Source organism: Zalophus californianus, chromosome X, assembly GCF_009762305.2.
Source record: "Zalophus californianus isolate mZalCal1 chromosome X, mZalCal1.pri.v2, whole genome shotgun sequence".
Lineage (NCBI taxonomy): Eukaryota > Metazoa > Chordata > Mammalia > Carnivora > Otariidae > Zalophus > Zalophus californianus.
The window spans coordinates 50,804,581-50,876,669 of NC_045612.1; positions in this window are offsets into that span (position 1 = coordinate 50,804,581).

Consider the following 72,089-nt stretch of genomic DNA (forward strand, 5'->3'; position numbering starts at 1 on the left):
CCATCTCACATCTCTTTCAAACACTACGTACTCTTCAGGGTCTAGATTAATTTCTTTCCCCTGACTTAACAGAACTTATTAATTATAATTTTTGCCAATTTAAATTTCTTTGGGACTAGACAGGGTAAGATTTATAAATGACTAAAAAGCATTTTTTAAATGACTAAAAAAACCATGTGTCTTAGTCTATTCAGGCTGCCATAACAAAATATTGGGTAATAACAGAAATTTATTTTCTCACACTTCTGGACTCTATAATCCAAGATCAGGGTGCCAGTGTGATTGGATTCTGGTGAGATCTCTTTCATATTTGCAGATGACTGCCTTCTTACTGTGCACTCACATGGCCTTTCATCTATGAGTGCATGTGGTGAGAGAGAGAGATCTCTCCCTTTTCTTATAAGGCCACCAGTCCTATGGGATTAAGACCCTACTATTATGATCTCATTTAACCTCAATTACCTCCTAAAAGTCCTATATCCAAATACAGTCACTTTTGGAATTAAGACTTAACATAGGATTTTGGTGGGGGGGGGCGTAATTCAACCCATAGAAGTATGTCTCAGTCTTGAAAAGTAATTATGTACTACCTAGTAACATCTTTTTTTCCCTTTAAGTACATTTAAAAAACATAACTCTCATTATTTTCTCATAACAAGAAAACTCATACTCCTATAACTTATTAAAAATTACGTAAAAAGAAGGTAAGCCAAGAAAAGAAAACAAAAACAGTAATAATCCTATTACCCAAAGAGATCAACTACTACAACATTGCTGTATATATTTATAAGCATTTTTAATGTATACATTTACACTTTAAAAATAAAATCATATTATGCATGTTATCCATATATTTCTATAACCTGATTTTCATTGTTTAATATTCATATACAACTTTTAAAGGTTGCATAGTATTCTGTTGCATTAATAAACCATACCTTATTGAACAACTTGCCTACTTTTGACATGAACTTATAATTATTATAAACATGAACATCCTTGTACATCCATCTTTGCTCATTTACTTAATAATATCTTTAAGATAAATTCCTAGGAATTGAATTATTGGGAAAAAGAGGATTTTTTTCCAAAGCTTTTTTTCATTTGGTTACCAAATTGAACTACAGAAAGAAATGACAAATATCTACCAACACCAGCAGTATAGAAAGTATCTATCCCACAAATTCTCAAATTATTATTTAAAATACATGACAATTTAGTAGGCAAAAAGTATATTTTCTTATTTTAGTTTTAATGTATTGATTACTAATATAATTAACACTTTTTTTCATATCTTATTGGGAGTTCGTATATCTTGTTTGGAACTTCCCTGTTTATATCCCTTGCTCACTCTTAAAAAATTGGCATGTTTCTTCTTTCCTTTTTGCTTTGTTATACATTGAGTAATTTTTTGAATTGCTACTGGTATTTTTACTGAGTATTTTTGGGCAACTAAAGCCTTCCTTTCCTGAATAAATGGTGAAGTCACTAATAAAATATTTGCATTTCTTCTGTAACTTAAAAGATCATGTCATTTTATCTTTTGTATCCAGCATCAAGTTCATCTACAGAGATTCTAGTTTAAAAAGGTGAATATTGAGAGGCTCACTGCATCATGTCTTTGATTATAAAGCCACCCCTTATGTAACAAACTCAAATTATTTAATTAGAAATCCTATTTCCTATCATAAAAGAACTATTTTCCACTGAATTTGCTAGCATTGTTTAGAAACTAATTTATGACAGCATCTCACTGGAAGCCTTTATGTATTCTTAATGGTATATACCAAGCTCTATACCCTTGCACTCTGGTGGGACTGCCCCTCAGTCAAGCTTGCTTCAGTCCCAATGCAGTGGGCACCTCCCCCAGAAGAGCAACAGAAATCTCTGCCCACACTATGTCTACTGACCAGAGAGTTCTGCATGGCTTCAGCTCAAGGGGAAGTAGTATCAGGTCTGATTTACAAACAAACCGGAGTATGCCAAGTTAAAACATTCTGGCCAAGGACCAAACACTGCCCACTGCAGGCAAGTGGAGCCTCTGCAGATGACTGGCCTAAAGGATAGAGCAGCCAAAACACAATAACAGAGCACACTTACACACCAGAGACAGTCCCTGAAATGTCAGGCCCTGGCCACTACATGACCTCATCTTCATAAAACCATTACTTTCAGGAGCAGGAAACATACAAAGATTTTCTAACACAGAGAAGAAGGCAGAGACTTAGACAAAATGTCAAGATGGAGGAATCATCCCAAATGAAAAAATAAGATGAGACCACCACCAGAGATCTAAGTGAAATAGATGAAAGTAACAAGCCTGATGGAGAATTTAAAGCAACAATCATAAAGATATTCACTAGGCTTGAGAAAAGAAGAGAAGACATCAGGGAGATCTTACCACAGACATAAAAGACTTAAGAGAGACTCAATCAGAAATAAAGAATGCTGTAACTGAGATAGAAAACAGGACTGATGCAATGCACAGCAGGCTGAAAGAAACAGGAATGAATGTGACTAAAAGACAAAAAAAAATGGAAAATAATAAAGTGGAACAAAAGAGAGAAAGAAGAATGATGGAACATGAGAATAGACTTAGGGGATTCAGTATATTTCAACAAAGAAACAATGGCTTTGAGTGACATATTGCACCAGATGGACTTAACAGATATATTCAGAGCATTTCATCCTAAAGCAGCAGAATACACATGCTTTTCAAGTGCACATGGGACATTCTCCACAATAGATCACATATTAGGTCACAAATCAGGCCTCATCCAATACAAAATGATTGAAATCATACCATGAAACTTTTTTGACCACAGCACTATGAAATTAAGAGTCAACCACAAGAAAAAAATTGGAAAGACCACAAATACATGGAGGTTAAATAACATGCTACTAAACAATGAATGGGTCACCCAGGAAATCAAAGAAGAAATAAAAAATAATACAGGGAAACAAAAGAAAATGAAAACATAATGGTCCAAAACCTTTGGGGTGAAGCAAAAGTGGCCCTAAGAAAGACATATATAGCCATGAAGGCCTACATTAAGAGGCAAGAAAAATCTCAAATAAACAACCTAACCTTATACCTGAAGGAGATAGAAAAAGAACAATAAACAAAGCCTAAAGCCAAGCAGAAGGAGGGAAATAATAAAGATTAGAGCAGAAATAAATATCAAAACAAACAAAAACAATAGAACAGATCAAAGAAACCAGGGTCTGGTTCTTTGAAAAATTAATAAAATTGACAGCTAGACTTATCAAAAAGAAAAAAGAAAGGACCCAAATAAATAAAATCACAAACAAGAGAGGAGAGGTAACAACCAACACCACAGAAATACAAATAATTATAAGAGAATATTATGAAAAATTATATGCCAAAAAATTCAACAACCTGGAAGAAATGGATAAATTCCTAGAAATATATAAACTACCAAAACTAAGACAGGAAGAAATAGAAAACTTGAACAGACCAATAACCAAATAAATAAATTGAATCAGTAATCAAAAAACTCCTTGGAAAACAGAAGTCCATGGGCAGATGGCTTCCCAGGGGAATTCTACCAAACATTTAAAGAAGAGTCAATGCCTATTCTCAAACTACTCCAAGAAATAGAAAAAGAAGGAAAATGTCCAAATTAATTATATGAGGTATTAACCTGATACCAAAACCAGATAAAGACTCCACTATAAAAGAGAACTACAGGCCAGTATCCCTGATGAACATGGAAGCAGAAGTTCTCAATAAAATACTGACAAACTGAATCCAACAACACAGTAAAAGAAACATTCACCACAATCAAGTGGAATTTATTCCTTGGTTGTAAGGGTGATTCAATATTCACAAATAAATCAATGTGATACACCACATTAATAAAAGAAAAGAACCGTACAATCCTCTCAACAGATGAAAGAAAGCATTTGACAAAGTACAACATCCATTCATTATAGAAACCCTCAACAAAGTAGGTTTAGAGGGAATATACTTCAACATAATAAAGGTCATATAGGAAAAACCTACAGCTAATATCATCCTCAATGGGGAAAAGCTGAGATGTTTTCCTCTATGTTCAGGAACAAGACAGGGATGTCTACTCTCATCATTGTTATTTAACATAGTCCTGAAGTCCTAGCCTCAGCAATCAGACAACAGAAAGAAATAAAAGGCATCCAAATCAGCAAAGAAGAAGTCAAACTCTCACTCTTTGCAGGTGACATGATACTCTAGATAGAAAACCCAAAAGACTCTACCAATAAACTGATAGAACTGATAATCAAATTCAGTAAAGTCACAAGATACAAAATCAACATAACAGAAATCTGTTGTGTTTCTATACACCAATAATGAAGCAACAGAAAGAGAAATTAAGGAATCAATCCCATTTATAATTGCACCAAAAACCATAGAATACCTAGGAATATACCTAACCATTGAGGTAAAAGACCTTGCTCTGAAAACTATAAAACACCGATGAAAGAAATTGAAGATAACACAAAGAAATGGAATGACAGTCTACGCTCATGGATTGAAAGAACAAATGCTGTTAAAATGTCTATACTATCCAAAGCAATGTACACATCTAATGCAATCACAATCAAAATATCAACAGTATTTTTAACAGAATTAGAACAGATTCTTAAAATTTGTGTGGAACCACAAAAGACCCTGAATAGCCAAAGCAACCTTGAAAAAGAAAAGCAAAGCTGGAGTCATCACAATTCTGGACTTCAAGCTATATTACGAAGCTGTAGCCATCAAGACAGTATGGTACTGGCACAAAAAGATACATAGATCAATGGAACAGAATAGAAAACCCAGAAATGAACCCACAACTACATGGTTAATTAATCTTCCAAAAAGCAGAAAAGAATATCCAATGAAAAAAGACAGTCTCTTCAACAAAGGGTGTTGGGATAACCAATAGTAACGTGAAAAAGAATGACACTAACCCACTTTCTTACACCATATACAAAAATAAATTCAAAATGGATGAAAGACCTAAATGTGAGACAAGAAACCATTAAAATTGTAGTGGAGAATGCATCCAGTAACCTCTTTGACATTAGCCATAGCAACTTCTTTCTAGACATATTTCCTGAGGCAAAGGAAACAAAGGCAAAAATAAACTATTGGGACTTCATTAAAATAAAAAGCTTCTGCACAGCAAAGGAAACAATCAACAAAACTAAAAGGCAGTATTCAGAATGAGACAAGATATTTGCAAATATTGCAAATGACATATCTGATAAAGGGTTAGTATCCAAAATATATAAAGAACTTCTCAAACTCAACACCGCCAAAACAAATAATCCAGTTAAAAATGGGCAGAAGACATGAATAGACATTTCTCCAGAGAAGACATCCAGATGGCCAAAAGACACATGAAAAGATGCTTCACCTCACCTATATTCATGGAAATGCAAATCAAAATTGCACATCCAATCATGTGTCAGAATGGCTAAAATCAACAGTATAAGAAACAGGGCGCCTGGGTGGCTCAGTTGGTTAAGCGACTGCCTTCGGCTCAGGTCATGATCCTGGAGTCCTGGGATCGAGTCCCGCATCGGGCTCCCTGCTCAGCAGGTAGTCTGCTTCTCCCTCTGACCCTCCCCCCTCTCGTGCTCTCTCTGTGTCTCATTCTCTCTCTCAAATAAATAAGTAAAATCTTTTAAAAAAATACAAGAAACAGCAGGTGTTGGTGAAGATATGGAGAAAGAGGAACGCTCTTGCACTGTTGGTGGGAATGTAAACTGGTGCAGCCACACTGGAAGATAGACAGTATGGAGGTTTCTCAACAAGTTAAAAATAGAACTGCCTTAGGATCCAGCAATTGCACTACTAAGTATTTAGCCAAATAATATGAAAATACTAATTCAAAGGGATACATGCACCCCGATGTTTACAGCAGCATCATCTATATTATCCAAATTATGGAAACAGCCCAAGTGTCCATCAACTGATGAATGGATATAGAAGTGGCATATAATTACAATGGAATATTATTCAGCCATAAAAAGAATGAATTTTGCTATTTGCAATGATGTGGAGGGAGCTAAGTAAGTATTACACTGAGTGAAATAAGTCAAAGAAAGACAAATACTATATTTCACTCATATGTGGAATATAAGAAACGAAACAAATGATCAAAGGGAAAAGAGAGAGAGAAATCAAGAACAGACTCTTAATTATAGAGAACAAATTGATGGTTATCAGAAGTGAGGTGGGTGGGGATTGGGTTAAATAGGTAATGAGGATTAAGGAGTGCACTTACTGTGATGAGCACCAGGTGTCGTATGGAAGTATTGAATCACTATATTGTATACCTGAAACTAATATTATACTGTATGTTAAGTAACTAAGACTTAAAACTCTCTAAAAAATTTAAAAATCTGTGATGCTAAATTAAGAAATGTCATATTTTGAAAAGAAGAAAACCAACTACGGAACTTGATCTAAGAGACTTCTGGTGGAAATTCCGGAGCGTCCAATATTTATTTCTTATTTCAATACCAGTTTAAAATTTTTGTTTTTGTTGTTTTTCTGTATGTGTGTGATCTAAGTGTTACTGAGTATGTATTTATTAGAGGGTCAAACAATATTGGAACAATTTAAAAGTTATAAAACAAAATTCATAGAAGAAAACAGTAAATGCAGACTCTAGGGTTTTCTAGACCTTGTTTCCTAGCTATGTGAACTTGGGCAAGTTTTTCTCGTTCTTTAGAAATTGTGTCTATGTCTGTTTCTTCATCTATACAATGGAAAGATAAGCAGTACCTACCTCAAAGCATTGTTATGGAGTTAAATGAGTTTATAAAGTACTTTGTTCTGTGACTGGTACAAGTAAGCACATTAGGAATATTTGTTAAATATATATATATATATATATATTTTAAAAAGAATACACTAAATATGTTGTTTTATCATAAGCCTTTTCCATCAGGTACCTAAGGATAAAAAAATAATTGAGAACCAATGGTTCCTCAATTTTAATGGCTATAACAATTACCTGAGAAGATTTTTAAGTCTTACTAAACATCAATTCAGACCTACTAAATCAGAATCTCTGGGAGTGGAGTCTAACAATCTTCACTTTAAACAAGTGTTTCAGTGGGTACCATCATTTGTAAATATTATAGTACAGCTTGTTTGGCAAAAGGGATCCATATTAAGATTATCACGAATACATAGGTTTCTGAATACCATGATATTTTCCTTCATTAACTAGAGTAAAGATGAACCCAAATAAAAGAAACTGACCATATATATATGTGTATATATATACATATATATACACATATATATAATGACAAAATATATGAGCAAAGTTATTTATAAAACTAAAAACAAAAATGGTGCTTTTAAAAGAAAAGGTACATATTATGTTATATCATGACCATAACACTAACTTAATTTTCAGACATTCATTCCATAGATACTCATTGAGTGCTTACTATGTGTTAGGCATTGTGTTAATCTCAACAAATTCATTGGAGATTAAGATAGCGCATAGTCCCAGCCCTCACAGAACTCACCCACAGTATAGCTGTAAATAATGATGATTCCTACCTGTTACGGTTCATTTTATGTGTCAGTATGAATGGACTAAGGAATAATGGGTAATGGGTAAAACATTATTTTTGGATGTATCTGTGTATCTCCAGAAGAGATTAATTAGCATTTGAATCTGTAGACTGAGATCACTCTCACCAATAGGAGTGGGCATCATCCAATTTTTGAGGGCCTGAATAGAACAAAAATGCAGAAGAAGGGAGAATTTGCTCTTTTGCTTAAGCTGGAATATCCATCTCCTGCCCTCAGAAATTGGAGCTCCTGCTTCTCAGACCTTCTGGTTTAGACTGGGACTTATATCATCAGCCCCCTGTTCTTGGGCCTTCAGACTCAGATTCAGATGTACACCATTGGCTCTCCTGGTTTTCAGGCCTTTGGGATTGGATTGGAACTACACCATTGACTTTCCTGGGCCTCCAGCTTGCAGATGACAGATCATGGGATTTCTCAACCTCCATAATCATGTGAGCCAATCTTTCATAATAAATCTTTCTCTATATCTGTATATCTCCTATTGGTTCTGTTTCTCTGGAGAACCCTGACTAATATATTATCATCTAGTATATATATCATGAATGACGATGATGAAATGTACTATATGAAAATTTTTATTTAAATTGTATCCTTCACTCAGTAAACACATTTTCCTTTTCCTGAAGCATTCCTTAAAACCTCATAATCTTCCTCTCATTGATTCCAACCACTCCCAAATTAAACAACGAAATGTTATAAAAGGTCTATATTTAAAACAAATAAACAAGCAAAAAAAAAACTTGTTCTTTACTAATCTGATCTTTTCCACACTCCTTTCTTGTGTCCTTTACTTATCTGATCTCTTCCACACCCCTTTCTTGTGTCCTTCCAAGGGTATTCTATACATATACTTGCATTTATATTTTTGTGCATAGATATCTCTCACATAATAATCATATACTATACATACTATTCTGTACTCCTTTTATTCCTTTAATACTGTATCTTGGCAATTCTGCCTTTCAGTCCTGACAAATATGCTTTGTTTCTTTACTGGTGGTGTCATAGTATTCTTATTATATGGATGCACAATAATTTATTAAACAATTTTCTACTAATGACATTTAATTTCTTTGCTATTTCAAATAATGATACAAGAACTATCTTAGTGTATATATGTACAAGTATGCATGAGGAATAAATTCTTCAAAGTAGAATTACTGGATGAAAGGATATCTGCATTTGAAATTAGGATATATTGTCAAATTGACTTTTAAAAAAAGTCATACTAATTTATCCTCCTACTAAATATGTGTGTTACTATGCCAAACTGAAGGTGAAAATTTCTCTCTCTTTGAAGTTTGAATTTTCATTTATTCATTTGTAATGAATGAAGTTGAGCATATTTTCACATCTTTAAAAGACATTTTTATCCTCTTCTGTGAAGTGTGTCTTCATGATTTTTGCCTATTTTCTATCAGATTGTTCTTTTTCTTACTGATTTATTCTGTATATATTACTAAAAAATTCCTTTTTTCATATGTCACACATATTTCATTGCCAGTATATTATTTACATTATAGTTTGTTTTGATGTTTTATCTTGTAGAAACATTTTATTGTATCCATTCAAATTTGCATGTTTCATTTCCTGTGGTTTCTGTATTCTGTGTCATGTTTTTCAAGTCCTTCCCTGTACCAAGATTATGTTTTAAACTATATCATATTTTCTCCTAGTGCTTTTATAGCTTCATTTTAATGCTTAATTTTTTTAATCTATCAATTTGCAATGTCACCTTTATTGTGTATTAAATTTCCATATGTACTTGGGTCTATTTCTGGCATCTCTATTTTGTTCCATTAATCTGTCTCTTGAGATTTATGTGTATCTCATTCTATTATTACCATAACTATATAATACATGGTAGTATCTGGTAGTGTTCATCTTCTTTTCTAGAATTTTCTTACCTCTTCTTACACATTTATTTCAACATATATAATTTTGAGTAAGCACATCTCATTTTAAAAAATTTTCTTAGTATTTTATTGGGAATTGATAGATTCATTTTTTTAGAGCTTTGACATTTTTAAAATGTTGAGTTTAATTAGCCAAGAATATGGTGTCCTCCCATTTAATTCTTCTATTAAATCTGTCTGTGGCAAAGTGACTAACAACAAAGCTTTATTGAGATGCAGATGTGGAGCTGTTGAGTAGGCTCATTCATTAGGTAAATGACTGATTCCTACACAGAAACCAGCCCAGCACTATGTGTATTTCCTATTTGAATAGCAAAATTTCAAATGACTTTAGATCATAGACTTGCTAAATTTGTGAATTTTGTCTATTGTAAAATCAGTTATACATTTTCCTTTTTACCCAGGAAAGCTACTAAATCATAAATATATACAGTAAATCATAATCATGCAATATATACATGAAACAATATATATACAAATATATCCAGTGAAACAATTCACATTGCTTGTGATGTGTGACATTATTTCAAATTTCATTGTCAAATACCAGTACAGGCCCCTCACATTAGCTTTATAGGTGTCTCTACCAGTTAATTACTAATTGTTAATGTATTATATTGCAGTTAATGAATTATATTCATAGTAGGTGAACGAATGATGTGTTGAGTGACTTTCTCTTTGGGCTTAATGCTCAAATTGACATTGTAGTTAGTGCAACACATGGCTTCCATTTATGGTTATTGTCTTACAGGTGACAGCATATGAAACAGTTGCCATAATCTATTTTACCTTCCTTGCCCATCTGTTAGAGCACACACTATCACAGTATGCCATGGGAGTAAATCTGCCCCAAATGTACTCTTGTCATATTGAGAATGCTTTTCCTATATTTTTCAAATCACATGATATCCTTCAACTTGTTTCTGAGAAAACACACATGGTATTTGTCCAGAATGTTCTCCATACTACTGTCACATTTTGCATTTAAAATTGCAAACAGACTCAAGACTTTCCCTCTTTAAAACTCTTCATTTCTTTCCCTTCCTCTTCCTGACAAATTCCAAATTCCTTATTATGGATTAAGAAGTTCTTCAAGATCTGGCCCCTACTTATTTTTCCAGCCTCATTTTTTTTTACCATTCCAGCTCTGCAGGCTACTTTCTTAATTTACTGTAAGCTTACTCACTTCCAGTGGAGTGCTAGGAGAGGAAGGCCCTGATTTGTTGCATTTGGTGATTTCTGCAGACTAACTGCTCCAACAGCCTATTTCAAGCTACTAATGGTTTAATATTTGGCTTGCAATATTCTTCCAGCACTACTGTCTCTCTGCTTAGAATATTCCTCCCAGCGCCAGGGCACCTAGGTGGCCCAGTCAGTTAGGCGTCCAACTCTTGATTTCCACTCAGGTCACGATCTCAGGGTTGTGAGGTCGAGCCCCATGTCAGGCTCCACTGGGTGTGGAGACTTTAAGATTCTCTCCCTCTCCTGCTGAGACACCACCCCTCTCTCCCTCCAAAAAAAAAAAAAAAAAAAAAAGAATATTTCTCCCAATCCCAATAACTTATAATCATTCAAATCTCAGTTTTGATTTCATATAATTTATATTCCTGCAGGAAGTCATCTCCACCCATCTCAGGGATGGGTGAGAGGCCTATCCTATAGTTTCTTATAACACATTTGCTCCTCTTCATGTCCTTTATGATCTTATATAGCAACTCTGCATTTACTCTTATGTATGCCCCAGTTGCTGGAAAGCTTAGTGAGGGCAGGAATTACTAAATTGCTAGCACCTTATTCACAGAGCTCCTGTTATATATTTGGTTGGTAAATACTTATTCAATTAACTAGTGAGAATTTGTTTATATTTTTTATTATCATAAATTCATATCATTTCATTATAACAGAAATCAGTAACTGTAATGAAATGGAATTAAATATTCTAATTGCTAAAAAGTTAATATAATATCAAACAGAATAAGTATGTTTTTATTACAAATAAAAAACATGCTTAAGGGTTCATTAAAACTTATTTTAGGGATTCACTAGAGTAAGTGTATCTCAGGTACTGAATGTTCTAGTTAATATTAACAGGTTATCCTGAGGGTTCTGGTCAATATAAGTATTAAGTATATAGTTGGTGCTTGAGAAATTTGTGGTGAATTGAAATACTAAAACTGCAGAACCATACCCCTTATTGCTTCTTTGTTTTTCTTGCCACCATCCTCACTTTCATTATTGTGCAGCACCCATTTTATTGCTTTGCATGAGTCTATCTGTTTGATAAAAAATCTATAGCAGCAACAGAAGCTTAAGGGATCAGGTGGAAAATATGGAAAGTCAGTCTCCTGCCACTCCCAGAAGGCCATCTCTAGAATCTGCATGGCTGCCAAAGTACTGGAGACGTTGTGGGAGAAGATAACACTGGACCCTCTGTCCATCTGTTTAAGGAGCATCTGAGAGTACTGGGACCCTTGCAGATGAAGTGGAGATCTCAAGCATTTTTATTCTTTTCTATGTATTTTTAAGTCCCCTGGTCAACTATGGGCAGCAAAGAGCCAAAGACACTTTCCATAGATCTGCTCCCAAGTCCCTGAGGCAGCCACAAGTCAGCATTCGGTATGAATTAGTATACAGTTAAAAGTTAAAAGAAACTTACTCTTACCTGGTGTGTGGCCCAAAGCAGGAATTCTAATGGCACTGATTCTAAGGGCAGATCACAGCAATTCAACTAAGCCTCATTTTCTGCCCTCTTTTGCTATCTCAAGAAATCTAATAGCAGGAAAAAAAAAAAAAAAAGAAAGAAATCTAATAACAGGATGCCAGAAAAAATAATGCAAGGTTCTGAACTCTCCCCTTTACTTACCATAAACCTATTGTTTGGTGCATTAATAATTGGGCTTTCTTGCACTGTATTCACTTCTACTCTGTCTAAGTGCCATCTAAAGGCTATATGCAGTGACACATCTTCTGTCTTGGTCATATATTCACGTACCTAGTTAAAAGGTAAACTATTTGAAGAAGGTTAATAGATGTTGCATCTTTCTCTTTGTTCTTTCCCATCTATATCTGTATTTTGTTTAAGCATTAATTGCACAACCAAGCCCCAAATATCTACCTATTTGTAAGTCATTTGTTTCTTTGTGACTCAGGAAACTGTGCTTTCATAAACTTGCTGCAGATTTAGCCAAACAGTAGGGTGAAAGGGAGAGGAGGAATAGAATACATGAAGTAGTAAAGATAGGAAACAATATAGGGGTTAGATGGAAGAAAAAAACCAAGCACTGGAGAGTTAAGCAGTAGGATCATGAAAATAATAATCATTTACATAATTAATCTTTATTTTTTAAGAAAAGTAAAGACTTCATTTTACATAGGTAATTTTAGTAACTTCAGTGAAGTGGAAAAAAGGGATGAATGGTTCAGTATTCTAGGCATAGATACATGGTAGTAAAAGTGGTTTATGTTAAGCTTTTTTTGTTGTTTGTTTTGTTTTTGTCTTTGTTTTGAGAGTGAAGCAGAGAAAAGAAAACCAAGGTGAAGATGTAGAAAAAAATAAAAGATGAGTTTTATTTGAAGTGTAAAAGGCCAAATTCCATGTCCAACTTTCCTGAAGCCTCAGATCGAGAGTCAGTTATATATGAGGCAAACCAGACATCTTGGTCCCTGATCATGTTTTCAGTCATCAGAATCACAGAAAACCTAACGAAATTAGAAATTAATTCAGTCAGAAAAGGCTAGTATTTTTTAAAGTGACTTTATGTCTATTTTTAAGTGAATGATTCCAAAACACAAGAATATTGTTGTGGCAAAATAAACATCCTGTGAAGCAGAAGAAAACATTTTAATTATTTTGAATTAAAAAAATTTCAAATTAATTGGCAAGAAAGTTTTACTTCTTTCAGCTTACATTTTTTTTTCTTTTGAAATAATTTATAATCACTGACATTGAGCTATCATGCTATTAGAAGGAAGTCAGATTTCCCAAATTACCTTTGAAAATTCTATGGCTAAAATTTTAAAAATGTAATATTTTATACAGAGTTTGAGTTAATATTTGACTTTGATGTTTAAATACATTGTTCTATTCCATTGTTCATTTCTGTTGGAGTAATCATTTGGGAGTTTGAAGAAACTGTTAATAATTTCCAAGTCAGAGGGAATAAAATAAAGGCCTGCTAGTGAGGGAGGATCATTCTTTTCTTTGGGAAATAAGGAATGGGTGAACCACCAGGTGAAGGAATGGAATGGAAGGGATAATTTACAATCATCAACACATAAAATTTTGCAAATGTAGACTTCCTGTCCCCAAAAGATGCAAGATAGGGTGGGGTGAGGAATTAGATTTCTTAGTAATTCCAAAGGCCCTGTGGGATACTGCAGTTGGTGCAGGCGATGTAACACTTACAAAAAAGACTGGAAAGGTAACTGATATTCAGTTCCTTGACTGGCGTTTTAAGAGCAGCCCAGGCAGATACATGCGTGGGCACTGACGGTGACCAAAAAACATTGCACTTTCTCTAATCCGTATCTTCAAATCGATTTGGTCTATTTCCATAGTAGTTAAACAAGAATTTCAGCTTCATTTAGTTTCTAGGAAAATAGGCACTTGGTCTAGTTACAAAATGAAATTAGCAATCTATTTTAAAAGGGAAATAGATCATTTGGGGGAATATGTAATGGGATTTTGCCATTGGTTGATTCCAATAAACATGGTCTGTGTGCCATCATTGGAAGCTGTGCATTGATGACTCTGAATGAATCCCTGGTCTCAAGTCTAGAACCTAGTGGACAGGTGTTCATTTCAGCATAATAGAAGGTGAATTAGAGTTTCAATTCAAATTCTACAAGATCGTATTGTCAAATATATGAAATGATACTATCAATGATAGATATAATTCTCATATTAAACTGGAGATTAACATTAGGGCAAAATGTACTAAGGTATGGTAAGAGCATATGCACTAAGGAAAAGAAGTTTTAAATTTGAAATGAGATTAGAATACTGAAAGGGCCATGAGTGTCTTTTCAGAATCACTAGAATAAAATTACTTTGCAAGATCAGTGTGAGTTGGGGCAAAATAATTATCCTAATATTTTAAAAACTTACATTTGGTTCACCTATATATTACATAAGGAAAATTAATACCTTGCTAATTATAAAACATAAATATTATAATTTGAAAAGAAATTATACAAATCTTCAATAAGCAGAAAATGACTTATACATTAAATTTATATGCTAGAGTTTACCACTTAATAAATACCAAACTATTTTGTTGTTTATTTTCATAACAGTATTTTTTTTCCAGAAGTGCTGTGTTATCAGTGCAGTTGTGATATCTATTTTAGGGATGACATTGAGTAATTTATCATTTTTAGTAATAGTTAATCATTTTTACCATGAATCTATTTGCTACAACTTTCAACTTCCTACTTACTTTCCAGCAGTTAAACATATAAAGAATCATGATTTGGGTACTAATGTAGAAAACATAAACCATTTTCATTCATATAAAGTTTTAAGTTATGCCCAAATTCAGGATATTCTGAAGGCCACATAAAATATAATATTTAGTTCCTTGAAATGATCTGTTTAACTCAAAGCAAAAGAATTTTGCAGTAACAGTGAGATTTATTCTACATCAAGAACTACAATGCCAGCAGAATATGAGGTAATCATACAGCTTCAATGTTTCCCTTCAATAACTGTGTTCCCAACACAGAGATAGAATGTACTGTGACAGCTGTGTATAGTGGAGACTGTCCCTTGTCAAGATAAAGTTCTCTGTTCTCAAAATGACCATAAGTGATTTTCGGATAAGACCCTTTGTTGCTACTTACAGGTTATTTCAATTTGCTCATATGTGTGAGCACATAGACTAGCAGATATTATTTAGTTACCAGCCTCTGAAGAATTGTTACTCAAATTTCATTCCCTGTAATGTTGAACTGCTACAAGGGTCTAGAAGCACACTTCTGTGTTTGGGTCAACAAACTTGGATTCTGCTCTCTCAATAAGAAAATTTATCTAATCTGCCTAGTGTGAGAGTTTAGGGACTAATACATAGACTTTAAAGGTCTTTTCATTTACTGCACTGCATGAGGTGACAATCAAAGTTTGTTTTGATTTGCCTAAATTTGATTTTATATCATCTTCACATATGGCACTTCAGCATTATCACCACTGGGCTTTTCCCATAAAAGCTGTGTACTCCTGTTCTACAGCTCCTGATGTGACAGGTTATACAGAGAATGGTACTGGATAACTGAGCTTGTCAAGAAAGGATGGACAGAGATTAAAATGAATGCATCATTTCTTTGTTATTCAGCTGCACCATAAAGCTACTTTCAAAATGTGACTAGTTACTTGGTGAAGAAGAGATTTTTAGGATGCGTCTCTATGAATGAAGCAGTTGTATCTCTATCTTACATAAATATGAGTATGTGCTTCATTCTTAGTAAAATGCAATTGGCTCATCTAGATTCCCAGCAGAATCTCAGGCTACCAACAATCATGTGATGGGACAAAAAGCTCAAGACTGAGCCAGAAATGAAGTATATGTAAATAATAATCATTCTAATTAGCATGGATATTTATTATTGTTGATACTATCTATTGACAGCTTTCCATGCTCCAAGCATTGATCTAAGTCCCGTTCCAAATATAATCTCATTTAATCTTTGCAACAGCTCTGTGAGTTATATTCTATTATCAGCCTCACTTTACTGATGAGGAAAATGAGGGTTAGCAAATGTAAGTAACTTTCCCAAGGTACCTGTTTAAATGACAGCCAGAATTAGAACCAGACTCCAGATCCCAACTATATAGTGCTACTACCCATGGATATGCATTTTATTTCTCAGGTATCTTTTGATTATATTCCAAAGACAGAATTTTTTTTAAGATTACCTACATATCCTTTATTTTTTTCTTTCCATAAGCATAACTGTTTCAGAAGTTGACTTTGTCTTGAAGATAGTATGTCAAATTTTATATTCAGATAAAGGTCACTGAAGTAGTGAGCATGTGCCTATGGGATGAATTTGTCTACTGTGAATTATATATCATCCCAACACTGGTTAGAATGACTATATTTATTATGTGGACTTGGGTGACAATGAGCAGGTATAATTGTGCTCCTGCACTAAAAATCCATCACAGAATTTACCTGATAATTCATGATGAAGTTTCTAAAAGATTGTATAACATGGAGTTACATTCATATTCCTAAATATTTTTGGGTTCTTTAATTATCTTATTTTATTTTTCTAAAATGATCCTTTATTGAAATATTTTTCTTTGTAGTTTTTAACTAGCTGAGCATTCCACTGCACCACTATTGATGTCTTTATGATGTCATGAGGGTAGCAGCCATCAGCATTGCAGCCCACAGACTGGCCAGTCTCCAGGATCTCTATAATGGTTCCAGAGAGTTGGCTAAAGATTGGTGCCACATCTGTTGGGCAATGTTGACTGTCTCATCAAAAGTGACATTTCTGCTGTGCTTAATGTTTTTCTGCTCTTTTCTGTCCCTTGGCAGTTCCTTGAGGGCTTTGATAATCATGGCAGAGGTAGAAGGTATCACTTGAATCTAGGCCTGTCTGTTCTGAATGGTCAGTTTCACTGTAATCCTCAGACCCTTCTGATCATTGGATGCCTTGGCAATGTCATCACCAAACTTTTTTGGAGACAGACCCAGCAGGCCAATCTTTGGGGCCAGGGTAGACGTGGCACTAACTTCCCCACGGGTACACCTCGGGTATATGACTTTGACCTTGTTGGGATTGAATTTAGGTGGCAGGATGGACGTGGCTGGTGTTGGATGAACCTGGATTCGGGATGATTGAAGACAGTTGCACCTTTGCCTCTTGTAAGCCAAAAGCCAAAAGGAAGTATCTTATTTTAAAGCCATATAAAATGTTTTATGCTTTATGTATCTTTTGACATATGGCCAACTGTGTATAATACTCTCAAATCTGCCAGCTGTGTTGAAGGAACAAAAACATTTTGTTTTCAGACAGCTTGATAGAAATTCTGAAGTTTGTGAGAAAACAGAACTTAAAAATGTAATTTTGTGGACCACCAGAAACTCTGAGGTGACATTCAAAAGGGAAGAGTCCTTGATTTTACCATAATAATATCCCTGTTGTTTTTCAATAATAGATTTCCAAATTGAATTGAGCTTATTTTCCACTATGATTTCTAGTTAGTTCCTTTACTTTTTGTTTCAGGATCTGACAGAATAAAGAATGCTTCCCCAGTCTGGGCCAGACTATGCTTTGCCCTGTGAATCACAAAAAGAAAATTTTAGTCCCCACAGAGACTGTTTAAAAAGATTTAGACCTTAAGAAATGTAATGTCTAAAACATAACTAAATGTTATGTTCAGTGTTTTATTCCCTCTGCCTTAAAGACAGAATCTTCACTTGCCCAAATTGCTTAGAGTTGGTGATTGAGGCAGATGGTAGGCAGGTAAGGGGTGGCAGGTGGGGGTTGGGCTGTTGCCCTTACTCTAGGCCTTGGATCTCCGGCCTTTCAGGCTTCACCTATATATGGACAGGCTTCTGACCTCTTTTATTACCTCTACTGTGGGGGAGGCTTGAAACTTCCAATCTCTGCCAAGGCTATAATCCTTTTAGACTAGTGTTTTGTGAACTGTGGATTGTTACACACTGATGGGTTGTAAAATCAATTTAATGGGTTTAACCAGTATTTTAAAAACAATTTTAAAAAACAATTTGGATTAAAGTATATTGCACCTTTTCAAACTTCTGTTTCACTTGTGTGTGTGTGTCTCTGTGTGTGCTGGGTCACAATATAAAATGTATTTCTTACTGTTGGTGGTAAAATAACAAGTGTGAAGGCTACTGCATTGGACTTCTATGCTTGACATACCAATTACGACATTCCTTTGCTTTATTTCAGAAGTAAAGGAAGTTTATATATATTTATATAAATATATATATATATATATATTTATTTATATATTTGACACAGAGAGACACACACCCTGGGATCATGACCTGAGCCGAAGGCAGATGCTTAACGACTGAGCCACCCAGGTGCCCCTGAACAAATAAGTAGGATTTCTAAACACAGGACTTCAGGCAGTTAGTCTGCATATATTGCTAATTCTTAATCAGTGCAGATATGCAGCTATGGTATAATACAGTTATCTTTGCATCTTAGTAAAAAGGAATATCTTGCATAAGAAAAGCAGACATATTTGATTAATATCCTCTGTTTACATAGGAAAAAAGTAATTATGTACTAGAAGTTGAGATTCAGAGCTATGTGAAAAATCTTCACCAGTACTTACAACCAAACACCTATAATGTGCAAAGCACAGTATTGACAGGAGAAGGGGGTCAGGAGTAAAAAAAGGTATGAAACCCAGGTTCTTTTGTCAAAGATATTTATAATCTAGTGAGAGAGACTTGTAAAGTAATAATTCAAGGGAACAACCATTGTGGGATTATACAAGTCCTTGGTCTATTGGCTCTCAAACCCATTCCTCCTACTTCCTCTGCTCTACTCTGTATGATGATGAGCTGACCCCTACAGGTGGCATTTCTAAGTTTCTTTTGTCAACTAGCTTCTATATGGATTTGAACAATGGAAGATACTGGTAAGATATTGAACAGCAAGGCAAAGCTATAGTATTTCTCTCCCTCCTTTTTGGTGTCCATGACTCCAGCTCCCTTTGTAGAAACGTGCCATGGTTCTAGGTTCCCCTCAGTGACCCTGACCCCTAGATTCTGGTTCTAGTTACATCTGCTCTTCCCTTTGACTTTATAGTCCAGTACTTTAGCAAAATCCTGCTTTTGCTAATTTCTCAATTGCTTCATCATTCCTTGTTGGCCTCTCAGAACTCTTTCATAAACTGTGTAAAAATTTTCTGCTTTAAATTCTCTTTGTTTTAGGTACTTATAGTTGTTTCTGTTTTCTGGTTAGACTGGTTAAATACAAGAGTTTAGAATGAAATATGTATGCATTATTAGCATAACAACAACTAATATTAATTTAATGCTTACACGTGTCAGGTATTATTTTAAGTGCCTCTCATGTATAAACAGCTTTATTTCACAGATGAGGAAACTGAGGCATGGAGAGGTTACTTAATTTGCCCAAGATCATATAACATTAAAGCATTGCCTTGCCCTGATTTTCAATTTGGATTTCTTTTTAAACTAACATGATTCACCTGCAGAATTCTTCTGTTAGGTGTAACCATTCCTCAAATTCATCATGTATTTTGTAAATCCCAGGATCTTTTGATACTGATGGAGAGCTTGATCAATAAAAATGAACATTTATTAAGCACCAACTATATACTAAACACTATGATAGGTGCTATAGTTGAAAAAAGGTATGATGACTGTGCTCTATAAAGCTACCCCTCTTCCAACCTGCTTTTATAAGTGTGATGTCACTGCTAAAATCAAGGATTAAAATTAAGTAGAATAGACTTCTAAATTCCAGTTAAGTGAAATCTAAATGACAGCTCAAAAATGATATCAGTTTACTTTTGAAATAAAGTTGTGTTTGGAAATATTCCACTCTGATCCTCAAAGAAATTGTTTGTAGCCTTATCCTGAAAACCAGTACTCCTTAATTTGTCCATCTGAAGTAAATATACATTTTAGTACCATGGTAAATCAGGTTTGGGAAGTAATATTTCCTTTGTAGCTAAGTAATCACTGATGCACAACATTATGGTTACTTCTCATTATTGTAGTTTGGGGAGTTACTTCTCTCAAACTTTCTCAATCAATATAGTATAAATCTATCAGCTACCATCCAAACAACCCTCTGGGTATGGATTATTCAGCATGCATACAAGGCTACTCATATTATGAACTGAAATGTACAATCAAGCAGAATGATGTGTGCACAGCTGTTTTATATTTAGTTGGCTTTCTAATGTGAGATAATTTGTTGTAGGGACTGAGGGCATTACCAAGATTTATTTCAAGTTTAGGATGAGATAAAAATTTTGTTTGAAGGTGAAACTTCAGTCTCCACTCAACTTTAACAGACATTACTTTTGTATTTCTTAATGTTGGATGGAGGAAAGTGTTTGATATATTAGCACATATAAAGATAATAAGGCTTCACAACACCGTCTCCCTCCCTGAAAACAACATCTTAAAACCCCTACTTTCCTTTTATAATGATAAATGTGAATAAAAGAAAAAGTGATATGAATATCACTTAGACTTAAAAACAGTCTATGTGAAAATTAGATGGTAATTGCATAGCAAAATACAGTATTCACCTTGTTCTTCGATTTATATCTTACCTAAATGCTCTGACAGAAGGTAGGGCTGTTCAATAGATACCTAATGCATGGAAGGTGTTTCCATTTATTCATGTTTTCCCCTTGGGCAAAGATGAAGCACAGAAGGGGGAAAAAGACCTTGAGGAGAGTAATATGTCATCTTCTGGTTTTAGAATAAACTAGTGCTATCTCCTGAAACTGCACCTCAGCGGAAAACCTTGTAAGAAGGGAATTAGCATCAAACCATCATGCAGAACACCTATACAACTATTAAAAAGGATGAAGTTAGTGACCCTGAATGGAACAGTACTGTATTGGTTGTAAAACCTAAACTACTTTTTCAGGAGTGTAACAGGGTACAGAATGTTAATTGTAACAACCATAGAAAATAGATGGAACAGAAACATTTAAGTTTATTAATGAACACTGTTAATTTATTGAGAGATCTAAACTTTAGAGGAATGCTAGTTTCACTTTAGAAAAATTCTAGTTATACTTATTGGCTCATTATGAAGACCTGGATGTTCTGTTTAATTCAAAATACTAGCAGGTAGAACACATAACTATTTTCTGCTTCTAAACAATCAGGAAGGAAAGTACATCATCTGTGTTATGGAATAAGATTATATTTAAGCACCCTGCTGTATTAGTGACCCATTAACTAATAATATAATATTATAACTGAACAACTTTAAAGGCAATGTTGTTTAATAATAGGAAACCATCCTACACAAGTTTAAGTATTAGTACAGGGCCTGAAAAAAATCAAAATGCAAACAAGCTAAAGTTATAACCCCAAATTAATATTTTAAATTCCATCATTAATATTTGATTTCATTACCCACTTATTTTCACTGCCATCTTCACAAGGATTCTAATGGTTCTTATCTCCTAAATATATATATATTTTTTTTTTCAATTTGTATATCTCCTTCCATTCTCACAGCCTCTACACTGGATCAAGCCACCTCTTGCATACCATAGCAGTAAGATTCCAAACAGTACTACTGCCTTCACACTTGTTCTTCTTGAATTTATTCTAGTTCATTCTCCATTCTTTAGTCAATGTGATATTTCTAACACATACATTTATTCATATCAATTTCTCCACTCAAAACCTTCCTGTGTTTCCCCTCTCCCTTCAGGGTATAGTTTAAGTTTCTTAATGTAACATTTCAGTTACTACCTGATCTGACTGGTTTATTATCTCTGATGTTTAAGCACAATTGGGGGATGTCTGTCATAAATTAACATGGCCAGTGTTTTTAGCTCTTCCCTTTAAAAGGTGGAGTCTATTTCCCAACACTGTGAATATAAGTTGGCCTTGGGACTTTCTCTGATCACTACAATATCACAAAAGTCAAAGTGTGTGAGTTCTGAGCTTAGTCCTCAGGAGAACTTACATCTTCCACTCTTGTTCTCTGGGAACACTGGAACTGCTATGTGAAGAAGCCTGGGCAAGCCATATTGAGGATGAATGGCCAAATGAGGAGAAATAACAAAATATGGTATTCACCTTGTTCTTTGATTTATATCTTACCTAAATACTCTGACAGAAGGTAGCATTGTTCAATAAATACCTAATGCATGGAAACATTTATGGAAACACCTTCCATGCATTAGGTGTATGTATTTTTGACCCACAGAAGCACAAAAGCTAAAACTATCTTTTCATTTTGTTTTTCTTTTCCACTTCAATGAAAAACATGATTTTTTATTCCATTACAATTTTTTATCATGTTTATTACAGCTCACCAACACCCTTTGCTCAGAGGGGTTGTGGAGATGATCATGACATAGGAGTGTTGTTAGAAGTGGGGAGGAATGCCCCTACAGCATAAACCTGCATTGCATGAAAATTCTTGATTGGGATGGCCCATTAAGTGGAATAGCACAACACTGGCTCCTTCAGCTATAACATGATTATGAGTGGGCCCAATCTCATGAAATCACATTTAACAATAAATCCAAAAGTAACAGAGGGTACAGACATGAAGTGATACCTATTTCCATGGAAAAGTATTCTAACTAACTTCTCAAGTCTTAAAGAATTTCAAGTTCCATTAGAGATGTGCTGAAGACTCCCTTCCCTGAGTAAAGGATAAATCTTGGCATGCTACCCTAGGTCTGAATTCTATTTGGAACTTCAAGGAATTGTTTTGGGCCAGTGCTCCAACTTTCAGGTACTGCAAAGGATTTAGTCAAGACAGAAGAGTGTGAAGTAAAGGTCTTACTGAGGGATTTCTGAAGCATTGCCTCCCCTCTGGACCCTCCAAATTTTTAAGCAGTGGTTAGTGAACCTAAATAACTTGGAGTTATAGCCACTACCCTGAAAATCTATCTTTCAGAATCTCTTTCCTTTACCTTGACAGCTGTTTCCTCTTCAGGGGGTTTACTTCCAGTTAGAATAGAATCTTAGGTACCAGGTCATATCACCTTGTCTGGGTTTTCCTTATAGATAAACTTTATCTTAAGTAATTTTCTTCTAGCACCATCTGACATGAAACAATCTGACTTGGAGTCTTACTGACATATGTGAAAGTTCTGCTCTGGCACTATTAGCAGTGTGACCTCGGAAGCATTCAACCTCTTTGGGTCACTCTGTAAAATGATTATACTACACACTTTGCTGCTTTACTGTGCTCCAATGACTTCACGTTTCCTCAGAACCTTCTTCATATCACATAGATTTGCCGTCTCCAACAGAATCATCTGTTTCTCCTTCAGTCGTTCAACATTTGTTGAATGCCTACTCTTTTTTAGATACTGTTTGAGGTAAAGCAGACTAAGATTGCTGTCCTTGAGGTTATGTTCTAGTAATGGGAGACAAGCAATAAAGAAGACAAATGAGTAAAATATATAATATATAGAAAGTGATAAGCACTGTCAAGAAAAAAAAGTAAAGCAGAATAAGGAGGGTTACAATTACCAAGGCAGGGTGGGGTTTGCAGTAATCAAGGAAATTTTCATTCAGAAAAAAATTTGAGTAAAGATTTGATGGAAGTGAGTGAATAAGACAAACAGATATGGGGGGAAGAAAACTCCATGCAGAAGGAACAAGCCCCTAAGGGGATAACATACTTGGCATGTTTGAGGGATAGCAAAGAGCCCAGTGTGATTGGAGCTGAGATAATAAGTGGGAGAAGAATATAAAAGGTCAGAGATCATGGGGACTAAATCATATAAAACCTCATTGGCTATTGTGAACACTTTGGCTTTAACTTTGAAATACAATAGCCAAACTGTGGAAGGAGCCGAGATGCCCTTCAACAGATGAATGGATAAAGAAGATGTGGTACATATACACAATGGAATATTATTCAGCCATCAGAAACGAGGAATACCCACCATTTGCACTGATATGGATGGAACTGGAGGGGATTATGTTAAGTGAATTAAGTCAAACAGAGATCTGAATATACTACCATGAGTTGCCAGTATATTAGCCATCTGCTAGATTAATTATTGTAGATATAACTCCATGGGAATAAACAGTTTAATAGACCTGTCTTGGTTAAGAAGAAATAAATTGATCATTTCTTATAAAAATATTAACTCTTTCAGAACTTTGGAGCCCTTGTTAAGGAACTATTGACCTAAAAAACAAACAAACAACAAAAGATACTCCAAGAAACATTCCCTGACACCTATGGTACATATGTCTTTTTTTTCCTCAAGTGACTTCAACTATTGTGAATATAATTTATTCTGCTACTTTGTCATTGTACATTGCCTTTTGTTATCTTTCCATTCATCTTTGTGGTCATTAATAATTGAGTGATATACAATTTAAATTGTATTTTATGATTTTTGTATATCGTTCATTTTTCTTGTAACCCTACTCCATCTTGTGTGTCATACTGTATTATAAGTTGAAGGATATCTGCCCCCCAAAATTCATATGTTGAAGTCCTAACCTCCAGTGCCTCAGAATATGACTACATTTGGATATATGGCCTTTAAAGAGGTAATTAAGTTAAAATGAAGGTATTAGGGAGTTCCCTAATCTAATATGATTGGTGTCCTTATAAGAAGAGGAGATTAGGACACCATGTACAGACGGATAACCACGTGAAGACACAGGAAGAAGGCAATCAACAAGGCAAGGAGAGAGGCTTAGGAAGAAACCATACCAACTGACACCTTGATCTTGTACTTCTAGCCTCCAGAACTTTGAGAAAGTAAATTTCTGTTGTTTAAGCCACTCGGTTTGTGGTACATTGTTATAGAAGCCTTAGCAAACTAATACGTACAGCCAACCATCTTTTTAGGGGTCTGTGTATAAAGCAGAAGTATCTTATAAATGTGGGTTTGGAAATCTAGTTCTTTGTGAAGTATTTGTAGTCGCAATGATTTTCTTTCAGTGTCATTCAAAGTATTTCCTTTTACATTAATCTGTTTCAGAGTTGAGTCATAAAACATCGTTATTCATTTAATTTGATTGTCAACTCTAGATGTATGCCTTAATTCATCACATACTGGTTGTGTGCTTCTGATAGGCCAAGTTCTCCTCTGGCCTAGATATTGAGCATACAGTGGTGAATACACTAAGGCCTTCTCCTGGTGGAGGTTGCTTTCAAGTAGTGGCAATAGTTAATGGATACCAAGTAGTTCATTTCTTGTTTTTACAAAAGTAGATTTTCTACCTTAATGGCTTTAGGATAGCAGTCAAGTATTAGTTTCTATTGTTATTTTAATGTATTTTTAAAGTTGCAAGATTTGTAAAAACCCAAATACTTTGAACTACTAAATTTTAATGACATTTAACAGTGCATAGAATATTGTATACAGCAGTTCAGCAAATGCTTGACAAATTATTATAATTTCTCCTTAAATTTGCTGTGGTGGGAAATGTTTGGAAGCATCACAGACTCAATTTTCCACAATGTTAGCTGTAATAATCACCACTGTTTTTTTTGGTACCATATTGAGTTATTACTTTATTTGGCTATTAATTTTCATATTAACTTCTTCCTGATATTTTTATATTTATTTTATCAGAAATTTGAATGCAGAGTTGATTTTGGAAATTTTTTAAAAAATATTTCAGATTCTGTTGTTAGTCTGCTTAGATAAGTATAGTCTGATAACATATTGTTGAAATGGAAATCTCTTGATGACATGGCAAATGTTTAGGAAACTGTCTTCTGATTTGGTGCCAAAACATGATAAATCTCCTAGATTAATAAGGTGTCTGAGCTGTTCTTATGGGGAAAAAATGACCATCCTAGTAACTGACACTATTTTTATATGTTAGTTTCAACATCTTTTTTTTTACCACTGTCAGTAGATTCCTTGTAGTTTTCCTTTATTCTTTTTTATTGTTATGTTAATCACCATACATTACATCATTAGTTTTGGATGTAGTGTTCCATGATTCATTGTTTGTGCATAACACCCAGTGCTCCACGCAGAACGTGCCCTCTTTAATACCCATCACCAGGCTAACCCATCCCCCACCCCCTCCCCTCTAGAACCATCAGTTTGTTTTTCAGAGTCCATCGTCTCTCATGGTTGGTGTCCCCCTCCGATTTCCCCCCCTTCATTCTTCCCCTCCTGTTATCTCCTGCTTCTTTTTTTTTCCTTAACATATATTGCATTATTTGTTTCAGAGGTACAGATCTGTGATTCAACAGTCTTGCACAATTCACAGCACTCGCCATAGCACATATCCTCCCCAATGTCTATCACCCAGCCACCCCAAGTTTTCCTTTATTCTTAATTCTTTTCTTTTGGCTTTCATTTGTTTGTTTTAGAGCAATGTAGGCAAGGAGTGCCACGTTTGCTAAATTGATTTCCATCAATAAACAGAGCAAAAAGTTTCATTGCTTTGTTTCATGCATTAATTTTTACCATCCTGGTTCTGACATGGATCTGAATATGATGTAGTTTGCATATTTCTAAAGAGAGTTAATGAAGACTACATGTTCCTTTACACCTGTATTTTAATGCTGGGGATTTTTAAAGATGATATAGGCACACACTGAAAATTCAATGGATGACCTTAAAGTGCACTAACATTTCAACTGACATTTTCCTACATGATTTATACTTTGCCCAGTGGTCAGAGAGTGAATTGGTCAAGCTGACTTATCCTGATTCATGAAAAGGTGAAAAGGTGTGTCCTCTGTGACTCAACACCTTCCCTGTGGTGATTTTGAAAACAGTTTTCAAAGACTTACTCTAACTTTTTAAAGCTGATTCTAAAGTCCAAAGCCCTGAAAACAAAGAAATCAAAACAACAAAATGATAAATAATATTTAGTTATTATATTTGTAAAACATGATTCCTTCAAGACTGGGTGGTATTTTTTAAAATTCATTACCTCTTTCTCTCTTAACAAATACGTGCATTTTTTATTTATTGCAATAACTGGTCCAGTGACATTTTTCCTTCATAGCTTGGATATAGGCTGGGGAATTATGCACATATTTGACAATCAGGAGATATTTAGAATTCCACAAAGATCACTAAAGAAAAAAAAAGGTCCAAAATAATTCGATGTTAGAAAACAAAGCAATTTATTCCTAGGAGGAAGTAGAGAGCAATAGGAGGATGAAAACTTAAATAAATTTAACTGTGAAGAACACTTTTTATTTTTTACTTTTAGCAGAAGAATAGAGTCCAGACAGCAACTATAAATAACAAGGTCATTTACTTAGGGGAGAAAAATCAATCTATTTTCTCCAAATAAGCACATACATGCAGTTGCTCTTGCCAAGTGCCAACACTTTGGACAGTGTATGCAGAGAGAAGACAAAAGCTGTCTTTGCCAATAAGAACCTCCAGAGTCAGAAGTTCCAGGAGTGATGAAAAATATATTTGCTATCCTGAAAGAGTATATAGGTTCATTCATAAGAGTTAATTAGTCAAGACCATGTAAAGTCCTTACAAGTCAATGGAAAGAAGATTGTGCATACAATTGTCAAAGACCAATGGAAGAGCAGGGAAAGAACTGAGTGTTCCATTAAACTCTCCTTCTTATGTCAAAGTAAAATCTGTAGTGAAAAGAAAAGGTAAAGTTGAAAAGGAAAGAAAAAAGCTCTAATTCTATAAAAACACACCTAGCAGAATGGCTAAAAGCATGAAAGAAAAAAATCAATTTTTCCCCCACATCATCTATATGAGCTCAGGATTGGAAAGCAAAGCAATATACAGCACTTGCATACTAGAAAGTGTAATGGCACAGTTCATTGTCATAAACAAATAGCAGCAATCTACCTCCTCTGAAATGATCAGTGAACGAGCTTCATCATATCAAGGGATTTCAATAAACAGATAAATGGATTTGGATGTCTACCAAGTATCAGATTTTTAGAGTTTAACTGATTATATACATTAGATTGGGCAGCTGTTGGGTTTGAAATGCATTTCAGATTCAGTCCATTCCTCATATTTTTAGGGGACTTCAGTTTCATTAGGTATATTTAATTTTTTTAAGGAAAAATATTAATAGTGTTTCAAATGATAGTGAACTTTTATTGCAATTAATTACTCTGTCAGTATGTAAGGCCTGTAACTTTGTGTCTTGGTGATAAAATTCAGTTTTATGTTTACAACAGAAATGGAGACCACAACAATGTTTATGAAAGAAGAAAAGTCAATGACTTTTTTCACTCTGCAGCGGGTTCATAATTTCAAAGTGTAGAGTATATTTCTGGTTGTTGATACAAGTCTTTTACTAGACAGTTGGTTTGAGCTATGGGCAACATGAGTTAAGAGAAAGGATTGGTGGGGAGACATAGCAATCACATCTCCAAATAGTGAAACATTGTAGAAATTACTATAGAAACCTTGGAGATATCAAGTTGATACCTGATTTCCATTTCTCAGAAATGATGAGTCTGGGTTTGTTAATTACCCATGAAACCATACTTTGATTTGGCACAGGAAAAATACTGTTATTAAAAGATGACGTTTCTGGGGCACCTGGGTGGCTCAGTTGGTTGAGCATCCGACTATTGATTTCAACTCAGGTCATGATCTCAGGGTCATGAGATCAAGCCCTGCATTGGGCTCTGCACTCAGCAGGGAATCTACTTGAGCTTCTCTCTCCCTCTGCCCCTCCCTCCTCTCTCTCTCTCCGAAATAAATAAATAAATCTTAAAAAAGATGACATGTTTTTGAAAACCCAATTTTTTTTTTTTTTTTACTATTTTAGGACATCAGGTACCTATACAATTGATTAATGTTGCTATTCTATGACTCTATTTTCATCTTCAGATCCCAAACAAAAAAAAGTAAGTTTGGAATAATTTCCTTTTTAGGAATATGAAAACTAAAAGCAGAAAACATTAGCTTTAATAATAATTGAAGTAAGCTTCAGTCTTAGAAATTATGAAAGCTATGATTTTTTTTTTAATTTTCAAAGCTATTGTTTATGGTACTTGACCTGGTTCATATACAAAATGGTAAGTGTGATAAAGAACATAGAAAGGATCATATGCAGCCAAAGAATAAAACCTAAGCCTGAGAAAGAAAAATCAAGGACAGAATAACAACAATGTAAGTCAGCAAAAGCAAGCTTAATTTTTTTTTCTGGTAATTTTTTTATTGTTATGTTAATCACCATACATTACATCATTAGTTTTTGATGTAGTGTTCCATGATTCATTGTTTGTGCATAACACCCAGTGCTCCACGCAGAATGTGCCCTCTTTAATACCCATCACCAGGCTAACCCATCCCTCACCCTCCGCCCCTCTAGAACCCTCAGTTTGTTTTTCAGAGTCCATCGTCTCTAATGGTTCATCTCCCCCTCCGACTTACTCCCCTTCATTCTTCCCCTCCTGCTATCTTCTGCTTCTTTTTTTTTCTTAACATATATTGCATTATTTGTTTCAGAAGTACAGATCTGTGATTCATCAGTTTTATACAATTCACAGTGCTCACCATAGCACATACCCTCCCCGATGTCTATCACCCAGCCACCCAATCCCTCCCACCCCCCACCACTCCATCAACACTCAGTTTGTTTCCTGAGATTAAGAATTCCTCATATCAGTGAGGTCATATGATACATGTCTTTCTCTGATTGACTTATTTCACTCAGCATAACACCCTCCAGTTCCATCCACGTCATTGGAAATGGCAATATCTCATTCTTTTGATGGCTGCATAATATTCCATTGTGTATATATACCTCATCTTCTTTATCCATTCATCTGTCGATGGACATCTTGGCTCTTTCCACAGTTTGGCTATTGTGGACATTGCTGCTATAAACATTGGGGTGCACGTACCCCTTTGGTTCCTACATTTGTATCTTTGGGGTAAATACCCAGTAGTGCAATTGCTGGATCGTATGGTAGCTCTATTTTCAACTGTTTGAGGAACCTCCATACTGTTTTCCAGAGGGGTTGCACCAGCTAAGCAAGCTTAATTTTTATGCTAAGGTTTTATGCTCTAGATTGGTCACATGAAGTCTAAATTACAAGGGCATAGTCTTGACTGTCAATAATTTAGATCTTGGTAATGCTTTTAGAATCATCCATAAAATGGATGCATTCTTTTTTCTCTCCTTAAAACTTACTGTGCCTGGGTTTGAATCCCAACTCTACAACTTACTGGCTATGGAATCCTGGACAAGTCATATAATCTTGTTTCTGAAATATGGGGATACAAGATTTGTTCTGAGTATTAAATGAATTAGCATATACAAAACACTTTGAATAGTGCCTGACATATAGCAAGTAATTATATATAATATGTGATATATATATGTGCTATATTTGTGTTATTATTGCTAGTAATACATCCAATAAAAGGGTAGATAGAAGAAAAGTGAGAATACATTAAAATTTAGATTTATATACATTAATTTAACATTTGCTGAGGTCCTAGTGTGTATTAAATGTGATATTAATTGCAAAGGATACATAATGACAATGGAATATTACTGAGTCATAACAAAGAATGAAATCTTACCATTTGCAATGACATGGATAGAGCTAGGGAGTTTTATGCTAAGCAAAATAAGTCAGTCAGAGAGAGACAAATAACATGATTTCACTCATATGTGGAATTTAAGAAACGAAACAAATGAACAAAGGGAAAAAGGGTGCCTGGGTGGCTCTGTCAGTTAAGTGTCTGCCTTTGGCTCAGGTCATGATCCCAGGGTCCTGGGATCGAGCCCCACATTGGCCTCCCTGCTCATCGAGGAGTCTGCTTATCTCTCTCTCTCTAACTCCCCCCCATGCACTCGTGTTCTCTCTCTCTCAAATAAATAAATAAATAAAATATTAAAAAATGAGCAAAGCAGGGGGTGCCTCAGTGGTTCAGTTGGTTAAGCATCTGCCTTCAGCTCAGGTCATGATCCCAGAGTCCTGGGATCAAGTCCCGCATTGGGTTCCTTGCTCATCAGGGAGCATGCTTCTCCCTCTGCCTGCCACTCCCCCTGCTTGTGCTCTCTCTCCCTCTCTCTGACAAATAAGTAAAAATAAAATCTTTAAAAAAATGAGCAAAGGGAAAAAAGAAACAACACTTAATTGGATACATTTAAAAAGAGGAGATCTAAGAGGAGAGTGAGGAAGGGTATACAGAAAGGTAAAAGGAAATCTCCCTGGTTTTTCTTAACTTTGTTAAGAGAGTAAAAGATATAGGGGCGCCTGGGTGGCTCAGTTGGTTAAGCGACTGCCTTCGGCTCAGGTCATGATCCTGGAGTCCCGGGATTGAGTCCCGCGCCGGGCTCCCTGCTCAGCAGGGAGTCTGCTTCTCTCTCTGACCCTCTTCCCTCTCGTGCTCTCTCTCTCTCTCTATCTCATTCTCTCTCTCAAATAAATAAATAAAATCTTTAAAAAAAATAAAAAATAAAAAAGATAAAAAAAGAGAGTAAAAGAAATAAAAAATTATATGAAAGGTATATGTGGCAAATGATGCTATGATGTTAAATAAGATTTTAGTTCATTTATCATGCATTTACTGAGTAAAGATTATATGCCAGATCCTGTCGTAGGGATAGAGAGGACAGAAAGAATCCATTGGGGTCATAGATGACTTTCACTAAAGCAGATTCAAGACTTGAGGGCAGCATACAGATATCAGTGAGCCAAGGAGAGAATGGTACTGGAACAGTGGATATAAAACAGAAAAATTCTGGAACTTTGATGGACTAAACTAGCATGGAAGCCTTCATACTACAAACACCTAACAAGACTGGATAAAAGATAATCAAAATTTTAAATACATGTTTAAATATCTGTGCTCCCAAGAAACAAAAGGAAATCCCTATGTACCAGAGGAAACTGAAAGGTAGATTGGTAAGTACACAAAACAATACTTTGCCAGCCATGTAACATGAGCTAGGATGGGCATAGGATGCATATGCAAGGAGTAGAATCAAAAAAAAAAAGCCCATACTAACTAGGGGATTTGTTTTTAAACACCCATAAAAGGACTCTAAACAAGCTGTTGGCCCTACTCAAGGTGGAAGCAACAGAAATGAGATGTGTATGACTCTAGTAGACATAGAAAATCAGAATAGATCAGTAAAGAAACTGAACATACCATTTAAATACCTATTCTTCTACATAGAAATACGATAATAATCATTAACAAAAATAATGACATGGTTTTAAGTTTTTTATTCAAACATCAAAGATTACTATAATACCCTGGTGATGGGTATTAAGGAGGGCAGGTACTGCATGGAGCACTGGGTGTTATACGCAAACAATGAATCATGGAACACTACATCAAAAATTAATTATGTAATGTATGGTGATTAACATAACATAATAAAAAAAGATTACTATAATATAATGTAATTTTCATTTCAGGCAATCTCACTTACAAACATAGGTGCAAATCTACAAAATAAAGTTGCAGCAAACAGAATTAAGCAACAAATAGTAAAAGTAAGTAAATTGATAAATAAAATACAATCCTGATCAATTAAATTTTAACACTAATGTGTCTAGCATTTTACTATTTTTATTAACACTCCTGCCTCTCCTTACAACATATCTTTTTTTCTCATCATATCTACTTATAAAGATTGTTCTTTCAAATAGCATATATAGTGATAGTGATTTTTTTTTTCTGTCAGGGTTCAAGTTAAGTTATGAGTTAGAAACTACCTAGAAATGTCCCACTCAACTGACTAGCTTAATGGGAAAGACCTTTCTAGAAGTCCTTGTTCCTTCAATAAATTAACCAATAGGCTGTCAATATTTATTTTTAGAGGGGAGAAGAAACTGCATTTTAAAAATCATTAACATGTTTTTCTCCCTAACAAAAACAAACAAACAAACAAATAAAAACTTTCTTCATCTAGGTACCCACTAACATTTTACATTTGCAAGTGCCCAGATTAAAAAAAAATCTCGGAAAAATGTTAAGGAATATATGAATGCATATGAATATAAATTCTTATTGTGTAAAAACACATGTAGTTACACTACAGAAAAGCTACAATGTTCTCCCAATTTTATACTCAAGTGTAAACTACAGCAACTGTGCATGTTGGAGATAGACTCCTGCTTAATGCTACAATTTAAACCTCACATTCTAGGGCACCTGGGTGGCTCAGTTGGTTAAGCGACTGCTTTCTGCTCGGGTCATGATCCTGGAGTCCTGGGATCGAGTCCCGCATCGGGCTCCCCACTCAGTGGGGAGTCTGCTTCTCCCCCTGACCCTTCCCCCTCTTGTGGTGTATTTCATTCTCTCTCTCAAATAAATAAAAAATCTTTAAAAAAAAAAAACCTCATGTTCCATCAACTGTATTGGGTAGCCAGTTTGAAGAATAAATATTGTTTTTTCCCTTTGTGAAAGAAGTTAATTATGCTTTCATGACCACTTCTAAAATATTTGGAATGATGCCTCACATTTTCAAAACTTATGTCCACATGTTACAAACCTAAAGGCTCTGGATTTGGTTGACACATTGTAGGTCTTCATATTATATAGGAATATCCTAGTTAACTTGACAGAAAGTGATCATCATGCAGTCTTCATTTGTCTTTCTAAAATAAAAATTGTAGAACTGTTATTTAAGAGAAGATGGATAGCTTATTAGGATTGTATTGGTTAGTCAACATGTACTGAGCAAGCACCTACCAGACATGATGCTAAGTTTGGGGGATATAGCACATAAATCAGACCTCACCCTTACTTTCTAAACTTCATAGATTGGAAACATTTCTTTAAGACTATTGGGAAAGGAATCCAATAGTGTGTCAATAAGGAGTGGATGATTAAGACATCCAAGACAAGGGCACCTGGATGGCTCAGTAGTTTAAGCTGCTGCCTTCAGCTCAGGTCATGATCCCAGGGTTATGAGATCGAGCCCTGCATTGGACTCCCTGCTCAGTAGGGAGCCTGCTTCTCCCTCTCCCTCTGCCTGCTGCTCCCCCCTGCTTGTGCTCTCTCTCTCTCTCTCTGTCAAATAAATAAACCAAATATATTTTAAAAAACCATACAAGACATAAACTTGAGGCCTCAAGACTAAATAAAGTATAGCACAGATGTTAAATGGGTGAACACATAAAATTGTGTTATTATTTTTAATGGATAAATTTGAAAGCTTGAGGGTTGGGTTTTGGGAATAATTTAGATAAAATTCATTAGAATGTATTAAACTATTAGAGATTAAACTAGATTTAGAATGTAGAGTACCAGAGGTCATGTCTATTTCATTTGTTTTATTTGAGGGATACATTACAAACACAAAAGCATATAGAATGAAGAATTCATTGCATTTAAAAAACATTGAAGCCCTATTCTAGATAAGTGTACTTTACCCTCATTTGTAATAATAAAGAGAACTAAACTGCTCAAATTTTGTTGATAATTATAAAATTTTGCTAGCTCTTAAAAATTGTCTTCTAGTCCATTCTATTCATAGACTATACCACTTAAACTATAAAGGAAGACCACAGAATGAAAGAAACCTGTTTTTTTAGAGATGTATTTATTTATTTATTTGAGAGAGAGAGAGAGTTGGGGGGAGGGTCAGAGGGAGAGGGAGAGAGAGAATCCCAAGCAGACTCCCTGCTGAGTACAGAGACAGATGTGGGGCTCCATCTCACAACCCTGAGATCATGACCTGAGCCAAAATCAAGAGTCAGCTGCTTAACCGACTAAGCCACCCAGGTGCCCCAAGAAATCTGTTTTAATACCTTTGCATCATCATTTGCTAACTCTAGGCATGTGTTTATCTGTAGAATTTTTTCCCACTGTATTTATGTGGATGCTATGCTACCGATCTGTTCAGAATATTAATCTCACAAGCCATAAGTACTGTAACAAAGGAGAGAGTTCATCTTAGGGTAAATTATGAATTTTTCCTCTGGTTGGAAATAATCTCAAATAATGCTCACATATGAAAATAGAATATAGAAATTGCCTACAGTCTTATGAAAAAATTTGTATTAAAAACACAGAAATAAATTAGACTATTCCTAAGACTTTGTTTAATGGAAAGGATATTGAGGTGTATCTGGGGTAGTGTGAGCTCTGTTAAAAAGAACTTGTTGCTGTAATAATAGCTATTTGCTGTAATATTTTAGGGGAGAGTCTGAGATTGCAGTGTTCCACACTTCAGAACATATGTAAAGTAATTCTTTTCCTGCTATCTTGCCATCAGGTGCTTTTACTTTGGTTTCTTGAATCAGATGTTATACTTTGTGACTAGGTAGGTGACAGTGGTAGACTAAAAGAGGTGTAGGTGTATCCCTTATAAGGGCTAAAATCATCCAACTTTTGCTAGTTACTGTTCAACTAAAAGTAGTATATACATCATCATGCAGGACTCCTGGGGCTTGGTTAAGTGGATTTCCAAATAACTTGTGTCTAACCCTGTAAGGACCAGTGCTTTTGTTTAAACTTCTTTTCCTGAGATGGATACTTTCCAAAAAGTATTGCATTCTATAAGATTATAAGTAACATAATTTAATCTCCTACTAATTACTTGGAGTTATCATTATCAAATATATGACTACAGATATATATATATATTCAATTGCTAAATAACACCATAAAAGTACTGAAGCCAGGAACTCACTCTCTTGAAAAATTACTTTTATTGAACTGAGTTTTGGTTATTTTTCTTTCTCATAAAGCGGAAGAAAAGATTGTACAACAGGCTAATCTCCTGTGGGTGTAGCATGACCAATCCAATTGATTGTTGAATCAAAATCCAAAGAAGATTTCTCCTAAGTCATTGTTTTACTTTCCAAAAAGCTTTACTGTTGCTATAATCCTCTTTTTGACTTGTCAGCAGCATTCTGAACATTATCTGATATTTTTTAGACATCACAATGTACCATAGTTTGCTCTTTCATTAGAACTATAACTCTTCAAACTGAAGAAAGAAGTCTTATGGCTGATATGCTTACACAGTGATATACCTAAGGACTATTGAGATATAGGTGGCTGTTCACCCCTCCACCACACACACACACACACACACACACACACACACACACACACACTTCTATCCCTTTCAGAGAGCTTGCTGCCTTAGTGTTTACAAGCCTTCTGAGAACTACTGACAACGAAATGACTATTAAACTCAGGAGACTACAGTGCATGCAACAATATGATACCAATTATCTTTTTGTGACCAGCCTTCTTTGGTGTGAAAGTCTCCAGCATTTGTTTTCCTTTCTCTGTTCATGTTTTCTCCATTTTTCCTATGACTTCTATTCTTTTTTCAGATTTTTACCTGAAAGACATTTTTCAGCTGATGAAATTTATTCTCTATTGATGAACCAACTAATCACAGTATGAGGGGTGACCTGCTCTTGGCTCTTTACTGCATTCATTCCTGTTTATTGCACAACAGCTATTTATTTTCTGTAAGAGACAAATTTTCTTTCAGCACTCTTTTAGATATTTACAATTTCTGGATGTCTGTAAAGCATTCCTCTACTTTCAAACGTATTCCCTTTTGATATTGTTTATTAATTTAAAATATGTATTTAATGGTGACATAATTAAATTAAATTAAAAATAAAAATAAAATACCTATTGTCTGCCATGTGTCATGCATTATGCTAAGTATTGGAGATAAAATTGAGAACAAGTTAGCTATGATGACTTTCATATAGGTTCCAATCATGTGCAAAAGATAGAAAAATAGATATTGGCACTAAATTATAACACTGCATGTAGCTCTCTTCCTCTTTTATGCTAACAATAAAATGTGGTGCCTAAGAAGTGACAAGGAGTTGCCACACCTTTGATACAGCAGCTCAGAATTCATTCTTACATTAATTTACAGGAGATTTTTGCTTCAGTTTGTTTTGGTTTTAACAGAAGTGCTAGACATGGACAAAGTTTTGTGACATTTCTCTTCTGTCTGTAACACTTTAGAAGGCACAATTTACATGGGATTCCCTACAGTTAACAAACTGCTTTTTGGCTTTTATTTCACTTAATAGCCATAAACCTAAGAATAACCATATGGCATTTCCATTTTGATATTGTTTCCTTCAGAATCAGGTTTTGCTTCAGATTAAATGATTTGAATTTGGTTAATCCTACATTTCAAGAAAAATAATTGCATTTATAAGTACTCTTACTTAAAAACAAAAAGAAAAAAAAACAGCCCTGAATTTAAGTTTGATTTGCCCTTATGTATTAGAAAAAAGTGAACATGCCCATACATAAACTCTTGCTTCTAACCTGTCTTTCTTTCTACTCCCATGTATTGCAGACACTTGTCATAGAGATATTTATTTTCAGACATAATTTTTAATGATTGCATTTTATAGCCAAAAAGCAACTAGTAGGTTTTGAGATAATATCTGGAGCAACTTATAATTATATTCTTGAATGTATGAGTAGCTTGCTGAATTTAAAAGATGAAAAGAGTTTATAGTTCATCTCTGTGAAAAAAGGGTATATCAATAAAATTGATGTATCTTATGGGTGGTTTTAATATCACATATTCCTTACTTCTAGAGTCTTTCTGTCAAATCAAAAGGTAATGGAAATACTAGCATCTTAGTAGATTGATTATTAATTATAAGCCTTTTGTGTAGTAATTGAATCAAATAAGTATTTATTGAACATCCGTTGTATATCTGTGGCAAAATATTGCTAGGAGCTGTAAATGATTAAGGATAAGATGTCTGGTAGATGATGCATTCAGAAAGGTAGTGACCTGAGAGAGAAAACTAAAATTCATGAAGCATTGATGTATTATCTAAATTCTGCTCTAAATCTGCAGCTTAGATTTAAAGATAACCACACTCAATCTGACATAACTAATTGTGATTCCCGTAATTTTTAGGAGTAGTATAGTTGATAGAAAAGTATTAAACCTGGATCTAGAGACTGGAATTTCAGCTGCAACTTTCTATACTTTAATCTTGGGCAAGTCACTCCAGCTCTTTGAGCTTTAATTTCTTTGTCTTTAGAAGAGAGAAAAATATAATTTGTCTTGTAAACCTCATGGGATGGCTGTGAGAATCATATGAAAGAATGTCTTTTGTTATCTAAGGTTATGTCTATGAATGTAACATCTTGTTCACGTATTTATTTATTAACAAGTATATTGTGGTTGCTTTGGACTATTTACTTGAGATGAAAGAAATGTGGAATTCTCTTGTACTATTGCATAGCCTTTCCATCCCTTTTGCAGATTTGATCAAGCTCGTCATATTCTATAATCCATAATGGGCTCTACACTGCTATGTACTTTGTACTTTAAGGAAAGTACCTACAAGAATGGCTTCACATTTGGGCGCCTGGGTGGCTCAGTTGGTTAAGCGACTGCCTTCGGCTCAGGTCATGATCCTGGAGCCCCGCATCAGGCTCCCTGTTCAGCGGGGAGTCTGCTTCTCCCTCGGACCCTCCCCCCTCTCATGCTCTCTCTCTCTATCTCATTCTCTCTCTCAAATAAATAAATAAGATCTTAAAAAAAAAGAATGGCTTCACATTTGACTTATAGTTTCAAGTTTTCATTTTCTTCTAATGAACAGAAGGATGGGTGTTTCAGTGTGCCAAACACCTGCATGTCTTCTAAGCATAAAGTGAATGTGTCATATTCCTCCAAAAGTAGCAAAATACTATATTTTAAGAGATTAAGCCTAGTGGTGTTCTCTGCCCACAAGGATATGTATCGCTATTTAATTGCTAACAAATTTTCAACCTCTGTTTCTCTTCGGTCTTTATCCTGGAAAACTATGTGCATAATTTATTTTTTATGTTTAGTGGAAGTTACAATGCTAAGCACTAAGTGTTTTGATGCAAGAGTATAATTTACCCTTCTTCCAGCCAAAGAAATAAATATCCTTTGACATCTGTGGTCTTCCTTTCATTATTCTTTTCCTTTTCTTGTTTCTCTTCTTCTTTTTTCATTGAAGTTATCTTTTCTGTAACCATCCCACTCTTCCCATACCCCAACCACCCCATGATTTTTTTGAGATTCAGATTTTTGTGTTTACTAAATTTTCTCCCCTTCCAATGCTTTCTACAATGGGTTTTTCTTTTGAAAATAAGACTTTAATTAAAATGAGATTATCTTCTGGGCATTGGAGTTTGCTTTGTTCTACTTGGTTTTATTTTACTGCCTTTACAATATGGTGAGTCAAGAACATTTAAGTTGGGAAAATGAAACTGAATAATTTCCCCATCAATATTATCTACAATTTAATGTTTTCCAGTTCCAAATGATTCCAGTTTATCTTCTTTCTCCTTTTTTTTTCTTGCATGGGGGAAGAAGAGAAGAGGAAAAGAAAAAACAAGTAGAATCAAGAAGGTGTGGTGCCAAGGAATGCAACCCACTGCAATGGAATGCTGACCATTTTGCCACCATTCTAGTAAAGGGTCAAGACTCCTGCAGAATCACTGATCTGGGGTTTGTCCATTTTGTTTCCAATATAATTTTCATAGTTCTAAGAAGAATAAGGTGAAATATCCCCAAAGCTATATTGCCAGTAGGTACATTATTATATAATGGCAGGTTGTTCCCATAAGAGTGTCCTTCCTCATGCAGTGCTGCAGTGCAGAACTCAACCTATCCATGCAGTAACTTTACAGAGCTCTTCATTGCTATATGACTATAGCAAATGATGGTATAGTTTCTAATTGAGAGTTTGCTTTCTGAATACATTTTTGCTATTTATTTCACTAACCAAGTGTGATCCTTCACAGTAGGAAAATTTTTTAATACCATTTTGAAAAATGATGCACAGTTCATTTGCACAGCTTGTATTCTCAAGAGCATCTTTTTGGAATATACATAAATACAAACATGTATGTAGACATTTGAAACAGTTAAGGGTTAAACTGTTGAGGGCACTCAGAGACACGAGAGAGGCAGAGATACTTAAAAATCATGAAAAGAGTAAGCATATTTAAATGAGTCAAAAATTGAATAGCTTCCTTTTTTAAAGAAAAAAAAGAGAGGACATTTCATTAATATTTCTCCTAACTAAACAAAGGTTTTGGCATTTGAACCCTCAAAGCACAGACAATTGCATTTTCTTTTGCTAAAATGGATTCTGGTTCAATCTGATTCATTAGCTTTTTTCCTTTTCTCTTTCTTTAAAAAAAAAAAACCCACACATGTTCCTTTTAAAAATATACTTTCTTCCTCCCATGTGCCAGAGTAAATCTCTAGTTTGGAGGACTATTTAAGTACTGAATTTAAGTCTCGCCATCCCCATCAGTCCTATTCCTCTGACCTGTGCTAGATAACACAACAATGACCTGAACTGAAAGTTCTAAAACCCATAGAAACTTCTCCAGGCTGTGACTTACTCTCACTGACATTTTGATGCTGATATACTGTAGATGAAATCCATAAATTCAATCCTAAATTTGTACTGAAAACTTAAATATGTCAGTAATGCCACATATATTTGTACAATAACAATAATCACATTCACATTTTAAAGGAAAACATTTAAAAATACATTTCCTTCACAGTACTAAAAAAAAAAAAAAGAACATCAAAATCAGTATTCCAGCTTTGCTCTAAAAGAACTGAAGTGAGAGTAGCAGTCAGGGAGTGCTCTATGCTTTGCAAGTGCTGTCATCAATTATAAATCCTTAATCCAGCCCTTGATAGGCAGGTAAGGAAGAAATTGATTTTTGCAGATGTTTTGGTATAATGAAATACAGAATATAAGAAATGTGAGCATGTACACATATTTTCATAGATATAGGATTTTATTTATTTTTGTAACCAATTTAGTGCAAGGAAAATACTTACAGTGCATCCATCAAAAGTAGTAAAGGGGTGTTAAAAATGAATGTGTAGACCTCTGATATCATCAGACACATTGAATACTGCTGCAGTTTATTACATGCCTGAGGACTTTAAAAGCAATCCAGCTATAGGCTCAATTTAGAAGAGCAAGGTGAGGTAAAGAGTTGCTCCTTTTACTTTCAAACAGTGTGTGTTTTAATGGTCACTTACACTGACTTAACCTGATTTGGTCAAACTCTGAAATGTCCGGTGCTATGACTCCAACAAGAATGTCAGTTTGCAGCTAAGTTTAAATGAGCAAAACTTTATTCCAAATGTCCTTTAACCTTTACCCAATTTAGGAAGATACTATTGCTTTCCAGATTGATACTAGCTTTCATAAGAAACTTCATTGTCATTAATAAAAATTAAGCTTCTCAACAGACCATAGATTGCTATGCTTTTCCTTTTTGAAAGAGGTGTCTTCTGAGCTTTCATCTGTTAAAGATTATTTCCTCTTTGGAACTTGACCACTAGTCCTACAGTTGTGAGCGTTTAGGGAAATGAATAATTTGCTTCAGGGGAAAAATTGTTTCTTATCCTGTTATGAAAAGATCTTGAGCTTTGTTCCCCATGACCCAGATTCCCATGACAACAGCAACAGTGACCTTGCCTTAAGGTCCAGGAGCAGATGAAGCGATCATACAGAATGAACTCAGATTTCTGGTGGATTTTTTTCAGGTTCATTTTAATGTTTGAGCCTCAGATTTCTTTCTTCTAAAACAGATGATTACAATCCTTTTATTATTTTTTTTAACTTTTTAAAAAGATTTTATTTGTTTGAGAGAGTGAGAGAGACAGAGGTTGAGAGAACGAGTGGGGAGGAGAGGCAGAGGGAGAAGCAGAATCCCTGCAGAGCAGGGATCCCGACACAGGGCTTTATCCCAGGACCCTGGGATCATGACCTGAGCCGAAGGCAGATGCTTAACCACCTGAGACACCCAGGCGCCCAAATGATTACAATCCTGGCAAAGGATATCTATAGATAGTATTCCTTATATCAGATCTACCCAAATAAAATGACAAAAATTTCCCATTGGGACAGGAGTCAAGAGAGTGACAAAAAATCAGTTTGTAGGGACTCTGGCACCAAATACAGTCCAGGAAATTACTCCCAACCTCACTATTGTAATGGACTCTAAATTTTCAGCAACTGAAAACCACAATGCACCAGCCAATTGGTTATAAATTTAAAATACCAGAAAATGATTTCAGAGAAAGAAATTGCAGCCATGGAACAACATATTTCTAAGATCAATGGGACGTATCTGTCTTACCGGCATAGAATACACTTCTGGAAAATAAAGTAATGATCTTAGAAGGCAGAACAGAGATTATTTTTAATATCTTCCTTCTACTCCATCTTAGAGGAATGGGATGAGAATTAAACATTTTAGGTCTCTTAGAGTTTTTAAGATGGAAGCTAAAAAATAACATTCATAATTAAAATCTTCCTGACTTTCAAATCTTTTGCATTTATGAAAAATGCATAGCATTTGTATCTGCTCAATGTATTATATTTATAGCATTTGTATTTGAGAAATTCCCATTACAATAGTTTGTACTTCTTTCTATTATGCCTATACAATAAAGAAGCATTAACACATGAAAACAAAATACTTCCTGGTTATCTAGCAAAAGTACAATAAAAATTGATAGACTCTGTAACAGGTCAATAAACCAAGGTTTTAACAATTACAAGAGCAAAGAGATTCCAATGTCAAGAACACTTTTGGGGAAATATCATGCTTTTCCTTTAAATTTTCAATCACATGAAGAGTGTTCTTGTTTGTCCCATCTTTTCTACAGAAGAACTTTTAAAAGAGGGTGACATTTGGAAAAACTAAAGGGCTGTTGTAGAGAGCAAAATGGAGTCTCTCATGTCAAGCAGGAATCTGTGTCAAGCAAGGGCCTGTGTCAAGCAATGATGCAAGAAGTTAAAGATACTGCAGCTATGAGATATCAACAGGACCAGCATCAGCTGACATCCCACAACTGATAACAAACAGAAACAGAGGAAGTTTGCAGGGGCCCCAAACTGATTAAATCCTTTGAAAAGGGGAGGGTTTTTGCAGCAAACAGACTCTTCAGACATGACCCCTCTATGTCTGACCACTTAAAAAAGGCAACTCCACCAAAGGCTCTGCCCAGTTGATCTCCGAACAGAACTGAGATCCTTCACTGCTTGAACATCAGAAGCAGTTAATGCTGAGAGCTGACCTGGACTGGACCAAGACCTTATCTCAACTGCACACCCACAGACTGACTTTGTGTTTGGTTTGTCAACTTCTTACACCCTTCTGTTATCTTGTTTGTTGTGTGGTTTGTCTTATGTTCTGCTCTGTGTGCTATGTAAGAAGGCAAGTTTAATCACATGGTGAAATGTCCCTGAGTTTGGAATCTGGAACCTGCTTTATAATTGTGATTAACTTTGCCTTATGACTGAATAAAACTGATATTATAGAAAGACACAAATTGTGTGTGTGCCTCCACAGCATGCTCATGACAGCTATCTACGTCTTTACAGATTAAAACCAACATGTAAGATCTTTTCCAGAAGTCTGTAAGTAGTCATTTGTGTAGATTACCCAATATAAGTTAATTCCATACAATAACAAGTAAAACAAGTGAGCTCTTACATGCTAGACATTTTCTTTAGTACTTCATTCCACTTATTTAGTCTTTCATTCATGCCACAAATATGATTTGTTCAATATTTAATTATCATATTGGGCAGTATGTTTGACAGTAGGGATAGAGAGTAAAAATAAGGCAAGTCCCTGTCCCAGAGAAGCCTAGTCTTGTGGATGATAGAACCTAGAGGCACGATTTGCCTTGTTCATTCCAAACTGATGAAATTAAGGCTTTGGGGGCTCAAATTTGCCCCTGGAGAATTCAAAGTAGAATCATGTATCAGTGACCACCTTGAGAAATTTATTAATAAGTAAAATGTTCTCAATACTTGATTTTGAAATTTGAAGAAAAACAGAATGAGCCCCATACAACCTGAATAAATTCTCTGAGCAAAGAGCAACCACTGCCGGTACTGATCCATCTAATCACCAAGATTATAGGAGATCCCAAGAGAAAGGGGAGGTTTGTTTTAGGTGGGATTTTGCTACATAACAATTGACTGAGGCCCTGTGGGCTTCTTTGCAGAGCTCTTTTCTCCATACAGAGGTATTTGATATGCGTTTAGCTCAATTAGGTTTATTACCTATTTAAACCCTCCAGGTGGTGATATCAGTTGCAAAGATATAGAAATTCAATCACAGATTTTTTTTTAATGCGATTTCAGTTTTTCCAACCTGTTGTACACTGCGTGTAGTTACACATTTGGGGAAATATTGCCACTGAATGAAGTGTTGTAGAATCGTTACAGAGTGCTTATCTGATACTATTCAAATAATGGAAGCTCTGCTCAGCTCTATAAGATAAGGGCACTCTAACCTTGCCTGTAGTGGCACATGTCTTTTTTAGAGGATGTACAAGCCTTGCATTGTAGGGAATTATGAAAAAAGGTGGATTTCTGCTAAGAGGCTCTTACCATTCAAATTTCCATTTGTCAAAGCAACTTTGGTGCATGAGAAGTTGTATTATGATGTATAAACCAGGTACACAGCATTTTAAAAATGTAAAACAAAAGCTTAATATTCCTTTGAAGATAGTGTGAGGGTTAAAATAAAAACATTAAAAAGGTTAAGCATAGTGAGGTATTTCCTGCTCAGGGGGGAGAAATGGTGTTACCAGTTAAAAGCTAAAAAGCTATCAAATCCATTTTATCTAAAAAATGGTGTCAAATTCAGTGTAGGTATTTAAGGATAAATTATAATTCAGGGATTAATCAATCATCTTTTGATGAATTCACTCTGTTGCTAAATGATGGTTTTCTGTGGCTGTTTCACTTTATACTCTTTCTGTTTGCCTCTTTTTGTTTGTTTGTTTGTTTGATCCCAGGGCTAGCACTGATATTCAGCTGGCACACACCTATGTCATCATACAAGTTGTTAAAACATTGAAATACTTAATACCAGTTGATAAATGGCTGCTGCCCTGCACCACCCAAGTGTCACCCACTACCACAAGGTCTCTATACCTTCCTTCCACAGCTCCCATTCTCCTTAGGACTCTGTGACTAAAGGGGTAGGGCCTGGCAAAGTCAGGGATAGAGTGTTACTCCAGGATTCTTTCCCAGTGCTATTTCTGGCTTTTGTTCTGATGGGTTGGTGTCTGTGTTTTCCCAGTTGCTAAATATTTATGAGCCTCTCTTTTTCCTAGGTCTTCAGATTTAAAAGAGGTCGATCCAGGGGTACCTCTATGACTCAGTCAGTTAAACATCCCACTCTTGATTTCAGCTCAGGTCATGATCTCAGGGTCCTGAGATCTAGCCATGGGTCGGGCTCCACACTGAGCATGGAGCCTACTTAAGACTCTCTCTTTCCCTCTGCCCTTCTCTGCCCACTCATGCTCTCTTTCTCTCTCTCTCTCACTTGCTCTCTCTCAGATAGATAGAAAGATAGATAGATAGATGATAGATAGATAGATAGATAGATAGATAGATAGATAGATAGATAAAAATAAATAAAAGAGGTTGATCCAGAGATGTCCTCAAGCAATATTTATTTTCAGTGGTTCCATTTGACCTTTCAGTAACTTCCCCTGCCTCCTGACTGTTCGGTCCAAGCTCCACCATTCCACCTAGCAAAACACATGTCTTGTGCTCAAATATCTGAATCATTTTCTTGGATTATATTGATATTGGTTGATAATGTTTGAATGTGTTGTTTTCAAGACTGAATTTTAACAAATAATTCATGGAAAAACAATATTTTAATACAAAGTAATAATAATAACCATGTTCCAATAAATGTTTACATTTTTTGAAAGCCAAGCAATATATAGTTGTTTTAGATATACTAACTCTAATCTTTATAATCCACAGTTTACATATAAGCAAATTGAGTCTCAAGACCCTGAGTTAGTTGCCCAAAATCTTAAAGATAGTGAGAACCAAAGCTAGGATTCAAAATCAGGTCTGTCTCTGAAACTCATGCTTATATATCACCATGAGACTTAATAGAATTTGGGGCTAAGTAGCAAGATGGGGGAAAAAGGGCATTTTAGTGATTGGGGCTGAGAGGGAAGCAGTAATTTGAGTAATTCTACCGCTGAAATTAGATAATTAAGGAGATGCCTCCTCTACCTCCATCTAAGAACACACCTGAAGTTGAATTGGATCTGAACATTTAAAGAAAAAAAGTGTTTGCTACTTAATCACAAAATTATATACTTGTAGCTTTGAAATATACCTCATATATGATCTAAACTTTGTGACAAAATTGATAATCACAGATGCCTTTCAACAACTTCTTTTCTTCCTCCTTTTTTTTTGAATTGAAGTATAGCTGATGCACAGTGTTACATTAGTTTCAGGTGTACAACGTAGTGATTATGCTATGCTCACAAGTATAGCTGTCACAGTACAATGTTATTACAGTACCATTAACTATATTCCCTATTATGTATCTTTCATCCCCATGACTTACAAATTTCATAACTGGAAGCCTGTACCTCCCATTCCCCGTCATTCATTTTGCCATCCCCCCACTCCCCTCCCCCGACAACCATCAGTTTGTCCTGATTTATCGATCTGTTTCAGCTTTCTGCTTTGATTTTTAGATTCCACATATAAGTGAAATCATATGGTATTTGTCTTTCTCTCTCTGACTTATTTCACTTAGCATTATACCCTCTAGGTCCATCTTTGTTGCCACAAATGCCAAGATCTCATTTTTTAATGGATAAGTAATATTCCATTGTGTGTGTGTGTGTGTGTGCATGTGTTCCATTTCCTTTATCCATTCATCTATCAATGGACACTTAGGTTGCTTCCATATATTGGCTATTGTAAATATGCTGCAATAAACATAGGAGTACATACATCTTTTTGATTTAGTGTTTTTGTTTTCTTTGTGTACTCAGTACTGAGATTACTGGATCATATGGTATTTCCATTTTAATTTTTTAATATTGTTTTCCACAGTGGCTGCACCAATTTACATTTCCACCAACAGTGCATGATGGTTCCCTTTTCTCTACATCCTCATCAACACTTGTTATTTCTTGTCTTTTTGATAATAGCCATTCCAACTGGTGTAAAATGATACCTCATTGTGGTTTTGATTTGCCTTTCCCTGGTGATGAATGATGTTGAGAATCTTTTCATGTGTCTGTTAGCCATCTGGATGTCTTCAGAAAAGCGTCCATTCAGGTCCTCTGCCCATTTCTTAATCAGATTATTTGTGGGTTTTTTGGTGTTGAGTTACATAAGTTCTTTATATATTTTAGATAACAATACCTTATTAGATATATAATTTGTAATTATCGTCTTCTATTCACTAGGTTGCCATTTTGTTTTGTTGATGGTTACTTTCACTGTGTAAAAGCTTTTTATTTTGATGTAGTCCCAATAGCTTATTTTTGTTTTGTTTCCCTTGCCTGAGGAGACATATCTATAAAAATGTTGCTAAGGCCTATGTCAAAGAGATTACTACCTGTGCTTTCTCCAACAACTTCTTGACTATTTTCAGTGATGAGACACTTTTTTCCTCATAAAGTAACCCATTCTGTCATTGGACATATTTGATTACTTAAAAATTTTTTCCCATATGTGAAGCCTAGAATGACATATGGTAAATTGAAATCTTTCCAAGAATTGTATGTCTCTGTGTGTGTGTATATGTATAATGTATATATATATTATGTATGTATATGTTATATAATAGAAAGAGAACAGTATATATAAATATATTTACATGTTTCTTAAGTCTTCTCTTTACCAGATTAAACATCACAAATATTTTCAACTATTTCTTTTTTTTTAAGATTTTATTTATTTGACAGAGAAAGAGAGCATGAGCAATGGGAGCAGCAGGCAGAAGGAGAAGCAGACTCCCCACTGAGCAGGGAGCCTCCTGTGGGACTCGATCCAGTGACTCCAGGATCATGACCCGAGCTGAAGGCAGTCGCTTAACCAACTGAGCCCCCCAGGCACCCTATTTTCAACTATTTCTTATATAAAGTGAATTTTAGATAAAATATAATATTTAATGTGTCCATAATTGTTTCTCAAGATGTTCACTTGTTTTTTTTAAAGGCTATATAGTCAAATAAGTTTGTGAGATGTTGGATTAAATATATTTCCTGCAGAATTTTTATGATTCTTTGAAAAGTTCATATGCATTGTGTATCTGCAGTTATAGAACTAGACTCCAATTCCCCTGATTCTCAGTCCAGACACTTCTTATACATCCACTAAATCCATGTTCTTCCTAAACTAAATGAGAAAAAGAGGGAGGGGGGTGGGGAGGGGCAGAGAAAGAAAGAGAGAGAGAGAGGTTTTTTTTTTTTTAAAGATTTTATTTATTTATTTGACAGAGAGAGAGAGACAGCGAGAGCAGGAACACAAGCAGGGGGAGTGGGAGAGGGAGAAGCAGGCTTCCTGCAGAGCAAGGAGCCCGATGTGGGACTCGATCCCAGGACCCTGAGATCATGACCTGAGCCGAAGGCAGATGCTTAACGACTGAGCCACCCAGGCGCCCGAGAGAGAGGTTTTGAGATTAAATCAGAACCATTAGGTTAGTGCTCTCTGGGGTTGGTTTTGAAAAGGCATGTTGTAGGTGAGGTGTGCAAGATTGACAAATGTTTGAGAAGGTGGATTCATAAGTGTTTCTGGGAGTGTGTCCAAGCAGAACAGACATACTGAAGCATTTAGATTCATTGACAATGGTATGGGAACTAGCCTAGACCTAAAAAGTTTCTTCAAGATCTCTTTATGGATCCTCTAATTTCAAATCAAACCCACTACTATTTTGTGCAAAAAGTCATTAGTAGAGTGTGGGATATAATAGCCTCTTAACTTTACTTAAAATGAACTTGGAGAAAAATTGACACCACCATACTTGATATTAGCAATTTGGCCAAACACATCTCCAGTGTATAACTTGGAAATTTCAGAAACTAAAGTATGAGAACTTGACTTTGTGGTCCAACAAAAAAGCTCAAATATTTGGAGCTTCAGTTTTACCTCCACCAGCTAAAATGGAGGCTCTCATGTCATTTGAATCTAATCTTATGTTGATGAAGCCCTGAAATTTAAATTTATGACTCTACAAGTTTGGCTACCTACCAATGGAAAGAAATACCCATCTCTCATATGTACAACAAAGGGAGCCACCACTGTTAAGAGAATATTACAAGTGATGGCCAATATCAGATTTCAAACATAACTTACTAGTGGAGCTGTTTATGAATGACCAAGAAAGTGGTCATCAAAAAGTTGAGGAGCTGTATATTTTGAACAACTTGTTTTCACCATACAGCAGTGGTGTTATATATATGGGCAGCTCAAACTAACTGCCAGATGGGGCTACCTTATGGCTTCTTGGCCCTCCTTCCACTTAGTTTCCAACTTAGCTTTAGCCATTGCTTGTAAATTTATGTGTTATGGATGTGTTAATTGGACAGATGAAAACTTTCCATTCAAGGATGGTGTTCACAAAAAAAATTGGTTTGGTTGAACAAAAGAAAAATCATGATAAAAATGATTAAAACTGCAAAAGCAGTTCTAGGAGGAACTACTTGCCAAATTGAGGGAGGAGAGACTAGGAAGATAACAGCTACTCCCCTAGTTATTATCAGTAACAATGACATGATGGTCACCTACAGTGGCAAATAACTTTATTTATTAACAAGCTTTAAGAAACAAACTGATTAAACTTAAGTTTGATGCTTGCTTAGCTGGTAAATAGGGAGTCACTTGTGTTCCCTATATAATAGCAGTCTTCCAAGGACAAACACCTCTGTGATGATGGGTAGAGTCCTGCCATTGATCACATCATAGAGAGGCATGGTTCAAACTTTTATCTCGATAATATGGCTTTACAAACCAGTGAATCAGTGTAAGTTGACACACTGATGGGATCCGAGGACTTTCTCACCTCTCTGGAAGATTTGTCTTCTCTCAAATTACACATTTCTGCTTCTCCTGGCTTGATGGGCATGATCTCATTTGAATGGCTGAAAGACCCCTGAGACTGGGAACAAGCAAAATGAGAAGTAGTAAATTTTCTTAATCCCTATCAGCAAGGTTTGTTTTCTTGGGAGATCATTAAATATATCTTTGCTTCTACTCCTGTAGTACAGGTTGCACTAAGTACTATTTGGAATCGTTTTAAACACTTTGAAGAAGATTCCTGCCACTGGCTTACTGTGTGGAGTGATCTGTATTCTGCACTTGAGAGTGTAGAGCATTTATCAATTTCTGATCTTCATCAAGAAATTACTGAAAGGTATGGTCTACCAAGACTCCATTATGAATGTTAGCACTCAGTGGTTGCATGCCACACTGCTTCTGGTGAGTCTCATGCTGGGCAAGCCATCCTGAGTGGACTGGAGTGGAAGTAAACCCTTGAGAGAAAAGGGAAATAAGGAACATGTCTTATCTTATTTGAAATGTGAAGACAAAAGCCACATTGTTACAGAAAATGTCACATTTATCTTTGAACACTGAGAGACCAGAAACAGATCAACTACCTGTTGCTAAGCCAAAACCAGATCTTATCTCAAATATGGCTCCTGTTGAACATGAAAATTCTAATTCTGTGCTTGTTGGCATATGGCTTCAGATGCACCCAAAAGGACCATGTAAGTTGTGGGCAAGTTTGGCAGTGACAGAGGTCTTCTGCATATTACTTCATAACCTGATATTCAGGTAATTATCTCACTTTAAGGCTGATGGACTTATTTTTGGTGAAATGATAGCTGCCCATGTGATAAAATTTAAGGAGCATCATGAAAGGCTTCCCATTTTCTCTACCAATCTTAACAAATTTGAAATCTCATGTTTGTGATTCATTCTTTTAGAAATAAGTCACTGTCTTACACAGAATAGTGAAAGATATATACTCGAGTGTCAAGATTTAATAAAATTAACATTTTGTACTGTTTCACCAAGATGTTCTCAATGTTGTCAAGCTATCCTCCTATGTTTTCTTCTAAAGACACTAAGGAACAATTTGGAGATAACTGACATCTTAATAATAGTGAGTCTTCCAATCCATCAACATGGTATATCTCTCCATGTATTTAAACTTCTTCAATTTCTCTCTGCAATGTTTTCTAGTTTTCAGTGTACAAGTCTTACACATCTTTTGTTAAACTTATCCCTGAGTATATCATATTTTATTTTTTATTTTTTTAAAGATTTTTAAAAATTATTTATTTGAGAGAGAGAGAATGAGAGAGAGAAAGACCACAAGAGGGGGGAGGGTCAGGGGGAGAAGCAGATTCCCTGCTAAGCAGGGACCCCCATGTGGGACTCAATCCCAGGACTCCAGGATCATGACCTGAGCCGAAGGCAGTCGCTTAACCAACTGAGCCACCCAGGTGCCCTGAGTATATTTTAAATATCATAAATTGAATTGTTTTTACTTTTATTTTCCAATTGTTTGTTGCTTGTATATAAAAATATAGTTGATTTCTGTATTTAAAAAAGTCACTCTCATCTTAATAAAGGCTTTTTTGAAATGTGAATATTTCATCTGTTAATTTTAATATATTAAGGCAACAGCATCTTAGCATGGCTTGATTCATCATTTATTTTATTAACAGGTAATTATTATATATCTATTATAGGCCAGGAAGTATAACAGGTGCTACAGATTATATATAGACAAAGAAGACATACACTCTACTTCTAAAGAGTAAAAACAGTGGCAATAAGAGATATATACAGATACCTGTAATGAAAATTTGAAATTGGTAAGGACTATAAGACAGATTCTAAGCATGATGCTAAAATTTTAGCGGGGAGTTCAATGGGTAGGATGATTCAATCTTTTACTTAGCCATTTTTTTAAAAAAGAAACATTTATAAAACACCTGCTATGTTCCAGGTATTATGCTGGATTTTGAGAAGATATAGATGGAAAAGATGGCCCCTGCCACTGAGGGGCTCAGATTAAAGGGAGCAGGTAAATGAATAAACAAAAACAATAAAATAAATAAAAACATAACAAATGTAAGAATAAAGTTGTTCAGAAGGAGCTTTGGCACCACAAAGGAAGGTCATCTGAGCTAGTCTAAGGTTAGGCAAAGATAGACCTTATAATGGGTGAAGCTTTATGGAGGAAAAAACTATAAAGCTGAGGACTGAAGGAGAGGGGGAAAATAAAGGTCGCTGCAGGAAAGGATGACAGTTACTCCAAAGGGACAGAAACATGAAAGGGCATGGAGAATCCAGAAACTGAAAGAGTTCTGTATGCCCAGAGTCAAAAATACAAGTGGAATTAATGCAAGACATGAGATAATAAAGGTGATCAGGCTCACGATCATGAAAAACCTTGGATTTGTTCCTGAAAGTAAAAGAGAATCAAGCAGAAGTTTTATGACAAGGGAGAAATCCAATCCTGAAGATATCAGTGTAATTGCAGACTGGGAAAACAGAGAGAGAAAAAGGGAGAAAGGAGATAGGGAGAGAGTGAGAGAAAGCAAGAGACTGAGAAAAAGGAAAGGCTGAAAACAAGACATTAAGGTGAACAAGTCTTGGTGGGGCTTCCCATACTAGGAAGCAGTAGACAGCAATGAGAACCTGAAATTTAATCCATTCATTAAATAAAACAAAATTTTATTAAGTTACTAGAAAATGCTAAACATTGTTTTAAGTATTGGAGATATACTCTTTGCTTTCCTGGAACTCATAGCCTGGTGAGGGTGACAGATATTAACGAAAGAATCAAACAAAATGTATACTTACAAAATAAAATAAGAGTTTATTAAAGAGAGGTACATGTACCATGAGACCATGTAACAGGTATATATGATTAAGTTCTTTGGTTGCAAGCAACCAAAATTTATTTGGGTTAGCATAAGCAAAAATGAAAAATATCACAAGGATTTGGGGCAACTCAGTGTAAAGAAGGAACGACTAATATATCCGGGGCCTGTGAAATAGGAAGCAGAGCAGCTTCATGTAGCAGGAAGTAATAATAGACAGGGTCTTCAGACAATTGGTTCAGTTTTCCATCTCTGCAATGCTGCTCAAGGTACACATTCCTGTGAGGGAGAGTCAGAATGGCCCAAGCATTATATGTGAAATACAAACCAAGGTTTTGAGTCCTAGATGTAATACTTATCAGTTATGTGACCTGAGTCACAGTCCCATTACTTGGTTAGGGAAAAGGAGATTACCTTGATTGATATTCCTACCAACACTCCATGCATGGGGAAAAGGAAGTTCTTAAGAAAACCAAGCTGTATTTCCCAGAAACAGAATGGTTGTTGTGCTGGTAAAAACAACAAATTTTCACTAAAAAAGAGAACTGGACTAAACCTCAGGGAAGGTTTCCTAGAAAGGAGTTACTGAACTGAGATATGAAGGATAAGGAGGAATTAACCAGGGAAAGATTGGGTGTGCATGTCATTAGGAGGTAGCTTCTTAGTTATAGAGAAAGCACAGCATGTGCTTAGATGAAAGGTTAATTAAAGGCAAAATTTACTCCTTAAAAAATTGCCTTGTGGGTGCCCATTCAATATCATGCATGGATTATTCATTAGCAATCATCTCCATTATCATCAGCATCATCACTACCTCTAAGTATAAGACTAAAATACAGTCTATGAAAGTCAACAAAATTATCTGCATGTTCTCTTTTCAAACATCTGCTACAGCCTTTAAGAAAGTGTTGGTGAGAGTCACTGTTCTATAGACTGATTTCTCCATGGTGTAGTCTATCACCCTCATCATCTCTTAGTGGAGGATTTTTTAAGAAGGAGATTATTGTAAACTGTGGGACAGTAAGGCATTTCTCCTCTTTGTCTATTATTGTACTGAGGAAGTAGATTTCACTATGCACCTTAGCATGTTAGAAATATATTCCTTTCTTTCTTTACTCTTTTGAACTGTGTAGATAATTACCCCTTGCTAAGCAAAAGTTACATCATTCTGGAGGCTGAAGCAGTTTCACTACCACTTACTGTGTGATGATGAGCAAAGCAGTTTACTTGTCTCTGTTTCGGTTCCTTAGTTTATGCAAGTGGTTATGAAGCATACTCTGCAGAGACCTTACAAAAATTAATCATTTTTTTCTTATTTTATAAAAAGGAAAAGAAGACTCAGAGAAGTGTGAACTGCCCAAAATCTCATAGCTTCTTAGTGAGAGAGCTGGATTTAGAACTCAGGTCTGTCTTGGATTCATCATGCTTCTTCTTAGAGAACTTGGGTGTATAATGCAAAGAAAGCATTATATGTGAAATAGAGACCAGGGTTTTGAGTCCTAGATGTAATACTTATTAGTTATGTAACCTTAAGCATCCACTTAACCTTTGCAAACCTCACTTCCCTCATTTGTTAAATGAGGATAATGATGCCTACACAACACCTTTTAGGGTCATTGTAAGGATCAAAAGAAGAGAACATACAAAAGGCTACTTTGCACACCAGAAAGTGAAGTGCAAATATGTGGCATTGCTTTATAAACTACATTTTGAAAAACTGGGAAATTAAAGCTCTGCAATGCTGAATAACTTACCTAAGTTCACTAGGTCATTTTCTGTCTAAGGAGATCTCCGAACTTAAAGCTCATTTCCCTTTCCTCTAAACTCTGCACTCTCCCTTTGTGTCTGGAAACACAAAGTGTCATATGCTAATTTTTTAAAAAACTCATCTTTAATTAAGCACTACCTAGAGTGTTACAATATAGTAATAAATGTGTATTTCTTTATAATGAACTCTATTCCCAAATCCCCACCTTGTTAAAACTGGGCAAGAAAAAAAATTAGCCATAATATGTAAACTAGTATACTGGAAAAAAATAATTAAGACCTTGTTAAAAATTCAATTTTGACCTTCAATTTAAAAAGGGGGAAAACATCTCCCAACGTCATCATGCAGCTTAGAAGCTAAGAAGTTCTCCTCCTATTGTAGCTAGTATTGATAACATTGACCTTGTATAACTTTCCTAATGAAATACAACTGTCCCACAGGGAAAAGAGAACTGAATAACAAGTCAATTGACCCCTTGCCTCAGGTCAGCATTCCTAGGCTCTCATGTAGGTTGCAATGTCCTCATCCTAACTTTTCACTATTTCTCCTCCCTTATATCTTGCCAACATCATCTTCTTCACCATCTACCATCATTGCAGTCATCTTGATTCTCATCCTCATCATTGATAAGATTTATTGAGCATTTATTACATCCCTGGAATGATACATAGTGCATAACGTGCACTCTTTCATTCAAACCTTACAACATCTCCAAGCAGTAACTATCATAATCATCTCAAGTTTTTAAGGGCAAGCAAGCACTGTGTGCCTCACACATTTTTGTATTCCTCAGAGTGCTTGCAAATGCAGGCCACTTCTATTTTCTCCTCTGTAAAATAGAGATAACAATAGGTCTCTCCAAGTGTTGCTAAAAAGATTATATGAAACACCATAAAGCACCTAGTACCATGCCTGGCACATAGTGCACCCTCAATAATATTTATTACTTAGATTTGAATCAGAACATATGTTTATGATGGAGAGTAACCCCTAAAATCAGAAATTCAAAATTTTCTTAACCAGTTTAACTTCTCAGTGGTAACCTTGGGATATGTCAGACTCAGAAAATGCTGCTTCATAGGGTGTTTATTCCTTTCCAGAGACTCTTTGAACTCAAGTTAAACTCTATACTCTTTATTCTCCATGGTACTAATGCAATTATCTGAAAAAGCTTCAATTGTAAAATAGTCACATATTGTAGAATTATACTTAGTAACACAAAAAGATTTTTAAATGAAGTATTAAGTTAAAATAAGTGTGCCCCCATATATATGTGTGTATATGTATTTTTGCACATGCGTATATATGTGTGTATAAGTGTGTACATAATCACAGATAAGAGACTGGTTGAAATACATCAAAATACTAAGAGTGGATAATAGATGACTTTTATTAATTATCTTTTTTAAATTTTTTTTAAAAATTTTATTTATTTATTTATTTGGGAGAGAGAGCACAAGTGGGTGAGGGGGGCAGTGGGGAGGAGCAGGAGAAGGAGAAGCTGATTCCCCACTGAGCTGGGATCCCAAGGCAAGGTGGATCCCAACACCCCAAGATCATGACCTGAGCCAAAGGCAGACGCTTAACTGACTGAGCCACCCAGGCATTCCTATTATTTATCTTTTAAAGAAATCTCTGAACATTTTACAATGCACCTATATTATTTTCTATTTATTTTTTTTTACTTTGAAGGAAAGGAGGAAGGTAGGAAGAGAGGGAGAGAGTTTAAATGATAGGCAGCCTATAAGTTCACTTCAGCAGACTCTAGATTTTCGATGTTTATATGCTCACAGCCCCATCCTGCATCTTCCAGAACCCTGTGACCATGAGAAGGCCACAGCAGAGCTAACTCTAGAGCTTCCTGCCATTTCCTTGTAAAACCATGAGTTTTTCTAACTGAGCAGGTAGAGAATCTTACTCATTTATATTTAAATCTGAGAGTATAATCTTGATAATAATTGTAGCTTAACATTACTGAGGGGTTTACTGTGGGCCAGTCTCTGCCACTCTCCATATATTCATTCATGTAATTCTCATAATAACCCCTGGAGTTAAGTTCTCTTCATTTAGTAAATACTAAGCTTTCACCCTTTAACTGGCACTGTTCAAAGCATTTGGTAAACAGTGAACAGAACAAATATTCCTTGTAGAGCTTATATTCTAGTGGTGGAAGACAAATAATGTCTCTAATTTGTAAGTATACAAACTGAGGTACAGAGAGGTTAAGTACCTTTCTTAAGGTCACAGAGAGCAAGTTTTGGATCTGTGATTTGAACCCAACATTCCATCCCCAATATTTGCGTTCTTAACCATTACACTGCAATTGGTTAAAAAAGAAGTCTCATTGGAGGGATTATCCAAAAGAAGTTATAGTGTGCAATTACTGAGACGAATCCTGGTCCTGAGTATAAATTCATGTTCCAACCTTGTATGTTATGCGTAAAAGAACCATTTTAAATTCCTTCACCTGAAAAATGTTAGCTTTGAGATCAAATGCCATTTAGTTTGAATGAGACAGGGTAATCCCAAATTCCAAGTATTTTTAGATATGTCTATATTACTTATATGCCAGGAATACTCACTAAGGAATGTAGTAAGTTTGAAAATGTACTCTGTCTGATTTAATGTTCAAGTGGATGGGAAAGCAGGTTCTCAAAAAACTAAGTCTGACCAAGGTTTATAGAAACAGGAAAGAAAGACAAGGAAATGTGTATCCTCTCCTCCTACCTTGGAACCAAAGGTGGTTACTTCTCTTTCAGAGAAGTAGATTACATTCTTGTTGAATGTAATCTGGGCTGGTCTCTGGGACAGACTCTGGAACTGTGCCCAAAGAAAGTTCCTCTGTTCTCTACACAAAAGAGATGGGGCTCAATATTTTTTTTAGATTTTTTATTTATTTATTTGAGAGAGGGAGGGACAGAGAGAGTGAGAAAGAGAGAGAGCATGAGTAGGGTGAGAGACAGAGGGAAAAGCAGACTCCCCACTGAGCAGGGAGCCTGATGCTGGGTTCAATCCCAGGATCCCAGGATCATGACCTGAGCCAAAGGCAGACGCTTAACCAACTGAGCCACCCAGGTGCCCCGAGGCTCAATATTTGAGAAAGGTAGAATAAGCTGGATTGTGCCAGAGCACATTTATGTCTCTCCTAAATAATCAGTATGCTTATGTTTTGTTTAATTGAAAGGAAAAATATCCTGAAATAATGTATGAAAAATTAAGAGAACAAACCAAGACATTAAACTTCTAGCTGGACCTATTGTTTGGATTTACCTTGAGCCTTTAGATGATTTGAATGATTTAAACTTAAATTGTAAGTTAATTTCCATGACTCAAAAAGCAGTTGAGTCTAGTATCCCCACATAAGTGGGTTTTGAACTAGAGCTAAAGAGGCTGAACACTATCATAGGCCCTTTTGAGTCCTGGGCTTGCCCAAATTGAGATATTTCAAATGAAATGGCTATAAGGAAAGGTAATGTTACAAACCACGTTTCCCCCAAGATTGCAAACAGTGAGTTTCTCAAAAGCTGGGACCTCCAACTTCTTCATGGTTATAACCACTATATGTCACATGGTTTCTGGCATATAGTAGGCTCTCAATAAATGTCTGTTAGATAAATAGCTTAGTATATATTTTTGATTCCTTAAGCATGAATGAAGAAGATTTTTTAAGGGTTCTATATCTGTAGGAGCTTTTTATGGTATTTCTACAATACTCTTGAAAGAAGTAAAGGGGTATTTATAAACTCTGTCAGATTTATCAATAGGTAAAATAACTCTTGCTCCAAAAAGTCTGAGTTCTGTTCAAAGGGTAGATGAAGAATAACACCAAGGCAAAGCCTCTGGAAGAAACATAACATGAGTTGCAAGAAAGAGAAGTTAAAAGAAAACCATGATAATATATTATATGCATGGTGTTCCTTCAGTAATCTTGAAATAGTTCCCTTCTGAGGTACAAGCAACTTCCATCCTTTCCTCTCGCCTAGGGTTACAAAAGCTTTCAGAGATGGTTGGTGAGAAGCATGAGGCTGTGGGTAGCTGTTCTTTATTCCTCTTTCACACACAGTATCCTGTCTTTCTGACCCTGAGCTTGCTTTTTGTACACTGCTAGCAGACTGTGCAACAGAATAATGGATTATTTTTCAGGGTCTCAATAGTGCTCTTTCTTACCGTTTTCATTAAATTAATGAATGTCAGTCTTTGATCCAATGTAACTGAAGGTTAATTGGTAAGCTTTTTTCCGGGAGGGGTTGTCAGTATGGGAGTTGTCAGACCCTGCTGTGTGCTGCTGATAGCTGCAGCTATGGAGGAGACCAGGCAGAAGCAACCCGATTAGCACTGGGATTACTTCATATATGATATAATCAGGCAAAGATACTACAACAATGAGGTGTCTGTCTTCCTTTGAAACAAGATACAAGAAATGGCAGAAAAGGAGGGCTAAGGAGACGGTGGAATGTTTCATGTGCAATCAATCTCCAGTGATCTTAGGAGAGTCTAATGGAATCTTGGTTCTACAGAGATGGCAATGCTAATTTTAATCAGACACATTATGAAGCAAATTAAACAAAATCACCTTAAACCCTTTTGAGACTAAGCTAAGGTATAAACAAGCAAACAGATACACAAAGACTTTAATGTGTTCTGTAAAACCAACCAACATTCCAAACCACATATAAAAGCCTGTCCTCTTTTATAAACACAGTCTGGCAAACATTTGCCTCCTCTCTTCTGAAATGTGCTGCATAGGCTAAACTATGAAAAATCAATCCTACTGGAAAGACTTGATTTACAACTTTTCTCAGTGGACAAGTAAAAGTATACCAAAAGGTTCAGAGTCACATTAACTCTGTCATGGCCGTTAGGATTTTACTTGATAAAGTGCTGCTGTTGCTCACTAAATGTGGACTTAGTGTCACTAAATATGCACTGTTGCTCACTAAATAAGCATTGTGTCACTTAGTAAGTGGTTTAGACCATTTTAGGTTGCTATAACAAAATACCATAGACTGGGTTGCTTAAAAATGAGAGAAATTTATTTCTCACTCTTCTGGAGCTTAAGAAGTCCAAGATCAAGACACCACCATGATTGCCTTCTGGATAGGACCCTCTTCCTGCTTCATAGCTGGCACCTCCTCTCTGTGTCCTCACATGGTGGAAGAGGCAAGAGATGTCTCTGGAGCCTCTTTCATGAGAGCATTAATCCCATTCATTAAGACTCTGCCTTCATGACCTAACCACCTTTCAAAGACCTACTTCCACTTTAACGGTTAGGATTTCAACATAAATTTTAGAGATACACAAACATTCAGACTATAGCAGCAAGTTGCTGGTGTAACACAAAAATCAACATATCCCAATGGCCTCCAAAAGTCAGTTTACTTTGGAAACTTCTCCAGTCCTATGAGGACTCCTTTGCCACCAGGAGAGGAATGGCAGCTGCAGAGACAACAATAATTTTGCCAAAGTGACAAGAAGCCTTTAGCCATTCTTCTTCTTTTTTTTTAAGATTTTATTTATTTATTCGTCAGAGAGAGAAAAAAAAGAGAGAGCACAAGCAGGAGGAGTGGCAGGCAAAGGGAGAAGCAGGCTCCCTACTGAGCAAGGAGCCCAGTGGGGACTCAATCACATGACCCTGGGATCATGACCTTGAGCTGAATGCAGCTGCTTAACCCACTGAGCCACCCAGGCATCCCAAGCCATTGGTCCTCTTTAAACCCATTCACCATCCTCTTCCACAACATATTGCTTAGTTGCCTCAGCTATACTACCAAACATAGCTACTATCTCTCCTCAGCACACAGAATGTGTTATTCTCCTATCATTACAACACCATCAACCTCTACTTTTCTGCCAAACCAAACCTCTCCTTTGTCTCAAAATTCTGTTGGAGATTTACCTCCTGTAGCCAGTTTTCCCAGCTGGCCCTACATAGATGGTCACTTCTACCTTCTAAACTTCCATTTTCTTCTCCATGGATTGTATCTCACTGATAAATGTTTATCTGGACAACTGCACAAATATCACACAAATACACTCACATATACCCTCATATTCATTCATGTGTTTTTAGACCTACTGCTTTTAATAGACTATATTCTAATGTATTTCAGAAGTTTCTCTTAAGCTAGTAGTGGCTACCACATTTGCATTGCATTCACATTGGCTAAGAGTTTGAAAAAGAATGAATTTCTCAAAACAGAATCTTGTAAAAAAAATCAGCCAAGAAATCTTGTCTTTCCACTCTCATTTTTTTTACTTTTTTTTGTTCCTCATAAAACAACGCTCCCTAAGTCCACATCATTTTCCACATATTCCCTAAAAATCCCATTATGCCTAAAGAGCTATTATTTCCTTTCTTGCCTCATAATTTTTGACAGTGGTATCACATATTATCTTTTTTAAGGCAAAACCAATTGTGGAGAGAAAGCTGCTATCTGCTCAGATCTAACTCACTAACTAAACCAACATATATATGTATATATATATGGGGATATATATATATATATGTATATATATATATATATATATATATATATATATACACACACTCACACACACACGTGCACACACATATACCACCCATATATAATTTTGTGGTTGACAAAGAAATGTGTTTAGAATTGAACTTTTTACTGCACTATTCTGACACATGGAAATATATTTAGGTTTGAGCATTAAAGCTCTACATTTTTCTGGTAAAATTTTGTATGTAGAAATAAATATATATTGTTTAATATAAGTAGTTATAGATCTAATACACACAGAAGCTAAATTCATGAACATAATTTCTATTCTTTATTCAAACCCCTGTATTACCAGGGATTTGATGCTGTGCTAGAACTCTGAAAGATGATAGCTGCAAAGACAAAAATAATTCTGCCAAAGTGACAGGAAGCCCTTTAGCCATCGTGCCTCTTTGAACTCATTCACTTCTCATTATGAACCCCTGTGGCAGAATTTGAGTAAACCAACAACACTGACATGACTTCAAAAAAAAAGACAACACAAAAACTTGGAAATCTTGGAGGGTGAAATTGAATATTTGCCACATTCAGTAGGGATTCATGAGTAGTCTTCATGTCATCAAATGTACTATGTATGTTATTTGTTATTAAACACAAATCCTACTTTAAAGATATCAGTTATGTGTCACTTAATCTCTTCTATTTTAGAAAACAAGCAATTTCTGTTGAATTCCATTATATAGATTTCTATTAAACCCAAACAAAAATAGATAGAGATGACTGATTCCCTGAGCTAACAATATTTGCTACTGAATTTTTCTCCAGTTATCATCAACCAGAGTAATTTTTGATCTTTAGAATTTTTCACAAGAATGTATCAAATTCATTTTCTACTATTGGCCTAACTACATTATGGAAATTTGAACATAGAGGGTAGAAATAGCACATGCTAAATCAATCTTCTTGGATTATTCATATTTATTCCTGTTTTGGGTATATTTGGTATTGAGTCAGATTTTAATATAGTGCACACATTTTCATTTCCTCAGCCTGAATTTTAGGTCCACTCATTTTTAAATGTCTCTCTCACACGCACCCTAACAAATGCATCCCCAATAATCATTTCAGATTGTATCCTTTCAAACTTCTATGGGCAGATCCACAGATTTTACGGTATCGAGGACATCATTAGGTTTGGCCATTTAGGGATAAATAAATGACAGAAAAGATGGGTGGTTGTCCTTAGCAACTACTGCATCACATGCTATTTGTGTTATCTTTGAGCTGCAGAGCATCACCTTCTTTTTAAGAAACACAAGCATGCACATATAGTACACCCCATGATGGTTTTCAGCTAATCACAATTCTAAAATAATTATAACATAAGAAGTGATGCACATATTCTTTTGGCTTCACTTTCCTGTTTATCATGCAGATATCCTCAAAATGTAACACCTAATTTTTTCTTGTTTTTAAGAAACAATTTCACTGAATAATATTTTTATGGAGGGAATAAGAGGCAGTGGAGCATTAGATTTGATTGCAATAGCAGGCTGTTTAAAATAACAATAACTACTTCAGGCAATAATTTGAGAGACTTCCCAGTATAGAAATCTGGCTTTTAGATGATTTTCTCTCCAATTTTGTGATGTGTATCTTAATTTCTTTCTTCTTTAAAGGTCATAGCACAGTACTTGTTATAAGGGGACATTGAAACAGAAACAGATTTTAATCCTAGGGATTGTGAACACAACCAAATGTTTGTAAAATTTTATAGGCCAAAAGGAGGTTTTTTTTGTGCAAATTTAGCTAATTAAACTTTTAATAGTCTCACCTCTGATAATTGTTTAAGTATATACACTCTGTGGGTTAGATGACCTACCCGTCCCTTCAGAAAGGCAATTATCAAAAGGAATTGATTTTTTTTAAATTCAGATATTCCTGAGAACATTAGGCATTTCTCACTACAAAAATTAATATTCTTCAAAGTTCTCTGTAAAACAAAGACTGCCCTTGAGGAGATTTCTTTTTTTTCTTTAAGATAAGGATACATTGATGAAGATTTATCACTTTAAGAATTTCTCTCCAAGGGGAAGGAGCAAGATGGCAGAGGAGTAGGAGACCTAAATTTCCTCTGGTCCCAGGAATTCTGCTAGATAGTTATCAAACCATTCAGAACACCTACAAACTCAACAGGAGATCAAAGAAAAGAATACCAGCAACTCTCTGAATAGATAAACGACCACTTTCTGGAAGGTACGATGTGCAGAGAAGTGAATCTGAGGGGATATTTGGGAACATAGACCGCAGGAGGAAAGAGCCTCCTCAGCCAGCTACTAGCAAATGACAGAGCAGCAGAGCACAAAATCGGAATTTTTAGAGGAAGTTTGCTCTGCTGAGGGATGTCCCTCCAGTGGCTAAGTGGGGGGGGGGGGTAGAACCCTTGCTGGGACAGCATGGTCTCAGGACCCTCGGAGTCACAGAAAGACCAGGGGTGACTGAATGTGGCAGAGCTCCCAGGTATTGGAGTGGGGAAGCCGGCTGCAAAGACGGAGCTGAGGAGTAGGCTGTCTGCTTGGGGTTGCCATAAACGATGATCTGTAGCACAGTCGGGCCACTACTCTTCAGACAGGGACCCAACAAGTGGTAGATCTGGGGAGACTCCCCTTCTTCCCCCAGGAGGAGTGGCATGGGAGCACACCATAGGAATCTGCTGGGTTTGGAGACTCCAAATGGGGTTGTGTGTCAGAGACAGAAATGCTCGGTCACAGGCTGGGTGAGCATGGAGTGTGGCCAGAGACCAGGGACACAGGAGTGATTGACTGCTTTCCTCTGAGGGTTCACTGAAGAGTGGGGCCCTGAGTTCTTGGCTCTTCTGGGATGAGAGATTGAGAGGGCACCATTTTCACTCCTGTCCTCCAAAGCTGTACGGAAAGCTTTCAGGGAACAAAAACTACTGAGAGCAAACCCCAGCAGATTACTTAGCCTGGACCCTGGCAAGGGCAGTGCAATCCCGCCTCAGGCAAAGACATTTGAGAATTACTGAAACAGGCCCCTCCCCCAGAAAATCAGCAAGAAGATCCAGCCAAGACCAAGTTTACAAATCAATGAGAATGGCAAAAAGCCAATGCTAGGAGAATACAGCACATAGAATTAATGGCTCTTTTCCCATGATTCTTTAGTATTTCAAAGATAATTTTTTTAATTTTCTTTATTTTTCTCTTTTTCTATTTTTTAGTTGGATGTTTCTTCTTTCATTTTTCAACCATCTTATCAATTCTTTTTTTAAAAATGTTTTTTAATTTTTCATTTTTACCATCATATTCTATCTTTTCATTGTATTTAACTTATTTTTTGTATATATTTATAAGTATTTTTTCTTTAAAATTTTGGGATACAGTTTCTTCTAACAGACCAAAATATACCCTAAATCTAGTGTATGACGTTGTCCTAGTCTCCCACCTGGTCACACTCTCTCTTTTTTTAAATTTCTCTTTCATTCTTTTTTCAACCAACTTCTTATCGATTTCTTCTTTAAAATCCTTTTTAATTTTTATCTTTACAGTCATATTCTATCCCTTCATTGTATTTACCCTTATTTTTGTATATATATGTTTTTCTTTAAAATTTTGGGAAGCAATTTCTTCTAACAGACCAAAATATACCCCAAAGAGTGTGTGGCTCTGTTCTATTAAACAGCTTGATCAAATATTTTCTCCTTTTCTTTCCCTCCCAGTTTCAGGTCCCTTCTGATTTGTTTAGTGTATATTTTTCTGGGTTCATTGTTACCCTTTAGCATTTTGTTCTCTCATTCATCTATTCTCCTCTGGACAAAATGACAAGGCCGAAAAACTCACCTCAAAAAAAGAACAAGAGACAGTACCGACTGCCAGGGACCTAATCAATACAGACATTAGTAAGATGTCGAAACTAGAATTCAGAATGACAATTATAAAGGTACTAGCTGGATTGAGAAAAGCATAGAAGATACTAGAGAATCCCATTCTGAGGAAATAAAAGAACTAAAACCTAACCAAGTCGAAATCAAAAAGACTATTAATGAGGTGCAATAAAAAATGGAGGCTCTCACTGCTAGGATAAGTGAGGCAGAAGAGAGAATTAGTGATATAAAAGACCAAATGATGGAGAATAAAGAAACTGAGAAAAAGAGAGATAAACAACTACTGGATCACGAGGGCAGAATTCGAGAGATAAATGATACCATGAAGCAAAATGACATTAGAATAATTTGGATCCCAGAAGAAGAAGAAAGAGAGGGGCGAAGAAGGTATATTGGAGCAAATTATAGCAGAGAACTTCCCTAATTTGGGGTAAGAAACAGGCATCAAAATCCAGGAGGCACAGAGAACCCCCCTCAAAATCAATAAAAATAGGTCAACACCTCGACATCTAATAGTAAAACTCAGAGTCACAGAGACAAAGAGAAATCCTGAAAGCAGCACAGGACACAAGGTCTGTAATGTACAATGGTAGAATCATTAGATTGGCAGCAGACCTATCCACAGAGATCTGGCAGGCCAGAAAGGACTGGCATGATATATTCAGAGCACTAATTAAGAAAAATATGCAGCCAAGAATACTATATCCAGCTAGGCTGTCATTGAAAATAGAAGGAGAGATAAAAAGATTCCAGGACAAACAAAAACTAAAGGAATTTGTGAACACCAAACCAGCCCTGCAAAAAATATTGAAAGGGGTCCTCTATAAAAAGAAAGAGCTTAAAAGTAACATAGACCAGAAAGGAACAGACACAATATACAGTAACAATCACCTTACAGGCAATACAATGGCACTAAATTCATATCTTTCAATAGTTACCCTGAATGTAAATGGACTAAAAGCCCCATTTCAAAAGACACAGGGTATCAGATTGGATTAAAAAAAAAGACCCATCAATATGCTCTCTGCAAGAGACTCACTTTAGATGCAAAGACACCTCTAGATTGAAAGTGAGGGGGGTGGAAAACAATTTACCATGCTAATGGACATCAAAAGAAAGCTGGGGTGACAATCCTTATATCAGACAAATTAGATTTTAAACCAAAGACTATAATAAGAGATGAGGAAGGACACTACATCATACTTAAAGAGTCTATACAAGAAGATCTAACAATTGTAAATATCTATGCCCCTAACATGGGAATAGCCAATTATATAAGCCAGTTAATAACAAAACCAAAGAAATACATTGACAATAATACAATAATAGTGGGGGACTTTAACAACCCCCTCACTGAAAAAGACAGATCATCTAAGGAAAAGATCAACAAGGAAATAAAGGCTTTAGATGACACACTGGAACAGATGGACTTCACAGATATTTTCAGAACATTCCATCCCAAAGCAACAGAATACACATTCTTCTCTAGTGCCCATGGAACATTCTCCAGAATAGATCACCTCCTGGGTCACAAATCAGGTCTCAAACAGTACCAAAAGATTAGGATCATTCCCTGCATATTTTCGAATCACAATGCTTTGAACCTAGAACTCAATCACAAGAGGAAAGTTGGAAAGAACTCAAGTACATGGAGGCTAAAGGGCATCCTACTAGAGAATGAATGGGTCAACCAGGATTTTAAAGAAGAATTTTAAAAAGTCATGGAAACAAATGAAAACACAACTGTTCAAAATCTTTGGGATGCAGCAAAGGCAGTCCTGAGAGGAAAGTATATAGCAATACAAGCTTTTATCAAGAAACAAGAAAGGTCTCAAATACACAACCTAACCCTACACCTAAAGGAGCTTGAGGAAGAACAGCAAATAAAGCCTAAACCCAGCAGAAGAAGAGAAATAATAAAGATCAGAGCGGAAATCAATGAAATAGAAATCAAAAGAACAGTAGAACAGATCAGCAAAACTAGGAGCTGGTTCTTTGAAAGAATTAATAAGATTGATAAACCTCTGGCCAGACTTATCAAAAAGAAAAGAGAAATGACCCAAATAAATAAAATCATGAATGAAAGAGGAGAGATCACAACCAACACCAAAGAAATACAAACAATTATAAGAACATATTATGAGCAACTATATGCCAGCAAATTAGATAATCTGGAAGAAATGGATGTATTCCTAGAGACGTATAAACTACCAAACTGAAGCAGAAAGAAATAGAAAACATGAACAGACTCATAACCAGTAAAGAAATTGAAATAGTAATCAAAAATCTCTCAACAAATAGAAGCCCAGGGTTAGATGTCTTCCCAGGGGAATTCTACCAAACATTTAAAGAAGAATTAATACCCATTCTTCTGAAACTGTTCCAAAAACTAGAAATGGAAGGAAAACTTCCAAACTCATTTTATGAGGCCACAATTACCTTGATCCCAAAACCAGACAAAGACCCCATCAAAAAGGAGAATTACAGACCAATATCCCTGATGAACATGGATGCAAAAATTCCCCCCAAAATACTAGCCAATAGAATCCAACAGTACATTAAAAGGATTATTCACCACGACCAAGTGGGATGTATTCCTGGGCTGCAAGGTTGGTTCAACATCGCAAATCAATCAGTGTGATACAATACATTAGTAAAAGAAAGAACAAGAACCATATGATCCTCTCAATAGATGCAGAAAAAGCATTTGACAAAGTACATCCTTTCTTGATTAAAACTCTTCACAGTGTAGGGATAGCAGGTACATACCTCAATATCATAAAAGACATCTATGAAAAACCCACAGCGAATATCATACTCAATGGGGGAAAACTGAGAGCTTTTCCCCTAGGGTCAGGAACATGACAGGGATGTCCACTATCACCGCTGCTCCTCAACATAGTATTAGAAGTCCTAGCCTCAGCAATCAGACAACAAAAAGAAATAAAAGGCATCCGAATCAGCAAAGAAGAAGTGAAACTCTCACTTTTGGCAGATGATATGCTACTTTTTGTGGAAAACTCAAAACTCCACCCCAAAACTGCTAGAACTCATACAGCAATTCAGTGAAGTGGCAGTATATAAAATCAATGCACAGAAATCAGTTGCATTTCTATACACCAACAACAAGGCAGAAGAAAGAAAAATTAAGGGATCAATCCCATTTACAATTGCACCCAAAGCCATAAGATACCTAGGAATAAATCTAACCAAAGAGACAAAGGATCTGTACTCAGAAAACTATAAAATACTCATGAAAGACATTGAGGAAGACACAAAGAAATGGAAAAACGTTCCATACTCATGGATTGGAAGAACAAATATTGTGAAGATGTCAATGCTACCTAGAGCAATCTACACATTCAATGCAATCCCTATCAAAATACCATCCACTTTTTTCAAAGAAATGGAACAAATAATCCTAAAATTTGTATGGAACCAGAAAAGACCCCGAATAGCCAAAGGAATGTTGAAAAAGAAAAGCAAAGCTGGCGGCATCACAATTCTGGACTTCCAGCTCTATTACAAACTGTCATCATCAAGACAGTATGGTACTGGCACAAAAACAGACACATAGATCAATGGAACAGAATGGAGAGCCCAGAAATGGACCCTCAATTCTATGGTCAACTAATCTTTTACAAAGCGGGAAAGAATGTCCAATGGAAAAAAGACAGTCTCTTCAACAATTGGTGTTGGAAAAATTGGACAGACACATGCAGAAGAAAGAAACTGGACCATTTCCTTACACCACACACAAAAAGAGACTCAAAATGGATGAAAGACCTAATTGTGAGATAGGAACCCATCAAAATCCTTGAGGAGAACACAGGCAGCAACCTCTTTGACCTCAGCCGCACCAACTTGTTCCTAGAAATATCGCCAAAGGCAAGGGAAGGAAGGGCAAAAATGAACTATTGGGACTTCATCAAGATAAAAACTTTTGCACAGCAAAGGAAACAGTCAACAAAACCAACAGACAACCGACAGAATGGGAGAAGGTAGTTGCAGATGACATATCAGATAAAGGGCTAGTATCCAAAATCTATAAAGAACTTATCAAACTCAACACCCAAAGAGTAAATAATCCAATCAAGAAATGGGCAGAAGACACAAACAGACATTTCTGCAAAGAAGACATCCAAATGGCCAACAGACACATGAAAAAGTGTTCAAACTCACTTGGCATCAGAGAAATCCAAATGAAAACCTCAATGAGGTACCACCTCACACCAGTCAGAATGGCTAAAATTAACAAGTCAGGAAACAACAGATTTTGGAAAGGATGCTGAGAGAGGGGAACCCTCCTACACTGTTGGTGGGAATGCAAGCTGGTGCAACCATTCTGGAAAACAGTATGAAGGTGCCTCAAAATTTGAAAATAGAACTACTCTACGACCCAGCAGTTGCACTAATGGGTATTTACCCCAAAGATACAAATGAAGTGATCCAAAGGGGCACATGCACCCCAATGTTTATAGCAGCAATGTCCACAATAGCCAAACTGTGGAAAGAGTCTAGATGTCCATCAACAGATGAATGGATAAAGAAGATATATATATCACAGCTTCTATATTATATATATATAATTTTTCTATATTATATACACACACACACACACACACAATGGAATATTATCCAGCCATCAGAAAAATGAAATCTTGCCATTTGCAACAATGTGGATGGAACTAGAGGGTATTATGCTAAGCAAAATAAGTTTTCAGAGAAAGACAGGTATCTTATGATCTCACTGATATGAAGAATTTGAGAAACAAGACAGAGGATCATAGGGGAAGGGAAGGAAAAATGAAACAAGACAATACAAGTGAGTGAGAGAAACCATATGATCCTCTTAATCTAAGAAACAAACTGAGGGTTGCTGGAATGGAGAGGGGTGGGAGGGATGGGGTCGCTGGGTGATGGACATTGGGGAGGGTAGGCACTATGGTGAGCACTGTGAACTGTGTAAGACTGATGAATCACAGACCTGTACCCCTGAAACAAATAATACATTATGTTAATTTAAAAATTTAAAAAGAAGAATTTCTCTTCAGTGAAAAAATGTGTAGTCATAGGGTCATTCACAAGTACTATTTTTCTCCTCCTTCTGATACATGATAGGATTGGATCCTAAATTCTTCCTTTTTTGAGTTTAGTTGAAGTCATGTGACTTACTTTAGCCAATAAAATATGAGCAGATAGGACTTGGGTTACTTGATAGGTGAAGCCTTACAGACTGGTGCTCACTTGGCTACTTTTCTATTTCCTGCCTCCTCAGCTGTTGTGCAAGTACATGTGGAGACAGCTTCCATCAGCTCAGATTCCTGAGTTACTACTCTGAGTACAACCCAAACTTCAACTAAGATTTTAAGGGTTTCAAATTACTGCAACATCATCTAGCACAATTTCATAAATATAAAGATGAAAAGGAAACAAACAAAAACCTTAATGTTACTGAAGTTTAATCACTGCAAAGGAGGTTAGATTGTTTTTAATCCACCTTTGAGTTGCAAAGTTGAGGATAGGGTTGTATTTTCCCCACAGGAACCTTGTGGTAAATTACAAAAAAAAAAATGTCTCAGCCCTCCTTTTATCCATGCCCCTTGCCATGTTGTTTTTCAGTCTTTTACTCTGGCCCTGGGTTTAGCCATATGATCTCCTTTAGTATGCTAGCAAACATGAAACAAGAAGAGTCTTAAATATGATAACACTATTCGGTGTGCATTCTTTTTTCTTTCTCTTCCATTACCAACAGAACATGCCTGGGATAACCTACTCATTAGTGAGAAATGTGTGAACAAAATCAAGGTGCCCTCATCATCTCAACCAAGGTCAGCTTAAACAAGTGGACAGCCAGCCAAATCCTAGACAGATCAGAGAACCCAACCAAGATCAACAAAACTCCTAGAAAGTCATCCTAAGCACATGAACAGTAAACACTTGTATGCCAGTGAGGTTTTGTGGTTTGTTTGTTGCAGAACATTATTGTGGATTTGGATAACTAATATATCCTCCTAACTCCTCATTCTCACTCTCCATAGTTCTCTCTGAAACATCTTCTGGATGACTCCATATTTGCTGTTTCTTCACAAGTTTCCCTCCCTCCTCTCTCATGAGAAACCACTTCTTTGGTACATACATGATACAAGTTACCTTTTACAAACTGGTGGTACTTGGTCTTTATCTTTCTAGCACTTTTTGTTCTATTATCAGGCATATTGGCTCTTCCTACCTAGCTACCCTCCCTGCCTAAACACTGGATAAAAAAGTCTTCTACTCAATTTGTATCTGTGTGTGTGTGTATGTGTGTGTGTAAAACATACATTTTGGGAGATTCCTTACATGCAAAAGTGATCCAAACCTGTATACTTCTCATTGATCAATCAATTATTCTCCTCTCTTCTAATCTAGACAACTGGCTCAGTGGGAGAATTAATCCTATAAATTTATATTTCACCTAACACTGAAGTGACTATTATTTTTCTTTGCCCTACAACTGAAGGTAGGTTAAGTAAGGCAAGACACTGCCAGGAGACAAAAAGGATCTGACATTTCAGTAACTTATTTTCCAATTTGTTTACAGTTTGTTTTCTCTTCCAGAATTGCATTAAAGTGATATTTAGTTGGCTGAGTTTACATATAAAAAGGAAAAATGTATTTCCAAAAATAATTATAAGCCAAAATACAGATTTAGAGTATCCCACAATTTATTATTTTACAGATTTCTTAAGACTTCCTCAATCAACTATGGTATTATTATAAAAATCTCTCCCTTGTCCAAAAAAGTGTTAAGAAGTGTTAAAATGAGATATTTTAGGTAAGTCAATACTATGCTGAATCAGCAATACTTCTGCCAATCAGAGACCACCACCACATTATTTTAATACTTTTTGAAGGTATTAATCCTCAGGTTTATAATGTCTTTCAAGAACATGAACATGCTTTTTCTTTTCTCATTCATTTTGTCTTTATCTCTCTATCTTTCCATTAAGTGTGTATTGTAAGCTACTGGCCAATGTGGTTACTCTATAAGTAATTTTAGCCATTTTGTACCACATTTGGGGTAACATTACAAAAGCCCAATCTTAAAAACAGAAATTCAAACCTTTAATGGG